The sequence below is a fragment of the Lathamus discolor genome, unplaced genomic scaffold (genome assembly GCF_037157495.1).
Source record: "Lathamus discolor isolate bLatDis1 unplaced genomic scaffold, bLatDis1.hap1 Scaffold_242, whole genome shotgun sequence".
Lineage (NCBI taxonomy): Eukaryota > Metazoa > Chordata > Aves > Psittaciformes > Psittacidae > Lathamus > Lathamus discolor.
Genome location: NW_027069271.1, coordinates 4,427 through 66,485, shown reverse-complemented (window position 1 = coordinate 66,485; position 62,059 = coordinate 4,427). Strand labels below are relative to the sequence as shown.

At 46.1% G+C, this 62,059-nt stretch overlaps 1 protein-coding gene and 1 long non-coding RNA gene across 2 annotated transcripts; both read left to right on the top strand.

Annotated features, from left to right (window-relative positions):
• Window positions 1-2,167: 2,167 nt before the first annotated feature.
• On the top strand, window positions 2,168-30,199 carry LOC136006491 (IST1 homolog). Its single transcript, XM_065664520.1, has 6 exons — window positions 2,168-2,275; window positions 2,640-2,846; window positions 3,965-4,057; window positions 6,608-6,644; window positions 10,162-10,173; window positions 30,015-30,199. The coding sequence occupies exons 1-6, from the start codon at window positions 2,168-2,170 to the stop codon at window positions 30,197-30,199; spliced, it is 642 nt and encodes a 213-aa protein (XP_065520592.1).
• An 8,384-nt stretch (window positions 30,200-38,583) lies between these two features.
• Window positions 38,584-49,168, top strand: LOC136006492 (uncharacterized). The gene is made up of 3 exons (XR_010609166.1): window positions 38,584-38,986; window positions 45,219-45,300; window positions 48,173-49,168. It is a non-coding gene; the product is annotated as an uncharacterized LOC136006492 (long non-coding RNA).
• Window positions 49,169-62,059: the final 12,891 nt, after the last annotated feature.

The window sequence follows — 62,059 nt, the reverse complement described above, 5'->3', positions numbered from 1 at the left end:
TGCCAAAGGGGAAAAGTACACCGTGAGGAAGACTACTTACTTCATCTTGAAGATCCCTGCCCACGACCATCAGAGGGCAGTGTGCAAGCGCCAAAAGGGAGGAGACTTATGATAATGAGTTCCTAAACTAATTGTAATAGCCCCACCGCTCTCTTGGGAACCTAATGAATATTCATGTTTGTGTGTAATAAATATCTGCTTGCTTAACCCCTCGGTATGCAAGTTAGGAGGAGTGATCCCCCTTGCACCCGGGCCCATAATAAACATACCTGCTTTATAACTCTCCTTGAGTTGTAGAGTCTGATTTCGTGCTTCACTGTAATTAAATGTGCTTTCATGGGCCAAGTGTGGAGCAGCATTTTGCTTTTCCTTGCTGGACCCAGGCCTTGCAGTCTGCCCTGGTGTGCTACTTGGAGGAGCAGGCTGGCCACAGTGTGGCCTCTGTCCACTTTCCTTGGAGTGTAATTTATGGGGCGGTAGCTGTGGGCTGTGTGTGGAGGGACATGCTAGTTTGCCTGGGGGGGCTTTTCTGGGCCTTCTGTGCTCATAGCATAGTGGGGAGGCTCACCCCACCTGCCCTGCTCAGACTCAGACACAGATAAGATCTGTGGTTCTGACTCTGCAGTGAAATTGAAGGTGTAGGGGAATGCCAGGGGTTTCTGGCAGCTAAAAGCCCACTCTCCTTTCTCCTATGAGTTAGTGTGCTAGGACCTAGGCACAAGGACTCAACCAAGCCATGGGTGAATGTCTTGTGTTGCAGAGGCTTGATAAAGGAGAGAAAGAAAAGCTTGTGGTGACTTCATGTGGTGGGGACTGGGGATGGGTATGGAGGCAGCAGCCCCTGCCAGCACAGTGATGGATCTTGGGGATATGTGCTGTAGCTGAGCTGGCCCAGAAGGCAAGGAAGGAGATTGCAGATTATCTGCCAGCTGGAAAAGATGAGCGTGCCAGGATTCCTGTGGAGCACGTCATCCATGAAGATTACTTTGTGGAGACCATGGAGATCCTGGAACTGTACTGCGACCTGCTGCTAGCCTGCTTCGGTTTGATTCAGTCCATGAAGTAAGCTCTGGCCTAGAGAGTGTGCTGTGGGAGAGGATCCAGGCCCCTGGTCTCGGGGAGGAATGCTGTTAGGGGGCAGGCCTGGGGTACAGAAGGGGACCTGTGTTTGGGTGTTCTAGGGACTCCAGAGACTTTTTCTTCCCCAGGCAGGGAAGGTTCTGGAGCCCAGCAAGGAGGATGGGACCTTCAGGTTAAGCAGATTGAGCAGCAAAGACTAAATGCTTGGTGTGGAGATAAGATTGTCTTCTGTTATCCCTAGGGAGCTGCACTCTGGCCTGGCAGAAGCAGTATCTGCACTGATTTGGGCTGCACCACGACTCCATTCGGAAGTGGCTGAGTTGAAGATTGTGAGTTAGGGGTGTTACATGTGCAGGGTGGGTGTGATGCTGCAAGAAGCTGGTAGAAGTCTTTGTCTGGGTCTCTGTCATTAAGGCAGAGGACATGTTTTTATGGGCTCTGCAGATGGAAATCTCAGTATAGGTGTCCCTGGAGCATCAGGGATGGCCAAGACTGCTCAGCTAGGGTACTCGGTGGCAGAAATGAGAGCGATCCAGCAGATGTGCAGTGTGTGGTGGTGGGGAAAGCAAAGGTGTGCACATTCCCAGAGTTTCTCTCCTATTGCAGGTTTGCTGACCAGCTGTGTGCCAAGTACAGCAAGGAGTATGGGAAGCTGTGCCGAGCAAACCAGATTGGGACAGTCAATGACAGAGTAATGAACTGGTGGAACAACAGCAGCCAGCTGGAACTGGCAGAACAGACATGCCTGCTGTGGCTTTCTGCCCCTTTTTCCTGTCACTAGTGGCTGATGCCTATGGGTCATGCAGGATAGGGTGGGCCAGCTGCATGGCTGAGGTCCTGCCTGCACTGGAGCACAGTGCTGAGGTCCCTGACAGGTGGGGCCTGTTGGCTGTGGATGGAGAGGAGCAGTGCACATGGAGCCCTAGCCTGTGGTTACCAGCAGCCTCCTCTGCAGCAGTGCTGGACTGGGAGGAAGGGCCTCCCCAGGGCTGCACTGTGCTCCCTTCAGCAGGTGGCCCTGGCTGGGATGGAGCTCTGCTGCACTGCCCCAGTCCCTTGAGTGTCTCTGTACCTTGTGTTCCAGCTGATGCACAAGCTGAACATGGAGGCACCACACAAGATTCTGGTGGAGAGATACCTCATTCAGATTGCCAAGAACTACAATGTGCCCTATGAACCTGGTTCTGTGGTGATGGTGAGTGAGGCAACTGCAAGTCTGGAGCTCCTTTCTGTGTTTCAGTGGCTGAAACGTTCCATTAATTCTGTGTGGGCTTTCAGAGCACAGGGCTGTGGCATTGCAGCAAACTCAGTGGTAGTTGTGCTTTGGTATATTCTAGGTAGCCCTAGCGTACACGATCCCTGCTCCTTCCCACAGCCTTACAGCATGCGGCTGTAATCAGCCACATTGTAGTCTGGTTCCTATTAATATCACTGTGTAGCTACTGTCTATTCTGTCCTCATTGTGTTGTCTCATCTTGTTCAAGCTGCATCTAATGCTGTTCAGAGAGCTGGGATCAGAATAGATGTCTTGGTGAACAGAATTCTTCTACCCTTTCCAGGCTGAAGCCCCTGCAGGTGAAGAGGCAGATCTGATTGATGTGGGATTTACAGACGATGTGAAGAAGGGTGGCCATGGAGGGGGAGGAGGTGGTGGATTTACAGCCCCACTGGTTGATCATGATGGATTAGTATCCATGCCAGTGATGATGCCTATGCCCATGCCAACACCAGATCTGCCCTTCTCCTACCTGCCTCCAAAGGGACCGGTTAAGTACCTTTGCTTTGAGTGTTCCCTTTTTCTGTGGAAGACTCCGATTGTGATGCTTAGCCCTGTGGCTGCTGCCTGGGAAGTGTCTGTACCTGATAGCTTGATGTGTTGGAAGGCCATTGTGTTGGTGTGGGACTGCATGGGATGGAAACCGTTGGCAGTGCAGCTGAAGCTTCATGTTGCTTGACTGTGGAAGATCCTAGTCCCATTCTCCAGCTAGCCTTCTTTGTCTTCAGGGAACAAATGAGTCCAGACTTAACTCCTGAGGCAGTCTTCTGACTGCCAGACTTTTGACCAGGGGTTGGAGCTGCGCTTTGAAGTTGGTAGGCTGGTAGTGTGACAAGATTCAGTTAAGGAAATGAGGTGAGTTTTCTGGGGTGGGAACAGCATATAGGAATGCAGAAGTGCTCTGCCTTCAGACCTGCAAGGGAAGGGGACCAGGCCAACAGCCCTTGGAGGTGACTTGTGAGGCTGGAAAGTGGGAGCTGAAAAGAACACTGTTTTCTAAATTCAGTAATTTACAGGGTATCTGTGTAGACTGGAGAGTGGCAGGATGGTGGGATGGCTTGGAGTCTTCATATGGTCCCAGTAGTGCTGCAATGGTTTTTCTGTAGAGAATCTAGGCCAAGTATCATCAGGTGGCTGTTGGCCCAGGCGTAAATATGCTGAGGGCTTGTGCAAAGTCTAGGTCTTTGAGGCACTGGTGTGTTATAAGTAAGAGTAATACAAAGCCTTGAGTGAGCCAGAGGCCTCCTTCCTGTTTTGTGATGCTGCACTTGGGAGAAATGGCTCTGGTGTGCTTAATGAAGGATATTGTCCTTTTTTTTTTCCCTGGTACTTCTAATGCTGTGAAAGGTGAAGTGTTAAGTCATTATGGTTCTTTAGAATAACCCACAGTCCTATTAGCTGGGTCTGGTTGTTCCAGGTGCCTACATCTGACTTACTAGGAAAAGATTTACAAGTATTAAGTATAAACTATACCAGGTTGGATACTTGCCTGCATTTACCTTAGGTTACTACTTTCTCTGACTCCCACAGTAGCTGTAGGTGTATTCTCTCCCATGGTCACTCTCTCAGGTATGTAGTCCGGTGCATGACTCTAATCTCTCTGTACAGGAGAACTTCAGTGGCCTACCAGTGGGGACCTACCCACCTTTCACCAACATCCATCCACCACCAATTCCAGCAACCCCACCAACATACGAATCTGTAAGTGCCTGAGCTGGATCACCATTGTAGGCAGCAGAGGGAACTGCAAAAAGAGGGCTGTGGTAGCCACAGAAAAGGCAAATGTTGATGAAGCTGTCAACCTGTGTAGCTTTGGGGCTGGAGCTTGGCATTCCTTATGGTGTGGTGAATCACTGAGTGCTTGTGATGGGAGAATGACTTGTGACCTCATTCTGCTGTGTGGTTTGCCTGCAAAGGAAAGACAAGATTTATTTTACTGCATTGTTAAAATGGTGATAAACAGTTAACGAGTCCACAAATTCTGATTTTTGCCACGTGAAAACTTATCACCTTCAGTCTGTTTAATTACAGCTTTTGAATTAACATGTAGTTAGCCTGGATGACAATTTTGGCTGACCCAGATGATGTATGTTTAAATACTTATTCTCCCAGACTTTTCTTAGTCCTTGGGGACAACAAAGGAGAGGATGGAGTCTTCTCTTTCTCTGCTTGCCTGGTTTTGTTGCTGCAGTTCATGACCATGCCTCCCATTTTGCTTTGTGACATGCTGCTTGGTTTTGCAGTATCCTGAGCTTAGGGATGAGCATTGCCAAGCACTGCTGTGTGCTGACACCTTGTATGAGCTGCACAGCAGCTTTTGAGTGCAGGAGGTACAGACACAGCAGTAGCTAACTGGGTGGGCACAGATGTCACTGGCTGCAGCCCGCAGGGAATGAGGACTTACGCCAGCACAATTGACCATGCTGTAGATCTTTATCCCAACCTGACCAAGACCTGGGATGGGGTCATTTCATACCTTGCTACTGGTTACAAGGACCTGTCTGTCCTTTATGAAAGAAAGGAAGCAGTGGCTGTGATTACATGGATGAAGAGGGCAAACTTAGAATCATAGAATCATAGAATAGTTAGGGTTGGAAAGGACCTCAAGATCATCTAGTTCCAACCCCCCTGCCATGGGCAGGGACACCTCACACTAAACCATCCCACACAAGGCTTCATCCAACCTGGCCTTGAACACCTCCAGGGATGGAGCACTCACAACCTCCCTGGGCAACCAATTCCAGTGTCTCACCACCCTAACAGGAAAGAATTTCCTCCTTATATCCAATTAAAACTTCCCCTGTTTAAGTTTTAACCCGTTACCCCTCTTCCTGTCACTACATTCCCTGACGAAGAGTCCCTCCCCAGCATCCCTATAGGCCCCCTTCAGGTACTGGAAGGCTGCTATGAGGTCCCCATGCAGCCTTCTCTTCTCCAGGCTGAACAGCCCCAACTTCCTCAGCCTGTCTTCATACGGGAGGTGCTCCAGTCCCCTCATCATCCTCGTGGCCCTCCTCTGCACTTGTTCCAGCAGTTCCATGTCCTTTTTATGTTGAGGACACCAGAACTGCACACAATACTCCAGGTGAGGTCTCACAAGAGCAGTGTAGAGGGGCAGGATCACCTCCTTTGACTTGTTGGTCACACTCCTTTTGATGCAGCCCAGGATACGGTTGGCTTTCTGGGCTGCGAGCGCACACTGCCGGCTCATGTTCATTTTCTCATCGACCAGCACCCCCAAGTCCTTCTCTGCAGGGCCACTCTGAATCTCTTCTTTGCCCAGTCTGTAGCTGTGCCTGGGATTGCTCTGACCCAGGTGTAGGACCTTGCACTTGCCATGGTTGAACTTCATAAGGTTGGCATCAGCCCGCCTCACAAGCGTGTCAAGGTCCCTCTGGATGGCTCCAAGATATTACCAGGCACAGAGGTGAGACTGACTGGTCTGTAATTCCCCGGGTCTTCCATTTTCCCCTTCTTGAAAATGGGGGTTATATTTCCCTTTTTCCAGTTGTCGAGAACTTCACCTGACTGCCATGATTTTTCAAATACGATGGCCAGTGGCTTAGCAACTTCATTCGCCAGCTCCTTCAGGACCCGCGGATGGATTCCATCAGGTCCCACGGACTTGTGTGCGTTCAGATTTTGAAGATGGTCTCGAACCAGATCCTCTCCTACAGTGGGCCCAAGGTCTTCATTCTCACAGTCCCTGTGTCTACCTTCTAAGAACTGGGTGGTGCAGTCAGAGCCTTTGCCAGTGAAGACCGAGGCGAAGAAGTCATTCAGAACCTCAGCCTTCTCCAAATCCTGTGTAGCCAGTTCTCCCTAAAGCTTCCTCAGGGGGCCTATTTTGTCCCTAGTCTGTTTTTTGTTTGCTACATACCTGTAGAATCCCTTCCTATTATCCTTAACATCCCTGGCTAGGTTTAATTCTAACTTCTTCCACTTATGTCTGTAATAAACATTTTGAACCTCCTAGTGGACATGCTCTGTTCATCCAGTTCTGGAATATGGCTAGTGAAGCTGCTTCAAGTAACAGGGAGGGAGAGGAAAGTCAAAGCACTGTCTCCTTTTATTGTGAAGAGAAGCAGGTTCTTTTGAGTGTGCTGGAAGCCAGGGCTGCCTGACCCCTTGGTGAGGGTGGGGTGTGCAATGCTCTGCATAGATGTGGCTCCCGTTGTCCATGAGCAATGCCCACTCAATGGTGAGATCATCTGCCAGGTAGCAGAGAGCTGTAATAACAGTCTTTTTCAGATTGATGAGCCTAATGCTGACAAAGACACTCGCACTGGTGCCTGGTGAGTGCATCCAGAAGTTTGGGAAACCTGGGGTGGTTAGGGGCTGTGGTTAGCCCAGGATCCTAGTGTCCCTGGGAGGAAGCTTTCCACATAGGGAGCAATCTGTAGAACCCAATATATCTTGAGAAGAGGATTAGAGTTTGGAAGGGACACATCAGAAATGTCATGGTTTAAGCCCAGCTGGCAACCCAGAACCACGCAGCCGCTCGCTCACTCCCCCCCCTCTCCTCCCCCTGCTCCCAGAGAGATGGGGAAGAGAATCGTAAGAATGTAACTCCCACAGGCTGAGGTAAGAACAGTCCAGTAACTAAGGTATAACACAAACCCACTACTGCTACCACTAACAATAATAATGATAAGGAAAATAACAAAGGAAGAGAATACAACCGCTCACCACCCACCAACTGGAACCCAGCCTGACCCAAGCAGTGATCTAGTCCTTCTGGGTAACTGCCCCCAGTTTATATACTGGGCATGACGTGCTGTGGTATGGAATACCTCTTTGGCTAGTTTGCGTCAGGTATCCTGACTGTGCTTCCTCCCCGCCTCCCCTCCTCCCTGGCAGAGCATGAGACTCAGAAAGTCTTTGGTCAGACTAAACATTACTGAGCACCAAAGAAAAACATTGGTGTTATCAGCACTGTTCCCAGGCCAAAAGAAAAAAACACAGCACTGCACCAGCTACTAAGAAGGAGAAAAATGACTGCTACTGCTGAACCCAGGACAGTATCCACCCCTTATTCCATACCATTCACGTCATGCTCAAATCCCACATTTTTCAATATACCATCACTCTTGTCTCATATATATATATATATACATACACACACACACAAAGAGATATCATTCCTTAGTGCATGGACTAATCCCTATAAAGCTGCTGAGTTCATCTGGTCTGTGATGTCCGGCTCTATCTCCTATAACAGTCTTTCAGAGCAGGAGAGACTGTGTGCAGTGTTGGATTGTTGCCTGCTGATGACACCGCAGAACTTGTCTGGTCACTGCTGAACTCGTCTGGTTTCGTCAAAGTTCATTCCTTGTTGGAATGATGGTCGGAGGGAAGTCAGGGCCAGTCGCTGGTGACCTGAAGACATCTAGTTGGTGGGCTATAAAAGTGCTACATAGCAGGCAACAGCATACAATTGAGTTCATTGGCTGTTTTCCCCTAAAATCAAATCCCATTGAGGTACACATTGGATTTCCCCATCTTCCTGCATTACCCACCAAGTATATCTGGGTCCCTGAGCAAAAGCAATCCCATGAGTGGGTTTGCCTTTACCTGAATCAGGAATAACACAGACTGTCTTCCCCAGCAAATTCTTTATGTGCACCACAGGAACTTTGTCCCCCTCTACAATATGTAAAAGTTCTGACTGGGCTGGGCTAGCCCTGTTGGCAGATCCTCTGGTGTTGACCAACCAGGTGGCCTTTGGTAAATGTGTATCCCAATGTTTGAAAGTCCCACCACCCATTGCTCTCAGTGTAGTTTTTAAGAGCCCATTGTACCATTCAGTTTTCCCAGAGCCTGGTGCATGGTAGAGGATGTGATATACCCACTCAATGCCATGATCTTTGGCCCAAATGTCAGTAAGGTTGTTCTGGAAATGAGTCCCATTGTCTGACTCAATTCTCTCTGGGGTGCCGTGTCGCCACAAAATCTGTTTCCCGAGGCCCAGGATAGTGTTCCGGGCAGTGGCATGGGGCACAGCGTATGTTTCCAGCCATCCGGTGGTGGCTTCCACCATGGTAAGCACATGGCGCTTGCTTTGGCGGGTTGATGGGAGTGTGATATTGTCAATCTGCCAGGCCTCCCCATATTTATACTTCAGCCATCGTCCTCCATACCAAAGAGGCTTTAACCATTTGGCTTGCTTAATTGCAGCAGGTTTCACCTTCGTGAATATCCTGGGCAGTAGTGTCCATTGTTAAGTCTACCCCTCGATCATGAGCCCATCTGTATGTTGCATCTCTGCTCTGATGGCCTGAAGATTCATGGGCCCACCGGGCCAAAATTAATTCACCCTTTTGTTGCCAATCTAAGTCCATCTGAGCCACTTCAGTCTTAGCAGCTTGATCCACTTGGTGGTTGTTCTGGTGTTCCTCAGTGGCCCGACTCTTGGGTACATGTGCATCTACATGGCGTACCTTCACCACCAGGTTCTGCACCCGGGCAGCAATATCTTGCCACAGTGCAGCAGCCCAGATGGGTTTACCTCTGCATTTCCAGTTGCTCTGCTTCCATTGCTGCAACCTTCTCCACAGGGCATTTGCCACCATCCATGAGTCAGTATAAAGTACTGGCCACTTTTCTCTTTCAGCAATGTCCAAGACCATCTGGATGACTTTCACCTCTGCAAACTGACTCAATTCACCCTCTCCCCCAAGCAGTTTCTGCAACTTGTTGTCAGGGACTCCATACAGCTGCCTTCCATCTCCGATGCTTTCCCACGATACGGCAGGACCCATCAGTAAACGAGGCATACTGCTTTGGAAAGAAGGAAGGAAGCTGTCATTGCTTCCACCTTTTATAAGCCTCTTTTTTCCCCTTGAATTTTTCTCAGCAGCTCCTTATGCATCCAAGGAGGTGTCCTGGCCCTCCTGCTGCACTTCCTTCTAGTTAGGACACAACATTCCTGAGCTTGTAGCAGGTGATTCTTGAATATCAACCAACAGTCTTGGGCCCCCCCTGTCTTCTAGGGCTATATCCCATGGAACCTTACTAAGCAGGTCCCTGAGGAGGCCAAAATCTGCTCTCTTGAAGTCCAGGGCAGTGGGCGTGCTGCACGCTCTTCTCACTGTCCTGAGGGTCTCGAACTCAACCATCTCATGATCGCTGCAACCAAGGCTACCATGGAGCGTCACATTTCCAACCAGCCCTTCCCTGTTGGTGAGCACGAGGTCAAACATGGCACCCCTCCTTGTCGGCTCCTCTATCACTTGCAGAAGGAAGTTGTCTTCCACACAATTGAGGAATCTCCTGGATTGCTTGTGCCGGGCCTTACTGTCCCTCCAACAGATGTCAGGGTGGTTGAAATCCCCCATGAGAACAAGGGCCTGAGAGCGTGAGGCTTTTCCTATCTGAGTGCTTCATCCACAGGTTCCTCTTGATCAGGCCGTCTGTATCAGATCCCCACAGTAATGTCTCCCATCACTGTTCTCCCTGTAACCCTGACCCACAAATTCTCTATCGACTGCTCACCTGTCCCCAAACAGAGTTCCATACTCTCCAGCCTATCCCTAACATAAATATCAACTCCCCCTCCCCGCCTGCCGGGCCTGTCTTTTCTAAAGATTCTGTAGCCTTCCATTCCAACGATCCAGTCATAGGAGCCATCCTACCATGTTTCTGTGATGCCTATTATGTCATACCCCTGTAGACGTGCACACATCTCTAATTCCTCTTGTTTGCTCCCCATACTACAGACATTTGTATAGAGGCATCTGAGCCGAGCTCCAAATGAAGCCAGGTCATCGGCTGGAGCAGCTGGAATATCTCTACATTGCTCCAAGCATTTATTATAGGTGCTGGCAACTGACTGGGAGTGCTGGGATGGAATGTTGCCCCCTCCCCCAACACATCTCTTTTAAAGCTTTCTTGACCAGCCTGGCAAGCCTCCTACCAAAACCGCTCTTCCTCTTCAGTGTCAGAGCAGCTCCACCAGCCTCCAGTAGACCTGTCCTCTCAAACTGAGTCCCATGTTCTAAATACCCAAACCCCTGACTGTGGCACCACTGCTCTAACCATTTATTAACCTGCCAAATCCCCCTAGCCTTTTTAAGGTCCTCCCCTTTATCCTGAAGAATTGATGAAAAGACTGAGCTCCAGAGCCCCTAACCAGTTCTCCCAGGGCTCTGTAGTCCTTAATGTTCTCCTGGCTACTGCTGTCTATACCACTATAATATCCCTTAAAATTGGAGGATCAAAAGGGAAGCAAAGAAATCATTGATGATTTTTTAAAATATGGATTATTAATTGAATGTGAATTGGAATATAATACTCCTCTCTTGCCAGTAAAGAAATCTGATGGGAAAAGTTACAGATTAGTTCAAGATCTCAGAGCAGTCAACAAAATCATGGGGGATATTCATCCAATAATAGCTAATCTGTATACCTTATTAACTAAATTGAATAATAATCAGAAGTGGTTTATGGTTTACTGTTTTGGAGTTAAAGGATGCATTTTTCTGTCTGCCCCTGGCCAACGAAATCAGAATTTCGTTGCTTTCAAATGAGAAAACCCTGAAACAGGAAGGAGGACACAGCTCACTTGGATGGTGCTACCTCAGGGATTTAAAAACAGCCGGACCATTTTTGGAAATCAATTGGCAAGAGAATTAGAATCCTGGGAAGCACCCACCCAGACAGGAACTTTACTACAATATGTTGATGACCTGTGAATTGCTACTGAAACTGAGAAAGAATGTGATCAATGGACTGTAGAACTGTTAAACTTTCTAGGGCTATATGGATACTGGGTATCTAAATCGAAGACTCAACTAATTCGAACTCGAGTATCTTATTTAGGATATGAAATAACAGGAGGGCAACGAGAACTTGGAGCAGCTCAGAAGGGAGTAATCTGTCAAACACCATGACCATCCATGGTTAAAGATCTCCGGATGTTTCTGGCAATGACAGGGTGGTGTCTACTCTGGATCCATGATTATGGTGTTCTGGTAAGACCCTTATATGAGCTGCTAAAAGAAAATCCAACCTTTCTAAATTGGACAGATCAAGCTGAAGAGGCGTTTAAAAATTTAAAGACAGAACTCATGAGAGCTCCAGCTCTGGGGCTCCCAGACATAACCAAACACTTCTGGCTATATTCCTACGAGAAACAGGGAATAGCCTTGGGGGTTTTGGCTCAAAGATTGGAACCTTACAAAAGAGCAGTGGCCTATTTTTCAAAACAGCTGGATGAAACAAGTAAAGGCTGGCCTGGATGCTTGAGAGCAGCATTTACCTTAAACATCCAAGAGGCCCGAAAATTTACACTGGGACAAAAGATCACCGTGTTAGTGTCACACGCGGTGTCAACAGTCCTAGAACAAAAAGGTACTCATTGGCTATCGCCACTGCGTTCCTTGAAATATTAAGCCATCCTAGTAGAACTGGATGATGTGGAAATTGTGGTCACTAATGTTGTGAATCCAGCATCTTTCCTTCAGGAAACCCCCACTGAACTGTTGGTTCACGATTGCTTGGGCACTATAGAGACAGTATACTCGAGCCGACCAGACCTGAAGGAGGAGCCTCTGGAGGGTGCAGATTCCTGTTTCACTGATGGCAGCAGCTTTGTTAAAGATGGTAAATGACGAGCAGGATAAGCCATAACTAGAACTTCAAAGGTAATAGAAGCTAAACTATTACCCTCTAACACCTCAGCACAAAAGGCAGAAATAATAGCCCTGACTAGAGCCTTGGAGTTGGCAAAGGACAAGCGGATAAACATATGGACTGATTCCAAATATGCCTTTGGTGTAGTTCATGCACATGGAGCAATTTGGAAAGAATGAGGACCTTTAAATACGCAGGGAAGACAAATTAAACATGCAACGGAAATTCTGCGATTGTTAGAAGCTGTACAATTACCTAATGAAGTGGCTATCATACATTGTAAAGGACATCAAAAAGGTAACTCTGATCAAGAGATTGGAAATAATTTGGCTGATTGTGAGGCTAAACGGGTGGCAGAAACAGAAAGAGTTGAGGCTATGTCCTTAATTCCTGATGATAAACCGGTAATTAAGCAAAATAAACCTAAATACTTCAAAGAAGATATGAAACTAATTGAAGACTTGAAAGGACAGGAAAATGAAAAGGGTTGGATAAAAATACCTGATGGGTGAGTACGGATCCCCTATAATCAATTATGGAAATTGATACAAGAAGCATATAACAAAATTAATTGGGGAAGTAATGCCTTATATAAACATTTAAACAAACAGATCATAGGAAGAAATTTATATACCATAGTGCAATTAGTGACAAAACAATGTCAAATATGTCTGAAATATAATCCCAAGACTGAAAACAGGAATCAGGTTGGGACACTTGGAAAAGGGAATTATTTGGGACAACGGTGGCTGTTGTGGTTTAAGACCAGCTGGCAACCCAGAATCACACAGCCGTTCGCTCACTCCCCCAGCTTCCTTCCCCTACTCCCAGAGGGATGGGGAGGAGAATTGAAAGAATGTGACTCCCACGGGTTGAGATGAGAACAGTCCAGTAACTAAGGTATAATACAAAACCACTACTACTACCACCAATAATAATAATGACAATGATAAGGGAAATAACAAGGGAAGAGAGTACAACCGCTCACCACCCGCCGACCCATACCCAGCCTGACCCGAGCAGTGATCTAGCCCTTCTGGGTAATTGCCCCCAGTTTATATACTGGGCATGACGTGGGGGGGTATGGAATACCGCTTTGGCTAGTTTGGGTCAGGTGTCCTGTCTCTGCTGATGCGAAGGGTTAACCAATGTACAGGGGGGTTAGGGTTAGGCCGCTTGCTTAACAATGCTACTGCTTACTCGTGCTTACTCAACAAATGCGGGCTCAACACTTATCGTGCTTGCCGGAACAGGGTGAGAGGGCCAAGGCTATTGATAAGAGGAAGGAACAGTAACTCCTGTTCTCTGGACCCCTAAACCGTCTGAAATCAGCTTTGCGGTTTGGACAGTGACTAAATCATCAGGGAACATGTGCAACGACTACAGATGAAAAGTTCAGGGAAGACTCGTTTGCTTCATCCTGAGACCCTCGCCCACGACCACCAGGAGACACTACGCAAGCAAAGACCATTTACCTCATTATAATATGAAGCGGGGATAGGTCATGAATATGTATGGGTGCGTTGCGTAACCTCATGAATATGTAATGGCTCAGAGGATAACTATAAAGGAGAACAACGCTGAGGTGTGCTTGCCTTTGGAGCGCCTCAGCGCTGAATAAAGCATACCTACTTTACAACTTTAACGAGTGGTGGAGTCTACCTGTGTATCAATTTGGCGAGCCAGCCAGGAGACATCCGTTCGGCAGCAGGATCGGTTGAAGGGTGGACATGCTAGGCCCCCCAGGCCGTTTGCCTGGAGGACCTCCACTTCTCGTCTGCTCACTGCGGGGACAGACAACAACCTGTGCCAGCTGCGGAAAACGGTATGCTTGTAATTTAGGGGGCCTATAAGTCGTACGCCTGGCTGGGGCTGCTGGTAAGCCACGCAGAGACGTCTGGCGCACAGGGTAGTCCCCGTTCTGGGAAAGGCAGGGCTTGCAAGCAGTAGGTTGGGGACTCGTTGACCTATAGAGTGGCTGCTAGGGATCCTGAGGGTGGATCGGGTGAGTCCAAGGACTTGTCGGCCGATAGAGCGGCCATGGACCAGGCGAGTCCGGGGTCTCTGCTGCATCCCTGGTTTTGGCAGCCAGGACGGACCTGCTAATGACTGTGTAGGAAGCAGGAGAAGGGTAAGCGGAACTGATACGCGGATAGACTCCACAACTCGTTAAAGGTGTAAAGTAGGTATGCTTTTATTCAGCGCTGAGACGCATGGGGGATAGCTCTTCCAAAGGCACGTGTACCTCAGTGTTGTTTCCCTCTACGTTTATTCTCTAAAGTTATACATATTCATAAAGTTGCACAATACACCTATACATATTCATCATATTCATGTCCTATCCCCACTTCATATTATAATGAGCTAGAAGGTCCTTTGCACCTGCTCAGTGCCCCCCTCCCCCCCCCCCCCGTCATGGGCGAGGGCCTCAAGATGAAGTAAATGAGCCTGAACTTTTCACCTCTAGCTGTCACGCATGCTCTCTAGGAGTCTGGTCAAAGTCCAAACCACAAAGCTGGTCTTCACTGGAACTAAGTAACTGTTCCTCCCCCTTATCAGTCTGTTTCTTCCCCTTATCAGACTGTTTCTCCCCCTTATCAATAGCCTATTGTCCTGGTACTGCATGGCAAGCTTGACAGGTATTTGCAAACAATGCTTTCTGCTAAACAGGCAAAATTCCTTTATCCCCTCTTGCACAACCCCCTTGTACGACCCCCTTGTACAACCCCCCTGTACATTGGTCAACCCTCTGCATCAGAACCACTGTGTGGAGTGTCTGTGGGATCCCGTGTGGGGGTGAAAGTGTTTTGTGTGGCTGAGACATGGCATAGCTACAAAGCGAGTGTGGAGTCCTGATCCGCGCTTCCGTGTTCTCCGCGAGGAGAGCGGCCGGAGATGGACGAAGCGTATTTGTTTTGCGTTGTGTCTAAGTGTTTTGTGAGACTGAGACGTGGCATAGCTACGAAGCCTATTTGTCTTGTGTTCTGTCTATTTGTTCTTGTCTATATGTCTGTCATTAGTGTTAAAGATTACAGTGTTTGAGTGGTGGGGGAGGAGTAGACGAAAGTAAACCGTGGCTAATTGGGGGGTTAAGAAGAGTTCCCTCTCTGCGCCCCAGTGGCTGTATAAGAGAAGTATAACCTCTAATATCTGTAGTCCTACTCTTGAGACCTGGACTTTACACTCAGTACCAGAGGACTGTAGCCTCATATATGGGTGCATAATAACTTTTGAACAGTGGAATCTGCCGTGGATACTAGGACAGTGTAAATTTTGCTGGAACCGAAACTATGATCTAATAACAGGGGAGTCGATCTGCAGAACCCAGAGATATTATTTTACTGAAACCCAAAGAATATCATAAAACTTGTGTGTAGGTGCTCTCATATTATTTTTATAATTGCATCCAAGGAGCACTGGGAGAGAGAGGCTATAGAGATTTGTAAAAGATTGTTTGAAATGGGAGCCGGTCAAAGGAAGGAAATTCTGAAGAAAAGCCCATTGGGTTGCATTTTGGGACATTGGAAAGAACTGGGAGGGTCTCCTGGGGGCTCGGTAAACAAGAAAACATTGGTAAAATATTGTAACCAATGGTGGCCTTCATATACTTTGGAAGATCAGGATAAATGGCCTAAAAATGGAACTCTGAACTATAATACATTGTTACAATTAATGTTGTTTTGAGGTGGCAAGGAAAATGGGATGAATGAATGTATGCAGATATGTTTTTTCACTTTAAGAAAGCATGTGGAGTGATAGACTGAATGCAAAATTACTATAGAACCGCCAGATTCCTTAATTTTGGCTTTGGAAAAGGACACGGAAAAACCGAAAGTTAAGATGGAGAGATGTTGTTCAGGTTGTGATATTGCGGAAATGATGCTTAAAGTTAAAAAAAACAGTAATCAGGAAGATAGGTAGGAAAATTATGTATCACGGGTACCTCCAAGAGGAGCACCCTCTGCATCTGTCCTATCAGATATTGATAAGGAGGAGGAGATTGCTGTCACTGGCAACAAGTGGCAGATTCACATTCAGAGTTAAGAAAGGGTTAAAACAGAAGTGCTGTTGCAGAGGCAGGCATCTGCAGCCCCTGCAGAGCAGGGTGAGCAACTGTGAGATAAAAAAAAAAAAGGGAAAACCAAGGGGGAACTGAGGGGAGATCGCACAGCTCCTGTGTTTGAGCATGGGATGGGTGCTGGGGCAGGCAAACAAGTGGGAAGAGACATGTTGACAGAGGGGACTGAGGGGTTGTTGAATAAATGTGGACGGGACTGAAGGAGGAAGCATGGAGAGCGTATAGGAATCGGGAACAGGTAGAAAAGAAAAAGCTGAGTTGATCACTAATCATATTGAAAAAGAAGTCCGTGAAGATATACTGGATCAGGTATTCCCAGGAGTATGGGCCACGAATTTACCTGGAAAAGCCAAAAATGCACCCCCGACAGAGATTAAGCTCAAGGAGGGAAAACAGCCAGTCAGGATCAAACAGTGCCCCCTGAGAAAGGAAGATAGGGAAGGAATTTGCCCAATAATTGAAAATTTCCTATAGCTAGGACTGCTAAAAGAGTGCCAATCTGATTTTAACACCCCTGTTTTACCTGGTTGTAAACCTGATGGGTCATACTGGGTGGTACAGGATTTACGGGGTGTTAACAAAATAACTGAGGATCTTTACCCTTGATTCGGAGAAAACTCCAGGAACAAACTTGCCAACAAAGTTTTCAAGCTGATGAGCAGGTATTCTTTATTGCGGCGCCGGGAGACACGGGGGATAGCTCCTCCTAACGTGTGTCTCTCCGTGTTGCTACACAAGCCATCCTTATATAGTCCCTGGGCATACATACATTACATCATTTTCCAGAAAGCTCCCCGCATGCGTACAGAATTGTGGTGGTGGTCTCTGAGGGTCGTTTACTTCTTCCAACAATCTTCATCACTTCTGGCAGCCTTTGGAGCACGCGCAGTAGATGCTCGTCCCAGTTTAATTGGTTCGTTAGCACCAGAGACGTAATAATCCTCCTATCCTCCTACTTATCAGTTAGTTTAACTGTAGCCCATCCTGGACACTTGCCATTCCCAGATACTCCTTATCCCTGTGTCCTGTTCTTCTAGACTGTTTTTCTTAAAACTATGTCAACTATAACGACTTATCTTGTACAAGAATGCTCAGTATGTTCTCTAGCTGCACTCTATTTTTTCTATGTATCATGCACATCAGTAATTTTCCATTGCTACTGTTACAAAGCCATCAAACTTAACATTACTTAAAACCGATTCTAAAGGTTTATATATTCCATTTTGTAATTTTGTGCCCCCCTTGTCTCACCCTGTAGTAGCAAATCCATACACTTTGCTAACATGCTTAACACCAGAGCTAACCTGGTTCACTGTTCTAGGTTTGAAGGATGCTTTCTTTTGCCTCCCTCTCCATGAAGCCAGTCAGAAAATCTTTGCATTTGAATGGGAAACCCCTAAGAGTGGGCGCAAAACCCAGCTCACGTGGACGGTGCTGCCCCAGGGATTTAAGAACAGTCCCACCCTGTTTGGAGAACAACTTTCAAAAGTCTTAGAGTCCTGGGAAGCTCCACTGGAAGAAGGGAAGTTATTGCAGTACGTAGATGACATCCTAATAGCTACCCAGACAGAAGAGGCCTGTGTGGCCTGGATGGTATGACAGGATGGTGTAGATTGTGGATCTACCATCATGGACTAATTGTTAAGCCTCTATATGCACTAATCGTAAAAGACAACAAGAATCTTCAGTGGACAAAGGAAGCCACTCGAGCCTTCCACCAATTAAAAAACTGCCTTGATGTCGGCACCAGCCTTAGGACTCCCAGACGTGAGTAAAACATTCTTTCTTTTCTCCCATGAGAAACAAGGAATTGCCTTAGGGATACTAGCACAGGACTTGGGCCCGTACCGGCGAGCAGTTACTTATTTTTCCAAGCAATTGGACTCTGCAGCCGAAGGATGGCCTGGATGCCTCAGGGCCATCGCAGCAGTCGTGCTAAACATCCAAGAAGCACGCAAATTCACTTTGGGCCAGAAAATGACCGTACTAGTGTCACGCACAGTGTCCACAGTGCTGGAGGTGAGAAGCGGGCACTGGCTTTCCCCACAAAGGTTCCTGAAATATCAAGCCATCATGGTGGAACAAGACGGTGTAGAGATAGTGGTAACTAACATTGTCAACCCAGCTTCTTTCCTCAGCAGAAACGAAGGAAAACCGGTACACCATTATTGCCTAGAGACTATTGAGACTACAGTCGTCCAGATCTGAAAGATACCCCTTTAGACGACACAGAAACCTGGTTTACTGATGGGAGCAGCTATGTCATCAGTGGAAAATGGCATGCTGGATATGCAGTTACCACCTGCAGAGAGGTACTAGAATCTGGACCTTTGCCAATAAACACCTCTGCACAAAAGGCGGAGCTGATTGCTCTGACTAGAGCCTCAGAAATAGCGAAAGGGAAGAATATAAACATCTATACAGACTCAAGATATGCATTTGGGGTTGTACATGCACATGGAGCCATTTGGAAAGAAAGAGAACTGTTGAACTCGCAAGGGAAAAACATCAAACATGCACAAGAAATAGTGAGACTGTTGGAAGCGGTCCAACTGCCTGAGAAGGTAGCAATTATGCACATCAAGGCACACCAGAAGGTGAGCTCAGAATTAGAAGAAGGAAAAGAACTGGCGGATAGAGAGGCAAAAGAAGCGGCAAAAGGTGAGATAACAATTGAAGGAGCTTTAATTCCTGATGGGAAAATTTCCCTGGAAGGTAAGCCAAATTACAACAAAGATGACCAAAAATTAATCACAGACCAAGAATGAGGAGGGGTGGTCCAGCACAGCACAGGGAAGAATAATTGTCCCCTCCTTTCTGTTATGGTCACTAATAAGGAACGAGCATCAAAAAATGCACTGGGGGGTAGATGCCTTATATAAATATTTGACAAGCAAAATTATGGCTAGAAATTTGTATGCTGCTATCCAACAGGTAACCCGCCAATGTGATCTCTGCCTCCAAACAAACCCCCAAAATAATCCTAAACCCAGAATGGGTCAAATTGGGAGGAGCAATGGACCAGGACAGCAATGGCAGATCGACTTTACAGAACTCCCAAGAAAAGGGGGGGGTAAAGATATTTGTTGGCATTAATGGATACCTTTTCAGGTTGGCCAGAAGCCTTTCCAACTAGAACGGTGAAAGCTTGAGAAGAAATGCAATCGATGCTAAGGACATATGCCTCGATACAGAACAAGGCATCTGTCATTTTGAAGTCCACCCAAACAATACTCAAAGCACTGTACTTGTATATATTGGCCAAGGCTGTGTGTGCTTAAGAACTGCTTGTGCTTTTATAAGGATAGGTAATAATGAAACTGTAGCTATTAAGAATAATTCTAATCTTTGTATTTGTAATTTTACTAAGATCACTGGGTGTGACTTCACGTATTTAGTACCAGTTGTATCCCACCAATTGCTAAAGTCTAATTACACAATGTACCACAAATTATCACCTACACCCATTGGGATGAACCCTATGTTGGTAAGGCAATTAATAAAACATCAAGACTTAATTAACATTTTGAAGGAGGTCCAGAAAAGTGGAAAGAAAACTTAAATTACCATTCATCATAATAGGGAAGAAATAATCAGCCTTGTGAAGGGTAAGGCAAGATAAAAGTCACCACTGGTGGGATGCACTTTTCGGATGGTCACCGACTACAACTGGCATTTTAAATACGTTACTTCACCCCACTGTTGTTCTTTTAATATTAGTGTTAGCTTTGTGTTATCCATTGTGTTATTTGTTTGGAATTGGAGGATGCTGCGACAAGCGGTGATTTTGACTTATTTGTCAAACGCACATGGTAAAGCACTAAAAGATATCTTTGTCAGGAGTTTGCTAAAAGAAGAATCTATGTATTAGTAAAAGAATTTGCTAACTTTATAGAAAAAGGGGGACTGATGCGAAGGGTTAACCAATGTACAGGGGAGTTAGGGTTAAGCCGCTTGCTTAACAATGCTACTGCTTACTCATGCTTACTCAAAAAATGCGTGCTCAACACTTATCGTGCTTGCTGGAAGAGGGTGGGAGGACTAAGGCTATTGATAAGAGGAAGGAACAGTAACTCCTGCTCTCTGGACCCCTAAACCATCTGAAATCAGCTTTGCGGTTTGGACAGTGACTAAATCACCAGGGAACATGTGCAACGACCACAGATGAAAAGTTCAGGGAAGACTCGTTTACTTCATCTTGAGACCCACGACCACCAGGAGACACTACGCAAGCAAGGACCTTTTACCTCTTTATAATATAAAGCGGGGATAGGTCATGAATATGTATGGATGTGTTGCGTAACATCATGAATATGTAATGGCTCAGAGGATAAATATAAAGGAGAACAACGCTGAGGTGCGCATGCCTTTGGAGGAGCGATCCCCCATGCGCCTCAGCGCTGAATAAAGCATACCTACTTTACAACTTTAATGAGTTGTGGAGTCTACCCGCGTATCACTGCTTCCTCCCAGCTTCCCCACCTCCCTGGCAGAGCATGAGAATCGGAAAGTCCTTGGTCAGACTAAACATTACTGAGCACCAACTTAAAACATCGGTGTTATCAGCGTGGCTCCCAGGCTGAATGTCAAAAACACAGCACTGCACCAGCTACTAAGAAGGAGAAAAACGACTGCTACTGCTGAACCCAGGACAGTATCCACCCCTTATTCTATACCATTCACGTCATGCTCAGACCCCACATTTTTCAATATAGCATCACTCTTGTCTCATATATATATATATATATATATATACATCCACACACACACAAAGAGAGAGGTATCATACCTTAAGGCATGGACGAATCCCTATGAAGCTGCTGAGTTCATCCGGACCATGATGTCAGGCTCCATTTCTTGTCTTTCAGAGCAGGAGAGGTGGTGCACAGTGCTGGGTTCTTGCCTGCTGATGACACCGCGGAACTGCTGGTCACTGCTGAGCTCGTCTGGTTTCGTCAAAGTTCATTCCTTGTTGGAATGATGGTCGGAGGGAAGTCAGGGCCAGTCGCTGGTGACCTGAAGACATCTGGTTGGTGGGCTATAAAAGTGCTACATAGCAGGCAACAGCATACAATTGAGTTCATTGGCTGTTTTTCCCTAAAATCAAATCCCCTTGAGGTACACATCGGATTTCCCCATCTTCCTGCATTACCCACCAAGTATATCTGGGTCCCCGAGCAAAAGCAATCACATGAGTGAGTTTGCCTTTACCTGAAGCAGGAATAATCCTGACTGTCTTCCCCAGCAAATTCTTTATGTGCACCACAGGAACTTTGTCCGCTTCCACAGTATGTAAAAGTTCTGATTGGGCTGGGCTAGCCCTGTTGGCAGATCCTCTGGTGTTGACCAACCAGGTGGCCTTTGGTAAATGTGTATCCCAATGTTTGAAAGTCCCACCACCCATTGCTCTCAGTGTAGTTTTTAAGAGCCCATTGTACCATTCAGTTTTCCCAGAGCCTGGTGCATGGTAGAGGATGTGATATACCCACTCAATGCCATGATCTTTGGCCCAAATGTCAGTAAGGTTGTTCTGGAAATGAGTCCCATTGTCTGACTCAGTTCTCTCTGGGGTGCTGTGTCGCCACAAAATCTGTTTCCCGAGGCCCAGGATAGTGTTCCGGGCAGTGGCATGGGGCACAGCGTATGTTTCCAGCCATCCGGTGGTGGCTTCCACCATGGTAAGCACATGGCGCTTGCTTGATGGGAGTGTGATATTGTCAATCTGCCAGGCCTCCCCATATTTATACTTCAGCCATCGTCCTCCATACCAAAGAGGCTTTAACCATTTGGCTTGCTTAATTGCAGCAGGTTTCACCTACGTGAATATCCTGGGCAATAGTGTCCATTGTTAAGTCCACCCCTCGGTCACGGGCCCGTCTATATGTTGCATCTCTGCCCTGATGGCCTGAAGATTCATGGACCCACCGGGCCAAAAATATTTCACCTTTATGTTGCCAGTCTAAGTCCATCTGAGCCACTTCAATCCTAGCAGCTTTATCCACTAGTTGGTTTTTCTGGTGTTCCTCAGTGGCCCGACTCTTGGGTACATGTGCATCTACATGGCGTACCTTCACCACCAGGTTCTGCACCCGGGCAGCAATATCTTGTCACAGTGCAGCAGCCCAGACGGGTTTACCCCTGCGTTGCCAGTTGCTCTGCTTCCATTCACTGCAACCACCCCCACAGGGCATTTGTCACCATCCATGAGTCAGTATTGATTCGGAGAAACCTCCTGGAACAAACTCGCCAACAAAGTTTTCAAGTTGACAAGCAGGTATTCTTTATTGCAGCGCCGGGAGACAAGGGGGATAGCTTCTCCTAACGTGTGTCTCTCCGTGTTGCTACACAAGCCATCCTTATATAGTCACTGGGCATACATACATATTCACGAGGCTATGCATGAATTACATCATTTTCCAGAAAGTTTCCCACATCCATACAAAAATGTGATGGTGGTCTTTGAGGGTTGTTTACTTCTTCCAACAATCTTCATAACTTCTGGCAGTCTTTGAAGTACCAGCTTAATTAACATTACAGACATAGCAGTCATCCTGCCCTTCTACTTATCAGATAGTTTAACTGTGCCCATCTTGGACATCTGCTATTCCCAGATACTCCCCATCCCCAGCTCCCGTTTTGCTATTTTGTTTTTCTTACACTTTTTGTACTAAGGTCCTAAGGACCTAAAACCATGTCAACTGCCTTCAAGCACCTCAGTTATTTTCCATTACAAAGCCATCAAACTTAACGTTACTTAGAACCGATTACATTTTGTGATTTTGTGCCTCCTTGTCTCAAATCCCCCCTTTTTCTATCCTTCTGCAAATTCTCTTGCAACATTTTATATACTACCTTTACCATCTAGAGTCTTTTTGAAATAATTTCCTGTTTCTACTTGATGCTTGATTTCATTTCTTTTCCAATCTTTATAATTTATCATAGATCATTCACAATACCAGAAGGAACATTGTATCATACCACAAGTAATCAATATTAAAACAATTAATATTAATATTAATATTCCTGCAACCAGTTGCCTTAACCAGGAGAGTTTAGGTAACCATGAAGTTAACTTTTTCCATATTTCTTCAAACCCCCAGGGGTATCATCCTTGGCCATTTCATGAAATATTTTAGTTTGTTTCCAAATTTCCTCCAGATCTGTTTCAATTCTGCCAATTTGATCTATGTAGGAAAAGCAACTTTTATTGATTATGGAACAAATTCCTCCTTGTGAAGCCAATAACATGTCTAGAGCCATTAATTTTTGTAATGCCATTTTAGATAGGCTAGTTATCTCTTTTTGTTCTGCTTTGATTATATCAATAGTTTTACTTTCTATTTCCTCTATGGTTGCTGAGATATTTACAATTGCCTTCTTTAATTCACTTACTCCCAAAGATGGAATTGGCCATCTCACAAAACTATGAAATGCGGTGTTCCGTTCAGCAAATAGGGTTAAACCCTTGCTTAAACCGTTTAGCAAAACTTCTAACCCAGGTTCCAGAAGGATACATGTCAATAATAGTAAGATTGGGTATCACGGCACCTAAGGAGCATGCCCCCTTCCAGTTGGGGTGTAGGATTTTATAAGCATTTTCTCCACATAACCAATACCATCCTTTCCCCTCAGGAATGGGCCACCACTGAACCACGATACCATCTATATTAATAGTGTGATTGCAGTTTGAATAGTGACCTACACCTGTGACATTTAAACAAACAATCTCCTACTCTGGTTCCTAGTATCTTGTATACAGGTATACAGGTATAATATTCTTTACTTGGATTAGGATTAACTATCCCAAATCTTAACTTGTCCCTTGGACATAGGTTGCTAGTATTCACCCACAAATTAGTCCATGAGATAGTGTTGGGAACTGGAATGCCAACGGTAGGTCCGGATTTTCTCCTGATTTAGGCAACTGTGCACACACCCGACAGTCACTACGATTAACAACTTTAGTGACATTCTGCATTAATTTCAGGTATAAGTTTTGGTCCCAAGCTTGTATGCCAGTTATCATGTAAGTCCAAATTATGACCGACGCAATTTCATATGTAAGGGTCCTGAAGGTTGGATCCGCTATGTGTTCTCTGGGTCTGGTGCTTTCTTTATTCTTGAATAATGTATCCAAGCAGGTTGTTCCTTTATCTTCACTGCTGTAAAGGTGGTCAATAACATCTGGTACGGTCTGCTCCACTTCTCCTGTAGAGGATCTCCTGAAAAATTCTTAACATAAACCCAGTCTCCGGATCTGAAAGGGTGAATCAGATAATCCAAACCTCTCTCTCTTGTCCCTAAGATTCTCTTATTTATTTCTTCCAATTGTTTTTCCAGATTGGCCAGAAACTGCCGGAGATAGCCTTCTCCCACTTCCTGAAGACTTTCTCCTTTAAACTGGGACTGATATGGTCTTCCATATAAAATTACAAATGGGCTAACCTCTTCTTTCGACCAAGGTTTAGTTCGAATTCTTAATAGAGCCAGTGGTAACACCTGGTACCAATATAAATTCGTTTCCTGATATATTTTACTAATCTGTTGTTTGATCAGCTGGTTCATCCTTTCTACTTGCCCACTGACCTGAGGCCTGTATGGAACATATAGTTGCCAATCAATTTCTAATTATTTGCTAATTTCTTGTAACAATTTTGCACTGAAGTGCGGGCCTCGGTCGGAGGAAATTGCCACTGGTACTCCAAAACGAGGTATTATATCGTTTAACAATGTTTTAATTACTTGTCTTGCATTATTTATTCTACAAGGGAATGCTTCTGGCCAGCCTGAAAAAGTATCCACTAACACCAACAAATATCGATAACCTCCTATTCTCGGTAATTCAGAAAAATTTATTTGCCACTGCCATCCTGGACAACTTCCTCTCCCAATTGTCCCTATTTGATTACATTTAAAAATCAGTCTTCTTCCGGGTCACATGATAGAGAGGGCTTACAATCAAACTGTAATTTGGGATGTGCATTCTCCAGAACCCCACAACACCCAAGAAAGCTTGTGTTTCTTTCTTATTAGTTGGTGGAGACGTTGCTGTTATCTTGTTGATCACATCTGTGGGGATCTGGCAACATCCATCTTGACATTTTATTCCCAAAAATTGAATCTCCTGTGCAGGTCCCTTGACCTTACTCCGTTTTAGGGCAAAACTGGCTTTCAGCAGGATTGGGATTATTTTCCTCCCTTTCTCAAAGACTTCTTCCGCTGTATCGCCCCACACAATAATGTCATCAATGTATTGCAGGTGTTCTGGAGCTTGCCACTCTTCCAGTGCAGTCTGGATCAGTCCACAGCAAATGGTAGGGCTGTGTTTCCACCCCTGGGGCAGTCGGTTCCATGTGAACTGGACACCCCCCAAGTAAAAGCAAACTGTGGCCTGCACTCTGCTGCCAAAGGAATTGAGAAAAATACATTGGCAATATCAGTGGTGGCGTACCACTTGGCTGCCTTTGACTCCAGTTCATACTGATGTTCTAGCATGTCTGCTACTACAGCACTCAATGGTGGTTTGACTTCATTTAGGCCACGATAGCCTACTGTTAGTCTCCACTCTCCATTAGACTTTCGCACTAGCCATATGGAGCTATTAAAGTGTGAGTGGGTCCTGCTGATCACTCCTTGGCTCTCCAGTCTACGAATCAGCTGATGGGTGGGAATCAGGGAGTCTCGGTTGGTGCGATATTGCCGCTGATGCACTGTTGTGGTGGCGATTGGCACTTGTTGAAGTACCCTCTCCTGAGGTAGTCTATGCCAAGGATGCATGGGGCCTATGGACCAGTCACAATGGGGTGCTTTTGCCACTTCCTCCCAGTCAGGCTGATTTCAGCCTCCAGTACTGTCAACTCTTGGGATCCTCCTGTCACTCCAGAAATAGCATCTCGGAGTTGATGAATCATTTCATCCACTGTTGGTGGTACTATGTCATTCCAGGTTATTGATGCCAATGAGTGGGCATGTGATGAAGGTGCATTCCACGTGAATTTCTGCCACATGGGTCATGTACATTTGAATTCATCTGGATCTATAGGTGCATTCCTGGCATTCGGCCTGCTGATTCCCTCAGAGACTGGATGTCTTTCTCTAGAGTAGTCCACTTGGCCAAACGATTCATAACATCATCTTTGTATGGAAACCTTTCTTTCACAGCTACCAAGAGCTGCCTCCAGAGGCCGAGGGACCGTTTCTCTTTTGCAATTGCTTTGTCAATTCCCCCTTCCCTAGCAAGCGATCCCAGCTGCTTAGCTTCCCTACCTTCTAGTTTGTGACCGTCGGCTCCATTGTACCAGCATCGGAGCAACCAGGTGATGATGTGCTCCCCTGACTGACGGGTAAAATCTTTTTGCATGTTCCGTAGCTCGGTTGAGGTCCGGGGTCGAGAAGTCACCTCTTCTTCTTCTTCTTCCTCTGATTCACGTAATAATAACTCCTGATCAGATGCTGTCCTGGGTAGGAAGCGCATTCTTTCTTCATCTTTCTTCATCTTTCTTGCCTCTTTTTAGCTTTTCCCCTTGCATACAGGGGCAACCGCTATTGGCACGAATTGGTCCTCTGGTTTAGCTGCAGTGGTTATCACCATGGTTGGAGTGGCTGCATTATCTGTTGTCGGGGTTTGGGTAGCTGCTGTACTTGTCACTGGGGCTGGTGTAGCTGCTGTACTTGGAGCTGGAGTAGCTGCGTTATCTGTTGTAGTCAGAGTTTGAGTAGCTGCTGTACTTGTCACTAGGGTAGGTGCAGCTGCTGTATTTGGAGTTTGAGTAGCTGTGTTGTTTGTTGCTTTGCCATCAGATCCAGAGACATTTTTTTTCCTTTCGAAGGTGCTGGGTAGTGTTGAACAGGGCTCTGTAAGCATAGGCCAAACCCCAGCACGTTGACATGATTTGTCCCTCTCTGGTATGACCAGGATGACAACACACCTCATTTAAGTGTTTTACTAATTTTTCTGGATTTTGCACTTGTTCAGTGGTGAAGTTCCAAAGCACTGGAGGGGCCCGCTAGCCTAGATACTTGCCCATACTATCCCCCACACCCTGCCACTCATGAGTGTCCAGCCTCAGGGAAAATCTCTTGGTCCTCCTATATTGTCATCTAACCCTAGACAAGACCCAATCCCGACTCTGCTTAACTTTCGAGATCAGATGAAATGGTCGTGGGTAAAACACACTCTGGATGCGTGCCAGCATGCTGATCCCCATCACAATCAGCAGGCAGGTCTCAAGGGTACCTAAAGGCCTTTCAAAACATTCAGGACTCTCAAATGATGCTGTAAATAGTCTGGTGGGGTGGCTGGGAAGGTAAGGGAAAGTCTCCTTCATAGGCTGACCACCCGAGGAGGGGAAAAAAGATGTGTAATTGCTAAAGACTCCTATTATATACCTCCCAAAGTATAGAGGTGGTGACCACACTGGGAATGCAAGCCAGATCAGTTTCATGATCAATGAGTCTTGTATTACAAGTCATTACCATAAAGTACAGTGAAACAAGAACCTTAGCCAAAGCCCCCCAGCTGATAAACATTAAAACTGCAAATACCGGCTGTAAGTAAGGTACGACATGCTGAACCTCTGAGATTAAGAGCAACAACTTTGAGAGCCAGTAAATCAGCATTGTGACGAGTGACTATTAATCCGAAACAATAAATGCTTATCACAAATACAATTAGACACACTCTGGCTAGATCTGTCGTTATCTGAACCCTTCTTGCCCCACGTTGGCGCAAAAAAGAACTGTCGTGGTTTAAGCCAAGCTGGCAACCCAGAACCACGCAGCCGCTCGCTCACTCTCCCCCCTGCTTCCTCCCCCTGCTCCCAGAGGGATGGGGAGGAGAATCGGAAGAATGTAACTCCCATGGGTTGAGATAAGAACAGTCCAGTAAGTAAGGTGTAACACAAACCCACTACTGCTACCACCAATAATAATAATGATAAGGGGAATAACAAGGGAAGAGAATACAACCGCTCACCACCCGCCAACCAATACCCATCCCAACCCGAGCAGTGATCTAGCCCTTCCGGGTAACTGCCCCCAGTTTATATACTGGGCATGACGTGCTGTGGTATGGAATACCCCTTTGGCTAGTTTGGGTCAGGTGCCCTGTCTCTGCTTCCTCCCGGCTTCCCCTCCTCCCTGGCAGAGCATGAGACTGAGGAAGTCCTTGGTCAGACTAAACATTGCTTAGCAACAACTAAAAACATAGGTGTTATCAACGTTGTTCCCAGGCTGAAAGTCAAAATCACAGCACTGCACCAGCTACGAAGAAGGAGAAAAATGACTGCTACTGCTGAACCCAGGACAGCAGAGTATCTTCTCAAATCAGGGAAGATCCAGAATTCCACTGGGAAACTCAAGAACTAGAGTCTGACTTAAGAGTCACTACTAGGTCTCTGGCTTAAGCTGTCCCGTTGGACCAAGAATAGGGTGTTGCAAGATAAATGAGAAAATGAGAAAGCAGCAGCTCTATGTGATAATGTATTTTTATACTGTGTAAATCATACTGTTCTGCAGCAGGAGAGTAAAAGAAGAAAGCACCGAGAGGATAGATAGGGTTGTATTAATATCAATGCTGAGGTTGTGTACATCAGAGCAGGGCTAGTGGTGATAGCTGTTATCCCTTGGTCCATCTGCCTAAAGGCTTACAAGATGCTTCATGCAATTGTAATTGGACCATAACAAAATTCTCCTGCCTTGTGCAGTGTGATTCTGCTCTGTGTATTTTGAAAACACTTGTTACCTCCAGCACTTGATAAGGGTGGAGAGGCTTTTTAGAGTAAGTAGACCGTTGCCAGCTCCAGCAAGGGTTTCTAAGGTAGTTCTCTGGGGGGTGTTTGTGATCCGTGCTGAAAAAGATAGGCCTGTGGTTGCACTGGGTCTGGCTCTATGCCTCAGTCTGACAGCTGGGTGACAGCGTGCGATAACTGCGTGTGTCTCTAGGAGGTGCTAGAATGGAGAAAGCCGGGGCTTTGGATCCCTGTAATGCGTTCCCACCAGTGCAGGTGTGGCACAGCTCCGGCCGGCTGCAGCTGGCTGTGGAGGGGCATCTGCTGCTGCTTGCTGCAGCCACAGCACAGGGCTGCTGTCGTAGTTTAAGCCCAGCCAGTAACTCAGAACCACACAGCTGCTTCCTTGCTACCCCCCTTCTTCCTCCCCCCTCCTGGGGGGATGGGGAGGAGAATCAAAAGAATGTAAATCCCATGGGTTGAGATAACAACAGTCCAGTAACTAAGGTATAATACAAAACTACTACTGCTACCACCACCAGTAATAATAATGATAAGGGAAATAACAAGGGGAGAGAATATAAAACTAAAAAGGGAAAGGGAAAACAACGATAAACACAAGTGATGCACAGTGCAATTGCTCACCACCCGCCAACCAATACCCAGCCCAACCTGAGCAGCGATCCGGTCCTTCTGGGTAACTCCCCTCAGTGTATATACTGGGCATGATGTGCTGTGGTATGGAATACCCCTTTGGCTAGTTTGGGTCAGGTGTCCTGTCTCTGCTTCCTCCCTGCTTCCTGTGCCCCTCCTCACTGGCAGAGCATGAGACTGAAAAGTCCTTGATTGGAGTAAGCATTACTTAGCAACAACTGAAACATTGGTATGTTATCAGCACTGTTCTCAGACTAAAGTTAAACACAGCAGTGCACCAGCTACTAAGAAGAAGAAAAATAACTGTTACTGCTGAACCCAGGACAGCTGCCAGTCTGGATCTGCCTCAGCTGCTGCCCTTGCAGCCACTTAAACCTGAAACTTCGTGGTTTTCCCCAGTGAGTCTGTGTGTGATCTGAGCTGTGTGACCACTTGTCCTATTATGAAGAACACATTGGTACCGCCCTTTTGGTAGAACAGCCTTTCTTTTGTGTGTCCCTGTTTGGCCTGTGATGGGACTGTGATGGTGGTGAGGTGAAATGATATTTCTCTTAACTCTAAATAGGGCCCAGGCCTAAGTCAGAGGCTTCTCCTAAACCAAAGGCTGTAGCTCCTAATACCACTGATAACTTTGTGCTGCCTGAACTACCATCTCTGCCAGATACACTGCCAACAGCATTTGCCGGCACCAACTCTTCTGCCTCTGAAGACATTTCTAGGAGATTTGAGGAGCTAAAGAAGAAAACATAAAACTGACTGGGCTGTAACTGCAAGGTTGAGGGGCAGGAGATTACGATGGCTCTTCTCTCTGAAGCCAACTCCCCTTGAAATTTGTTTCCTGTATTAACTTCAAATAGATGCGCTCTGCTTTTTGATCTCTTTTCCTGCTGTACTTTAACCAAATGCTGCCAATGTCCTGATCTTTGTTGCTCCAAGAGGTGAGCTGCAGGGAATCTGGTGAGATTGAAGCAGGAAGCAGCCCCTGTCTGGCTGGGTAGCTGTATAGGGAAGCTGTGCTTGGCCTTTGGTCTCGATGGCATTAAGGTGATTAAGTCACTTTGGTAAGACTTCCAGCTAACCAGGGCCGAGGTGCAGAACTGCAGTTGTGTGTCAGGAGATGCAGCACTGCCCTTCAGGTTGTACCTATCTGCCACCTCCTTGGCTCCAACTGTATCTGCTCACAGTTAGCCTGATGTCCTCTTTCACTCCTGCTGGATGCTTGGGGATACCCCGTGGCCTTGGCAATGTTCTCGGTGCAGGGCTCTGGTCCCTGGCCGCGGGAGGTGGCACTATGCAGCTCCCTGTCCTGAACCCCCTGGCACCACGAGCGGGCCAGGCACTCGCGAGTGCTGGCTGCTGCTCGCTGGGCACTAAACGTGCAGGTTGAATAGAGGCCAAGGGGACGTTGATGGGACGTGTGGCAGCAGCTCTGCTCACCCTGAGCGCGGTGGGGAGGTGCTGGTTGTACCCGTGCCACTCGCAACATGCTCTGTGGCTTCTCTGCACATAATTTTTCCACAGGACCTTTCTTTAGCCTTTTGGATGATTTGTATCTTGCGGGTTGGTTCCTGATAAAGTCTGGGTTCGGGAGCAGCCGTGTCTGGTGAATGCTTTTGCCGGGGATCACGCACTGACGGAACCTCCCACGCTGCTGCCGCGGAGCGCCGGGACCAGCGGTGACTGTGGGGGCCTCTCCCTTCATCAGCTTGCGGGTGGGGTCAGGGCAGGCTCGCTCCGGGTAGGGTAGGCTAGGCTAGGCTAGGCTAGGCTAGGCTAGGCGGTTGCGGTTTGCTGCTGGGCTCGGTGTTTACGGCCAGTGATGAGCGGTTCTATGCAGCGGTGATGTCTAAACTCCTCGCTTTTCTCCCTGAGGTAGCTCATGGGCTGCCCTTGCGCCGGTGCGGCTTTGCGGCGGGCGGAGATCGTGGCCGGGAGGAGTGGTCGGAGGGGGTAGCCAGGGCGTGGGGGGTGGCGAGGGGATCGCCGGTAGTGGTGATGTGGGTGTGGGTGGGTGGCTGAGTCTCAGGGTGACCTGCCGCGGTCCATGGGGTCATGAGTTCTGCCAGCCTGCGGAGGTGCCCAACGGGGCTCCTAGGGTGGTTCCGGGTTCAGGAGGTGACCCCGGTAGGAGCTGTGGGTCCCCCGGGGCAGAAGGGACAGAGGGCAGGGGACCGGGACTGCTCCTGCAGGGACCGGAGCGAGTCCCCAGCTCTGTTTCCCCGGGTCAGCGGGCTCTGGCTCCTGGCTGCCCGCATGTGACTCAGCCCCTATCCTGCAGGAGGTGCAAGTGCTCGGCTAGCAGTTCTGCAACCTGGTGGGCCTGGTGGCTGGCTTCAACAAGCATGGCGAAGCTGTGGATGAGCTGTACAAGATGGGGTTTGGCTTTATGGAAGTCGGGACTGTTACACCCCAGCCCCAGGAGGGGAATCTCAGGCCCAGGGTGTTCTGGCTGGTGGAGGACAAGGTGGTTGTTAACAGGTGGGACCTGAGGGTGCTGCTCTGCAGGGTCTCATGGGCTGTCTGCCCAGGGGGGGGGGGGTGTTTATTTGGGTGGTCCCAGTTCTGCTGTGGTCTGCGCCGTGGTGGCTTTTGGGTTGGATGTGCTGAGCAGAGCCGAGGGACTGTATGTCTTCCTCATGTTTCTGTGTCCTGCTCATGGCTTCTGGATGCCAGCCTAGCCCTGAACCTTGCCTGTTCTGGTGCAGGTATGGATTCAACAGCCACGGCCATGCTGCAGTGGAGTGCAGGCTGTAGGCCCACCAGGAGACACAGCTCTAGCTCGCTGGTGGTGAGATAAGCTTATAAGCCTTTGCTCTTGGGGTCTGCAGGGTGGGTTTGGGGGTCTCCCAGTGTCCAGGCACAGGAGGGCCCTGGCCAGAACAAGGTGCACTTCGACAGCAGGAGCCCTCTTGAGGCTTTGCGCAGGACATGTCTGCTGAGACTAGTCAGAGCTGGACAGTTTCTGAGAGTAGCCTCTGCTGGGTGGCCAGGCTCCAGTGGTGCTGGAGGTGCTGACTGGGGCAGCTGTGGCGATGCTCCTGTGGCTGCAGGACAGTCCCAAGCCCACCCCCATGAAACACATGGGTTGCATATCCCCATCTTGATTTTTAGCTGGTGCTGGGGCCTCCTTTATCAGGCGCTCTGGGCAGTGGGTGGTCCTGCTGCCCTGGTTCAGCTGTGTATGCGTTCCAGCAGGGATGCTCCTTGGAGTCAAAGTGGGCAAGAACAAGCGCTCCACCAGTGCTGCAGCTGACTATGTGGCTGGGGTCTGGATGCTGGGCCCTTTGTCTGACTACCTGGTTGTGAACGTCTCCGGCCCAAACACCCCAAACCATACCATTGTACAAACAATTATTAGTAATGTATCTGCAGGGCAAGTGTTCTGACAGACAGGGTATGCCACAAAGTGACCACACACTAGCTGTATAATATGCAGAGTTTATTAAACAAGCACACTAAAGCCAGTAAGCACACTAAAGCAAGCACAATAATGTGAATTAGGTAATTATCTCTCTCTACATAGAGAGTGAATAAGTCATTACCATATAGAAAGAAAAGAGGTTAAGAAGAAATACATCACCAATTACCACTGAATTATCGTCCAGGTCCACACTTCCAGCTGGGAAGCCCTGTTGCAGCCGATGCCAGGAGTCTCAGGTATATTGGGAAAATTCCCATGTGGTGTGTCCACCCATAGGTGAGGCTTCTCTCATGGCCACAAGAGGGTCCTGCTTTTATACCCTTATCAAAACAACTGGCCTTATGCCAGATCTCTAATCAGTTATTCGTGGGACCGTGCAGTTACTCATGATCCCACCGTTGGCCAGGCGCCCTAGTGCGGCCAAGTATGAAGGTCATAGAACAGCTGCACACCTATGTTTTCCTGCCTCTTTCTGGCAAACAGTCATGATGAACATAACCGTATATACTCTGCCGAATACACTGTGGCAAACAACATCCTTTGTTACAGCTCTCGGTCATGAGAGGGGAATCAACTCCAAGCCAGGTTCCCATCCATTACATTTGGTCCTTTGATTCCCAATCATGACGGAGACACAGAAGACACAATGTCTCACACTTGGTACCATAGACAGCAATTCCATATTGTTAATGAGTGTGACAACTATTATGCATATTGACGGATGCTATAGTTATATCCCCAAATACTACTACTCAGATCGTATACGTTTTCAGTATTATGAGCACAGTGAATATAAGAACTAGGAAGGTTACAACATTTGATATCAACAACATTAGCATTAGCTACAGTTACTGCATCTTAATCCATTTGATGTTGTACAAACAATTATTAGTAACGTTTTTCTGAGAAACTGGTTGTCCACCTCTGTACTCCTGAGGAAAATGTTGAACTTGCTACTGTTATAAAAATTCCGTCTTAGCCATGGTCTGATTTAATTATTTTATTACAATTGATTAATATCGAGAGGCAATAAGCAAGCAGCGCTGGGTGCGTAGGGGAGACTCTCCCCTCGCACAAAGACCTCGCCGGGGTCTTTGGGGTCCAGTCTCTTATACTTCTTGGTCTTGAGTCTCAGCCAGTCCCTTCTTCATCTGTACCCGGATGCCGACGCGGCCCCTTTTCATTGTTCTTTTCTTGTTGCCGAGGTCTGCTTTTCGGTGAAGAAACTTCTTGGAAGAGGAACTGAACCCCTTGGTAATTTATTAATAAAGAATCTTTTATCACAAGCTTAATCACAGCCCTAGTTCTATCCTTATATGGTTATTTAGTCAAAGCATAGGTTTCACGAACCCCTTCCTTAAAGCACTCAAGCAGTAAAACAAAACCTTATTATTCTAACAGTCAAAAATGATTAAAGAGAAGACTATTCTATTCCTTTGTTTCTTCTTCTCTCCCTTCATTATATTGACAGCAACATTTATTATAATCAAAGTCGTTTTTATACATCCCATACATGGTACACTGGTCACAGGTGCATTGGTAACAATGATTCCCAAGTTCCTGACACGAATCATTCTCGTATTCTTTACAATTCCCCCATTTGTTTTTATTTAACCTATTGATTCGTGTTTTGGCTTCTAATCTAATGACTGCTTTCCGAGCCGCAGATAATATTGGAGTCGCCCTTGTTTTTAGTATCATCAATGATTGAGCTTCTCCTTGGTCTTTTTGGACTCCATTGGTACAGCAGTTAATTGCATGTTCTGGATAACTGTATGCATTAATCTGGTAAAACACGGGATTATACATGGGATAGTTAACAGTCCTCCTAGTATTCCCAATACCACTATCCCAACTTTAGTGATCCAATCCCCATTAAAAAATTGTCCCCAAGATCCTAGTCCTCCAAAATTAATTCCATTCCATGTTTGAACTGGAACATGAGCTATCTTCTTCATTTCTCTTGTAAGTTCATTTATAGCCTTTCCTTCGTCATCTATTTCTAGAAAACAATTGCTAAGATTAAATTTTCCACAAACGCCTCCTTCCTGAGCTAGTAAATAATCTAAAGCCAAGCGATTCTGATATATTGCAGTTCTCATTTTAGTATTTTGCTTTGCAACTAATCCTAATACATCTCCTGTTATATTTACTACTTTTTCTACTGTATCTTGTAGCCTTATAATCCTATTCAACATATATATAGGGGTCCTATGTCCCCAGGACCCATCTTCAGCCTGAGACAAGGGGGGCACAAAATCACAAAATGGAATATATGAACCTCTAGAATCAGATTTGAGTAATGTTAAGTTTGATGGCTTTGTAACAGTAGCAGTGGAAAATTACTGAGGTGCAGGATACATAGAGAAAAAAATAGAGTACAGCTAGAGAACATACTGAGAATTCTCACACAAGATAAATCGTTATAGTTGACATAGTTTTAAGAAAAACAGTCTAGAAGAACAGGACACAGGGATAAGGAGTATCTGGGAACGGCAGATGTCCAGGATGGGCTACAGCTAAACTAACTGATAAATAGGAGGATGTCGTGAAAGGAAGACTTGGACGACTCAGTATGAGTTAACAGCAAGCTTCGTTTATTGGGCTTCTACCTTCGGTTAATATAACAGTAAATATGCAAATACTAGGCACTTGATTGGTTCTGGCACAAATAAGGCATTGCGTAAGCTCTACATTTTTGTAGCTACATCGTGCACCCCCCCACCATCCTCTTTCTCATGCACTTATCGCTTAGCGTCCTTGGCTGTGATTGGTCATAGTATGTTGCTGTTTGCCAGTGTCCTTCAGTTCCTCATTATCTGGCGTGAGAAGTCTGCACCATGTTCTACACAGATGTCTTGTTTCAGCTCGTTGATGGGAACGTGACCTTTTTCGACAAGCCAATCCTCCACAATTCCCCCTTTTTCTTTATAAAGGAATAAGGGCTGAGTCAGGAGTCGTTGTAAACAAGTAGAATAACATTGCAAAGCATAACAAAGCAACAAACCCTCTATAATTATGAGACCTATAATGGCGAAGCAGCTTGTAAAGCAAACGTATATGCAGCTCTATGAAGTGAACCTCGATTTTCAAATAATTCGAGTAATTCAAAATCTGTACTTCTAAAATCAGCTAAATATTTTCGAAGTGTTATAAGCGGGTTACATAAAAGTTATTTTGCACAATACTTTTAATATAACAGTAAATCTGTTCTCCAAATATATGACAACATTTGCTTAGTGGGTTTAGACTGAATGTCTGTAGAAAAAACAGTTTGCCTTAACTGAGATAGCAATTTCCAATTTAAGGGAGATATTTCAGTATTTATTGCCTGACCTTGAGCATTAATCTGGTACTTAACAGGAAAGGCGAGAATCTTTTCCTGCAACGCCTGCGAACAATTAAAATCACTGACAGAGCTTCTCTCTGAATAGATTTCCAATCTATCACCTGGATTCGCATTTGTCTACCCGTGCTCTGCAACTTTACCTTTTTTTTCTTCTCTCTCTCTTTTTTTTTTTTTTTTTTTTTTCAAAGTTGTTCACCCTGCTTTGCACGGCTACAAACAGCAGCCTGCTCGGCAGCAGCTCCAGCTGCCTGCCTGCTTCGGCAGCAGCCATAAATACCTGTCAGCAACCACACTTTTGCATTAACCCTTTCTTGCCTGAAATGTTAAACCACTACCTGTTAAAAACTTTTACATGAACACGATAACAAAGAAAATACATAGAACACCATCTGCCCTCATCACACACACATACGTATGGGATCCCACAAGCACACTCCACACAACTACAATATTTGAAACACAAAATCCAGACAATCATTACTCCCACTACACAGTCCCACGTACAGAACGTGGCACAAGGACCCTGTGAAGACCATCAGGAAACCAGCTCCAACAAGCATCATCGCAGTGTGAGGTGGCAGGCTCAGCCCTAGCGAGCGTCCCCGCAGAGGCTCTGCCTCCCCCACATCGCATGAGGCTTGGGCTTTTATACTGACCAAAATGCACACTCATTCTGACACAGGTGGCCAGCCTACGCCAGAAGAAGTGGCCAGCAATATCTATAAAGGTTTCCAAGCGTCGATAGAATCATAGACATATTTGCCAACTTCTAGTACATGAGTATCACAGAGAGACTGTATCAAAGGAGTTGTATATGGGACCCCAAGTCCATGGTCCGCCACAGTCCGCCACAGTCCTCCCGATACCCCTGATAAGGGCATACGAGAGACCTTCCCACCGCGGGTCTCGATCCAGCACATACATCACAGGGAAAGCACGCAATACATCTTCATCCCCCACCCATCTCGCTTCTCCCTTTACAGCTGCCCATTTATCATGAGGATCTGGGGGATATAAATCAGGCTTCTTTTCTGGCTCCATGTCAAAAGGCCCATCCAGGTCAGCATCAGAATTAACAGGCGTCAGAACCTCAGAAGCAGCAACAGCAGCCTGATGAGCACGCACAGGCTCCTTCTTGGGGTCAATAGGGCCCGGGTCAAAAAGACTGTCTTCATCTCTGTCCTCAGGCTTTGCAGCCACGGCGGCAACTGGCAGAGGCTCAAGGGTGGCCGGGGGGGGGGGGGGGGGGGGGCACTGGGTTCCACGATCTCACTTTTTAACTTTAACGTCTCTAAAATAGTTCTCCAAATGACTAACAAATGTTTCACAGTGTCACTGCCTTTTGTGGCTGCATCCCACAACTTAACTCGTGCACCATTCCACAAAGAGACCTCAGATGCGGTAGACTCATCAGTCTCTGGATAATGCGTCTTCAACCATTTCAACATTAAATTTAAGTCTGTCTCTTTAAAGGTTGCTCCCTTCACCTTAAGGACTGAAAACATCCATAAAACAGAGACTTCTTCCTTAGCGATTTTTTCCCAAGCCCCAAGCTCAAAGGCTTCTCCAACCCCCTGGATTAAGTCCTTCTCTTTAATATCGCGCTTTTCTAAAAAGCTATTTAATAAATTTAGGGCAGCTTGCCTCTCCATACCCCCTTTTAAGGTGCTCACGCTCCGTTGCCCTACGAGGCTTCGGCTGCTCCTCCTCCTTGGTGCAACGCTGTCGATACAGCCACTGCAAGTCCGGATCCCGTCTATACGGTCGTCCTTTCGCGCGATGCGCCGCTTTGGCCCTTCGGGGCAAAATCGGAGCCAAGTGCCAATTTTCACGGCCGTGGTGTTGTTACCATCCAAGCGAAGACAAGTATCACGTCGGGGTCACCATTTGTCGTGAAAGGAAGACTTGGACGACTCAGTATGAGTTAACAGCAAGCTTCGTTTATTGGGCTTCTACCTTCGGTTAATATAACAGTAAATATGCAAATACTAGGCACTTGATTGGTTCTGGCACAAATAAGGCATTGCGTAAGCTCTACATTTTTGTAGCTACATCGTGCACCCCCCCACCATCCTCTTTCTCATGCACTTATCGCTTAGCGTCCTTGGCTGTGATTGGTCATAGTATGTTGCTGTTTGCCAGTGTCCTTCAGTTCCTCATTATCTGGCGTGAGAAGTCTGCACCATGTTCTACACAGATGTCTTGTTTCAGCTCGTTGATGGGAACATGACCTTTTTCGACAAGCCAATCCCCCACAGGAGGATAGGAGTCTCTGGTGCTAACGAACCAATTAAACTGGTATAAACATCTACTGCGCATGCTTCAAAGGCTGCCAGAAGTGATGAAGATTGTTGGAAGAAGTAAACAACCCTCAGAGACCACCACCACAATTCTGTACGCATGCGGGGAGCTTTCTGGAAAATGATGTAATCAATACATAGCCTCATGAATATGTATGTATGCCCAGTGGCTATACAAGGACAGCTTGTGTAGCAATAGGAGAGACACACGTTAGGAGGAGCTATTCCCCGTGTCTCCTGGCGCCGCAATAAAGAATACCTGATTGTCAGCTTGAAAACTTTGTTGGCAAGCTTGTTCCTCGAGTTTTCCCTGTATCAATCTGGCACCCCAGATGGGACCCTCTCTGCTCAGCTGCAGGACCTGCTGAGGACAGGGCTCCCTAGGGCCCTCGGGAATTTTTCCCGGAGGGACCCCTCGACTCATTCGGATCACTGCGGGAGCAGAAAAGGACCATCTTCATAAAAAGGTATTCTTTTCTTTTATATAGTCTGTAAGGTGCAGGGGGCATCTCGGTTTGGTAAATTGGTTTGGTAAGTGTACGCATGGTTTGGAAGCCTTCCGTAAGTCGAGATTGGAAATCTCGTAGGTAAAGGCGTATACCCGGCTGCTAGAGTCCGTTTGGTATACACCCACAAGAAGCAGGGGGCTTCTTGTGGTTTTGGGTCCTGCAAGACGCAGGGGGTGTCTTGTGGAAACGGTTTTGAATCTTACTGGTCGATTTGTTTTGTGTCTTGTTACAGTGCTGATTTTGGTCTTGTGATTTTGGTATCGGTGAACTGTATTATTAATTGTGTTCTGTTTGATAGAATTTTAGTCTCTGTATCTGTTTCAAGTGTTGTAACTGTGTGGAGTGTGTCTGTGGGATCCTTAGTGTGTGTGAGTGAGAGCTTGATTATGGGAAATCAGCAGAGTGAGGAGATCATGAAAAAGAGTCCTTTGGGGTGCATTTTGGCACATTGGAAAGAATTGGGAGGGTCTCCTGGGGGCTCAGTAAATAAGAAAACATTGATAAAATATTGTAACCAGTGGCGGCCTTTGTACACTCTGGAGGATCAGGAAAAATGGCCTAAAACTGGAACTTTGAAATATATTGCTCCAGCCCCATACTGTGCGGGGGCCTCAAGCTTCCCCTCCAACTCATGAAGAAAAGAAGGAGGCCACCAACCCGGGAAATTGGGAATTGGTGACAAAGAAAAATAACAAAAGAAGGAGGAAAAGGACAATTAAAAGCAAGGAGCTTCCTCCTAAATCTGTTGTCCCCACGCAGAAACGCTTTGCTGTCCTGCAGGAGACTAACGAGGAAACACACTTGCACCACAGACGGATTATGCACGGGTTAAGATCTCTACTGGCGCTACAAAAAAAAAGCGGCGGGTCGTAGTAATAGGGGACTCTACTTTGAAAGGGACGGAAGCACTCGTCTGTCGGCCTGACCCCGTCTCGAGGGAGGTGTGCTGCCTACCAGGGGCACGGATCAGGGATGTTACAGAGAGGCTACCTGCTCTAGTAAGTTCCACGGACTATTACCCGCTCCTGGTGATCCATGTGGGTGCTAGGGATATAGGTAAGAGTAGACTGGGGACCATAAAGAAAGACTACAGAGCCCTGGGAGAGGTGGTTAGGGGCTCCGGTGCTCAGATAGTCTTTTCGTCAATTCTCCAGGACACAGGGGAGGACCAAGAAAAAGCTAGGAGGATTGGCCAGGTCAATAGATGGTTAAAAGGGTGGTGTCATAGTCAGGGGTTTGGGTGTCTTGAACATAAGACTGAAGTTAGTAGGCCAGGTCTACTGGGGGCTGGTGGAGCTGCTCTGGTAAAGAAGGGGAAGAACAGTTTTGGTAGGAGGCTAGCCAGACTGGTCAAGGAGGCTTTAAACTACATGTGTTGGGGGAGGGGGGCATCATTCCATCCCAACACACCCAGTCAGTTGCCAGCACCTATAATAAATGCTCGGAACAATGTAGATACATTCCAGCTGCTCCAGCCAACGAGCCAGCTTCAATTGGAGCTTGTCTCAGATGCCTCTATACAAACGCCCGTAGCATGGGGAACAAACAAGAGGAATTAGAGATGTGTGTGCATCTACGGGGGTATGATATAATAGGCATCACAGAAACATGGTGGGATGGCTCCTATGACTGGAGTGTTGGAATGGAAGGTTACAGGCTCTTTAGAAAGGACAGGCCTGGCAGGCGGGGAGGGGGAGTTGCCCTTTATGTTAGGGATAGGCTGGAGAGTATGAAACTCTGTCTGGGGGCAGGTGAGCAGTTTACAGAGAGTTTGTGGGTCAGGGTTAAAGGGAAAACAGCCGTGGGAGACATTACTGTGGGAATCTGTTACAGGCCGCCTGATCAAGGAGAACCTGTGGATGAAGCACTCTACAGACAGATAGGAAAAGCCTCACGCTCTCAGGCCCTTGTTCTCATGGGGGATTTCAACCACCCTGACATCTGTTGGAACGATGGCACTGCACGGCACAAGCAGTCCAGGAGGTTCCTCGATTGTGTGGAAGACAACTTCCTTCTGCAAGTAGTAGAGGAGCCGACCAGGAGAGGTGCCATGCTTGACCTTGTGCTCACCAACAGGGAAGGGCTTGTTGAGAATGTGGTACTCCAGGGCAGCCTTGGATGCCGCGATCATGAGATGGTCGAATTTGAGATCCCCAGGAGAGTGAGAAGAGCGTGTAGCAAGCTCACTGCCCTGGACTTCAAAAGAGCAGACTTTGGCCTCTTCAGGAGCCTGCTTAGTAAGGTTCCATGGGATATAGCCCTGGAGGGCAGGGGGGCCCAAGACTGTTGGTTGATATTCAAGGATCACCTGCTACAAGCTCAGGAGTGCTGCATCCCAACTAGAAGGAAGTGCAGCAGGAGGGCCAGGAGACCTCCTTGGATGGATAAGGAGCTGCTGAGGAAAATTCAAAGGAAAAAAGAGGCTTATATAAAATGGAAGCAAGGACAGGCGGCCTGGGTAGAGTACAGGGATGTTGTCCGGGAAGCTAGGGACCTGGTTAGGAAGGCTAAGGCCCAGTTAGAATTAAACTTAGCCAGGGATGTTAAGGATAATAGGAAGGGATTCTACAGGTACGTAGCAAACAAAAAACAGACTAGGGACAAAATAAGCCCCCTGAGGAAGCTTTCGGGAGAACTGGCTAGGCAGGATTTGGAGAAGGCTGAGGTTCTGAATGACTTCTTTGCCTCGGTCTTCACTGGCAAAAGCTCTGACTGCACCACCCAGTTCTTAGAAGGTAGACACAGGGACTGTGAGAATGAAGACCTTGGGCCCACTGTAGGAGAGGATCTGGTTCGAGACCATCTTCAAAATCTGAACGCACACAAGTCCGTGGGACCTGATGGAATCCATCCGCGGGTCCTGAAGGAGCTGGCGAATGAAGTTGCTAAGCCACTGGCCATCGTATTTGAAAAATCATGGCAGTCAGGTGAAGTTCCCGACGACTGGAAAAAGGGAAATATAACCCCCATTTTCAAGAAGGGGAAAATGGAAGACCCGGGGAATTACAGACCAGTCAGTCTCGCCTCTGTGCCTGGCAAAATCTTGGAGCACATTCTCCGTGACGGCATGCTAAGGCACATGAAAAACAACAAGGTGCTTGGTGGCAGCCAGCATGGCTTCGCTAAGGGGAAATCCTGCCTGACCAATTTGGTGGCCTTCTATGATGGGGCTACAGAATTGATGGATAAAGGTAAAGCAGTTGACGTCATCTACCTGGACTTGTGCAAAGTGTTTGACACTGTCCCACACGACATCCTTCTCTCTAAATTGGAGAGAAATCAATTTGATGGATGGACCACTCGGTGGATAAAGAACTGGCTGGATGGCCGCACACAAAGAGTTGTGGTCAATGGCTCGATGTCCGGCTGGAGACCTGTAACGAGTGGTGTCCCTCAGGGATCGGTGTTGGGACCGGTCTTGTTTAACATCTTCGTCGCTGACATGGACAGTGGGATTGAGTGTGCCCTCAGCAAGTTTGCCAATCACACCAAGCTGTGTGGTCCGGTTGATATGCTGGAGGGAAGGGATGCCATCCAGAGGGACCTTGACACGCTTGTGAGGTGGGCCTATGCCAACCTTATGAAGTTCAACCACGACAAGTGCAAGGTCCTACACCTGGGTTGGAGCAATCCCAGGCACAGCTACAGACTGGGCAAAGAAGAGATTCAGAGCAGCCCTGCAGAGAAGGACTTGGGGGTGCTGGTCGATGAGAAAATGAACATGAGCCGGCAGCGTGCGCTCGCAGCCCAGAAAGCCAACCGTATCCTGGGCTGCATCAAAAGGAGTGTGACCAACAGGTCGAAGGAGGTGATCCTGCCCCTCTACTCTGCTCTTGTGAGGCCTCACCTGGAGTATTGTGTGCAGTTCTGGTGTCCTCAACATAAAAAGGACATGGAACTGCTGGAACAAGTCCAGAGGAGGGCCACGAGGATGATCAGGGGACTGGAGCACCTCCCTTATGAAGACATGCTGAGCAAGTTGGGGCTTTTCAGCCTGGAGAAGGGAAGGCTGCGTGGAGACCTCATAGCAGCCTTCCAGTACCTGAAGGGGGCCTATAGGGATGCTGGGGAGGGACTCTTTGTCGGGGACTGTAGTGACAGGAAGAGAGGTAACGGGTTAAAACTTAAACAGGGGAAGTTTAAATTGGATATAAGGAGGAAATTCTTTCCTGTTAGGGTGGTGAGACACTGGAATCGGTTGCCCAGGGAGGCTGTGAGTGCTCCATCCCTGGCGGTGTTCAAGGCCAGGTTGGGTGAAGCCTTGTGTTGGATGGTTTAGTGAGAGGTGTCCCTGTCCATGGCAGGGGGGTTGGAACTAGATGATCTTGAGGTCCTTTCCAACCCTAACTATTCTATGATTCTATGATTCTATAATACATTGTTGCAATTAATGTTGTTTTTGAGGCGGCAAGGAAAATGGGATGAAGTAATATATGCAGATATGTTTTTCATGTTGCGAAATCCCCCAGAATGGCAGAAAGAATGTGGAATTAATATAGCACCTTCGGATCCTTGAATTTTGGCTTTAGATAAAGGAAGGAAGCAGGCAGGGAATGGATTTGAAAGATGTTGTTCTGGTTGTGATCTTGGGGAAATTTGTTTGAAACTTAAGAAATGAGCTGAGGATAACAGGGTTGAAGATAGAATGGAGGATTATGTTTCCCCAAAAGTACCAGATCAGAGACCACCTCTGACTGAGGAGGAATCCTCTGATTCAGATGAGGAGCAAGAACAAAGTGTAAAACAAGAACAAATTGTAAAACAAGAACAAAGCGTAAAGCAAATTTCCTCCTCTCCTGTTGCTGCCCAGATTCATAGTAAAACTAAGACTGTCCTGCAAGCCCCTCTGAGGGAAACAATGGGACCGGAGGGACGTACTATAATAAAAGTGAATTTTTCTTTAGGAGATTTGGATAATTGGAAGCAGATTGCAAAAGAGTATCGAAATGACCCTATAGGGGTAGCGAAGAAATTTGAGATACTGGTAAAAAGCCAGGACCCTGACTGGAAAGATATAGATGTAATCCTGGATGCATTAACAGAGACAGAAAAACAATTGGTTATAAAAACTGCTTGTACTCAGGTAAATGCTCAGATTATTGCAGGGGCGATAGAGGGGAGGGTTAAAGATCATATTTCCCTTACAGCTCCAAATTGGGATTATGATGATGATGAAAATTATGCGTCTTTGAAAAGATATCAGAATTGGATTAAATATGGGCTTGAAAATGCTATTCCTAAAGCGGTAAATTGGTCGGTGCTGTTTGAAATAAGACAGGGGCCGAGGGAGTCGCCGACAGAGTTTCTGGATAAGCTCAGAGAAGCTATGTGAAAATGCACCACACTGAATCCTTCCTCAGAGGAAGGAAAATTACAGCTTGCAAATTCCTTTGTGGGGCGGTCATCGGATGATATCAGGCGAAAGCTTCAAAAGTTATCTGTGACTGAAATAAGAGATATGGAAAAGTTACTGGAAGTGGCTTGGAAAGTATACAGGAATAGAGAACAAGTTAAAGAAAAGAAATTAGGAAAGGTCGTAACAACAGCTACAATTGCAGCATTGGGAAAAGTGAATGAGGGATATAGTGGAATGAGAGGCAGAGGTCGTGGCCGAGGAATGGGAATGAGAGGCAGAGGTCATGGCCGAGGAATGGGAATGAGAGGCAGAGGGGGGGACTATAGGAGAACTCCCCTTAGTCAGGATCAATGTGCAAACTGCAAAGGATTTGGACACTGGAAGTGGGAATGTCCACAGAGAAAACAGCAAACTCAATTGACCACTGAATTGGAATTAGATTGACGAGGACCTGGGGAATCTACCCTAGCGGATCCACTGGTTAAAATCAAGCTAGGGGCCACAGAAAAGGAAGTGGAATATCTTATAGATACTGGGGCAACTTATTCAGTTCTGAATCAAGATTTGACACTAAAAGGAAAAGAGTCTGTAATGGTTGTGGGAGCTGCTGGCCGTCAGGAAAAAGCATTCTTTCTAAAACCTTTAAAATATAAGATAGGAAAACAAATTGGGGTACATAAATTTCTATATATGCCAAATTCACCGAAATCATTATTGGGAAGAGATTTATTAGAACATTTGGAGGCGATCATAACTTTCAAAAGAGGTGAAATAGAACTAAAAGTAAAAGAGGACCAATTAATTGAAGCTATGAGTGTGTCATTAATTCAACAGGAAATCAAGAAGTCCAATTCACCCGAAGTAGAAGAAATCCTCAATCAGGTATATCCAGGAGTTTGGGCATCAGAAATTCCAGGTAAGGCAAAAAATGCTTTGCCTATTAAAATTGAAATAAAAAGGGGGGCCTGCCCAGTTCGAATAAAACAGTATCCTTTAAGAATGCAAGATAGAAGGGGAATTAAAGGAATAATTGATAACTTTTTAAGATATGGTTTATTAGTGGAATGTGAATCGGAATATAACACCCCCATTTTACCAGTAAAGAAAGCAGATGGGAAAAACTATAGGCTAGTTCAAGATTTAAGAGCAATAAATAAAATAGTAGAAGATATTCACCCTGTGGTGGCTAATCCATATACTTTATTGACCAAACTAAAACTAAATCAGAAATGGTTTGCCGTCCTGGATTTAAAGGACGCTTTCTTTTGCTTGCCATTAGCCAAAGAAAGCCAAAATTTATTTGCTTTTGAATGGGAAAATCCTGATACAGGAAGAAAAACCCAATTAACTTGGACGGTATTACCTCAGGGGTTTAAAAACAGTCCAACAATTTTTGGAAATCAGTTAGCATGAGAACTAGAATCCTGGAAGCCACCTACTCAGACGGGGACTCTGTTACAATACGTGGATGACCTGTTAATTGCTACAGAAACAAAGGAAGAATGTATCCAGTGGACAGTGGAATTATTGAATTTTCTGGGACTGAATGGTTATCGGGTATCCAGACAAAAGGCCCAACTAATCCAAACCCGAGTTTCCTATCTAGGATATGAAATAACAGGAGGACAGAGAGAGCTTGGAACTGCCAGAAAAGAATCCATTTGCCAGACTCCACGACCATCGACCGTCAAGGAGCTCCAGACATTCTTGGGAATGACTGGATGGTGCAGACTTTGGATCCATGATTATGGAGTTCTGGTAAGACCACTATACAAACTGTTGAAAGGAAACCCTCCCTCTTTGGACTGGACTGATAAAGCAGAGGGGGCTTTTAGAAATTTAAAGATAGAGTTAATGAGAGCTCCAGCTCTGGGACTTCCGGATGTAACTAAACCATTTTGGCTATATTCCCATGAAAAACAAGGAATAGCCTTGGGGGTCCTTGCTCAGAAACTAGGACCATACAGAAGGGCAGTGGCGTACTTTTCAAAACAGCTGGATGAAGCGAGCAAAGGATGGCCCGGATGCCTAAGGGCTGTGGCAGCAGTCATCATGAATATTGAAGAGGCTCGCAAATTCACCTTGGGACAGAAGATTACTGTGCTAGTGTCCCATGCGGTATCAGCAGTCCTGGAGCAGAAAGGAGCCCACTGGTTATCTCCTTCACGTTTTTTAAAATATCAGGCCACCCTTGTGGAACAAGATGATATAGAAATTGTGGTCACTAACGTTCTGAATCCAGCATCCTTTTTGCAGGAGCAATCAACAGAACCACTAACACATGACTGCTTGGCCACCATAGAGACGGTATATTCGAGCCGACCAGACTTGAAAGAAAAAACTCTGGAAGACGCTGATTCTTGGTTTACTGATGGCAGTAGCTTTGTGAAAAATGGTGAACGAAAGGCAGGATATGCCGTTACCACCACTTCACAGGTAATAGAAGCTAAACCTTTACCAGCGAACACCTCTGCCCAGAAGGCAGAAATAATAGCATTAACGAGAGCCCTGGAATTGGCTGAAGATCAAAGGATAAATATTTGGACTGATTCTAAATACGCATTTGGTGTGGTACATGCACATGGGGCTATTTGGAAAGATCGAGGACTTTTGAACACACAAGGGAAAAAGATTAAATATGCTGCAGAAATTCTACAATTACTGGAAGCTGTTGAGCTACCTGAAGAAGTAGCTATTATGTACTGTAAAGGACATCAACAAGATGACTCTGATCAGGAAATTGGAAATAATTTGGCTGATTTTGAAGCCAAACGAGCAGCTGAACAATCTCAAATCATGTCCTTAATCCCTGACGGCAAATTAATAATTGAAAAATCTAAACCTAGATATTCAAAAGAGGATAGAAAATTGATTGAGGATCTAAAGGGACAGGAAAATAAAGAGGGTTGGGTTCAAATACCTGATGGGCGAATTGTAATCCCCTATAACCAACTCTGGAAGTTAGTTCAGGAAGAACATAATAAAACTCATTGGGGTAGCAACTCTTTGCATAAATATTTAGACAAACAAATTGTAGGAAGGAATCTATACACCACAGCTCAATTAGTGACAAAACAATGTCAGCTATGTCTTAAGAATAATCCTAAAACTGAAAATAGAAATCAAATTGGGACAATTGGGAGAGGAAGTTATCCGGGACAGCAGTGGCAAACAGATTTTTCTGAATTACCAAGAAAAGGGGGTTATCGATATTTGCTGGTGTTAACGGATACTTTTTCAGGCTGACCAGAAGCATTCCCTTGTAGGATAAATAATGCAAGACAGGTGATTAAGACATTATTAAATGAAATAATACCTCGTTTTGGAGTACCAGCAACAATTTCTTCCGACCGGGGTTCACACTTTAGTGCAAAATTGTTACAAGATATTAGCAAAAAATTAGAAATTGATTGGCAACTACATGTTCCATACAGGCCTCAGGCCAGTGGGCAAGTAGAAAAGATGAACCATCTGATCAAACAGCAGATTAGTAAAATATGTCAGGAAACGAATTTATATTGGTACCAGGCGTTACCACTGGCTCTATTAAGAATTCGAACTAAACCTCGGTCGAAAGAAGATTTTGTATGGAAGACCATATCAGTCCCAGTTTAAAGGAGAAAGTCTTCAGGAAGTGGGAGAAGGCTATCTCTGGCAGTTTTTGATCAATCTAGGAAAAAATTTGAAAGAGATAAATAAGAGAATCTTAGGGACAAGCGCAAGAGGTTTGGATTATCCGATTCACCCTTTCAGATCTGGAGACTGGGTTTATGTTAAGAATTTTTCAGGAGATCCTCTACAGGAGAAGTGGAGCGGACCATACCAGATATTACTGACCACCTTTACAGCAGTGAAGATAAAGGAACAACCTGCTTGGATACATTATTCAAGAGTAAAGAAAGCACCAGAGCCACGGAAGACATGGCAGATTGAACCTCCAGGACCCTTACATATGAAATTGCGACGATCATGATTTGGACTTATGTGATAACTGGCGCACAAGCTTGGGACCAGAATTTGTACCTGAAATTAGTGCAGAATGTTACTAATATTTTTAATCGTAGTGACTGTTGGGTATGTGCACAGTTGCCTAAATCAGGAGAAGGCCTGGATCTCCCATTGATTGGAATTCCAATTCATAACACTGTCTCATGGACAAATTTTGGGTGAACATTAGTAATCTGTATTCGAAGGAAAGGTTAAAATTTGGAATAGTTAATCTTAATCCAAGTAATAAATATTACACCTGTGCACAAAGATGTATTACACCAGGAACCAGGGTAGGAAATCACGCTTGTTCAAATGCCACAGATGTAGGTCACCATTCAAAATGCAATCATACTATTAATATAGATGGTATCATAGTTCAGTGGTGGCCCGTTCCTAAAGGGAAAGGATGGTATTGGTTATGTGGAGAAAATGCTTACAAGATTCTACCCCCCAACTGGAAGGGAGCATGCACCTTAGGTGCTGTAATACCCAATTTTACTATTATCGACAGGTATCCTTCCGGGACCTGGATTAGAAGTTTTGCTAAACGGATTAAGCGAGGATTTAACCCTATTATTGAATGGCACACTGCATTTCATAGTTTTATAAGAGGGCTAATTCCATCTTTAGGAGTAAGTGAATTAGAAAAAGCAATTGTAAATATCTCAGCAACTATAGAGGAAATGGAAAATAAAAACACTGATATAATCCAGGCGGAACAACAAGAGATAACCAGCCTGTCTAAAGTGGTATTACAAAACCGAATGGCTCTAGACATGTTATTGGCATCACAAGGAGGGGTTTGTTCCATAATCAATGAAAGCTGTTGTTCCTATATAGACCAAAGTGGCAGAATTGAAACAGATCTGGAGGAAATTTGGAAACAAACTAAGATATTTCATGAAATGGCCATGGATGACACCTCCTGGGGTTTTGAAGAGATATGGAAAAGGTTAACTTCATGGTTACCCAGTCTCTCCTGGTTAAGGCAACTGGTTGCAGGAATATTGATGTTAATTACTTTAATATTGATTACTTGTGGTATGATACAATGTTCCCTCTGGTGTTGCAAACGATCTATGATAAATTATGAAGATTGGAAAAGAAATGAAATTAAGCACCAAGTAGAAACAGGAAATTATTTCAAAAAGACTTTTGATGGTAATGGTAACATATAAAATGTTGCAAAAGAATTTGCAAAAGGACAGAAAAAGGGGGGAGTTTGAGACAAGGGGGGGCACAAAATCACAAAATGGAATATATAAACCTCTAGAATTAGTTTTGAGTAATGTTAAGTTTGATGGCTTTGTAACAGTAGCAGTGGAAAATTACTGAGGTGCAGGATACATAGAGAAAAAAATAGAGTACAGCTAGAGAACATACTGAGAATTCTCACACAAGATAAATCGTTATAGTTGACATAGTTTTAAGAAAAACAGTCTAGAAGAACAGGACTCAGGGATAAGGAGTATCTGGGAATGGCAGGTGTCCAGGATGGGCTACAGCTAAACTAACTGATAAGTAGGAGGATAGGAGTCTCTGGTGCTAACGAACCAATTAAACTGGTATAAACATCTACTGCGCATGCTTCAAAGGCTGCCAGAAGTGATGAAGATTGTTGGAAGAAGTAAACGACCCTCAGAGACCACCACCACAATTCTGTACGCATGCGGGGAGCTTTCTGGAAAATGATGTAATCAATACATAGCCTCATGAATATGTATGTATGCCCAGTGGCTATACAAGGACAGCTTGTGTAGCAATAGGAGAGACACACGTTAGGAGGAGCTATTCCCCGTGTCTCCTGGCGCCGCAATAAAGAATACCTGATTGTCAGCTTGAAAACTTTGTTGGCAAGTTTGTTCCTGGAGTTTTCTCCGAATCAATCCCAAGTTGCCGGATCATAGTAAGAGATTATTCGTTCAGGTGGCCACTCATTATCTTTCCAATTACCGATTTGCAGTTCTCTTTTATATCGTTTTCTCCTTGGTTCATCTGTTTCTGTGTAGACTTGGACTCCCAAGCGTTCCCCTCGGCTTATAGGCAATAAAAAGAAACTAGGTGTGATTGTTCCTAATGTACATGATCCTGTCCAATTCTGAGGTAAAAATGCAAAAGCTATTTTACCACAGATCCAATAGTGTCCATCTGGAGTGGGCCAACCGTTTGGTATATTAGTTCCATTAGTCCAGTTACGGAATTGGTGATTCATTTCTATAGGATCTCCCCATTTTTCCCAGTCTTTCTTTGTTCTGTTCCATATATAACCTCCTTCACAAAGCAAATTTCCTACTGGTTTTCCACCATTTTCTAAGTTTTGCCAACAACTTTTACCAATTGTACTTGTTTGTAAGATCCATTGTTGTTTTCTATTGTTCCCTCCATTATTTTTCCGTATTGTAGAATCACTTATGTTACTCTCCATTGCCTCCCAGGGCCATCTCTCTCCCTGGCTAGTTCCCCCACAAATATAGCAGTTAGTTACATTCAATGCTTTAGCTATACTTTCAGCAAGATTCACAAAGAGATTCTTAGCAACAGTGGGAATTTCATACTGGACTCCTGTTTCCGTTTCATGATAAAATGAGTTAAATAATAAATGATGTTGTATTGATTCCTTAACACTTTCCATAATTTTAATTTGGACTATAGCTCCTGGATCCTTTCCTGTAGCCCATATTTTAATTCCAAATTCCTTAATTTTCTTATTTTTCCATTTTCCAATATTCATCATAGTTAGATTGAGTAGGGTACATTCGTGTGGTCCACAATCTAGCTTTGCTGGGACATTTTGAATAAAGGCTTCCAATTCAGGACAATGACATTCATAACCCCAATTTGTGGTAGCCCAACATACACAGTCCCATCCATATCCACAAAGGTGGCCTCCCAATTGGGGGGTACAACCGGGGTTTCTGTTTGTCATACAAATATATTTGGTTAGATTTCCATAATATCTTCTCCATCCTATATCTCCACAGCCTCCGGTATCCAGATCTCTGTCAATTGCTTTACAGACATCAAAAATCACAGATACCGAAGAATCGAGGTCAGGGTCCTTTATTACTACTACCGAGGGGTATGCTCAATTCAGGTTTCCAATTTACAGCAGCTCCCCCTGTTTGTAACTCTATCCAATATAGATAAGGGAGTTCTTTTGGATTAAAACATACCGTTTTAGTTTTCCCTTCTTTACAAAGTTTGTATTGAGTTTGGTTGTGTATACAGTTACCGATTTTTGTTCCTTTGCATTCATACACAGTGTGATATACCAGTGTTTGAGAGGTTATCCTCCCTCGTCTAGTTGTGGTGATACATTCACTGCAGTTGTTGTGAATGTCCCTAGAAGCCACGGCTTTTTCCCATATGATTCCCATCAGAACCAACACAAAGAGAGGTCCGGTCAGGATCATAGTGCTCAGCAGTCACAGCCCCAGGGGTTGCAGCCCTCGGCAGACCTTTCCAGCTTCAGCACCGATTCCCTCCGGTCTTGCCCTCTCTGGCAGATTAAAGGTATATTTCCCATCAGCTATTACGGCAATAATATTTGACCCTTTTTTTTTTTTTCTTTTTTTTTTTTTTCTCTGCCGTCCTGATGCTGCTTAGGTGACGGCTGATAAAGCTTGTGGTTGCACTACCCCTCTCGCTTTTTTCAGTTAGCAGTTCTTGTTTCAAGCGATCTGTTCCTCCAAGTGTTGGATTCACCCCCAGGTTACTTTAAACACACTAAGCAAGGCTCCTACCATGCGCAGTTGTTCACCCTGCTTTGCACGGCTACAAACACCGGACTGCTCGGCAGCAGCTATAAATGCCTGCCTACTCCGCAGCAGCTACAGCTGCCTGGCTGCTTCAGCAGCAACCATAAATACCTGACAGCAACCGCACTTTTGTATTAACCCTTTCTTGCCCAAAATGTTAAACTGCTACCTGTTAAAAACTTTTACATGAACCCGACAACAAAAAAATACACAGAACACCATCTGCCCTCATCGCACACACGCACACACGTATGGGATCCCACAAGCACACTCCACACAACTACAATATTTGAAACACAAAATCCAGACAATCATTACTCCCACTACACAGTCCCATGTACAGAACGTGGCACAAGGACCCTGTGAAGACTATCAGGAAACCAGCTCCAAGAAGCATCATCGCAGCATGAGGTGGCAGGCTCAACCTTAGCGAGCGTCCCCGCAGAGGCTCTGCCTCCCCCACATTGCATGAGGCTTGGGCTTTTATACTGACCAAAATGCACACTCATTCCGACACAGGTGGCCAGCCTACGTCGGAAGAAGTGGCCAGCAATATCTATAAAGGTCTCCAAGGTTCCCTTCTGTATCAAATCCTCTACTATTGGTTTCAAGCCTTTTCTTCCTTCCAAAGAAATTGGGTATTGTCTAACCCTGATAGGTTCTTTTGGATTCGTTATTTTTATTTTCCTTTCCATTTACATATAGATTTAAAGCCTGACATATCCAATCATCAAAAGACCCAAATATTGGCCAATATAAACGGTCAGGCCTAATTTCCTCTTTAATCCATGCGTCCATGCGATAATGGACTATTTTTACTCTTTCCTCCCTGGGACGGCCAAGAACCCCAGTAGTTAAACATTAACCCCCAGGGACTGTCTGGGGTTATTTCAGGTAACTTGCTCCCTGCCTTATTTCTGGGACCTCTCCGTGGGCCCCTTCCTGGGTTAGAGTTACGACTCATACTCTGACCCGTTTCCCACCAGGTGTGCTTCCTTTCAATCAACCACTATCACTTCCCTCCTTCAGCGTCCAAGTCCCTCACGGGAGATTGGAAACGCACTTAGAAGAGGTCCACACTCGCTTCACGGATCCTGATATCCTGACCCGTGCTTTCACAGATTCAGAATACCCGGTCCATGTCTCACCATACACTCCGTCTCTTCACCGACCGGTTTCTTCACTGAAACCATGGTTAGAGGAAAACCACGCAACTTTGTTGCGTCTCATACACACACACACCGGCCTTCCCACCCAACCGTACGGTACTTACAGTCCGCTGTTCTCGTCCGGATCTTCGTGCACAAGAATTATGGGTAATTTATACTGTAGTGTTCAGGGAGCTCGAATTCCTTGGTTATTGCCTCTCTGTTCGTTCATCTTGCGAGACTGCCCGGGGCTAGAACCCCCAAGCCACAAATTGTGGTGCGCCTCCTCGTAAGAGCTACAGTCCCAGGCAGCCTACACAGAGATCACGTTGGGATCACCAATTTTGTTATAAAAATTCCATCTTGGCCATGGTCTGATTTAATTATTTTATTACAATTGATTAATATCGAGAGGCAATAAGCAAGCAGCGCTGGGTGCGTAGTGGAGTCTCTGCTCCACCAAGACGCATGCCGAGGTCTTTGGGGTCCAGTCTCTTATACTTCTTGGTCTTGGGTCTCAGCCAGTCCCTTCTTCATCTGTACCCGGATGCCGACGCGGCCCCTTTTCATTGTTCTTTTCTTGTTGCCGAGGTCTGTTTTTCGGTGAAGAAACTTCTTGGAAGAGGAACTGAACCCCTTGGTAATTTATCAGTAAAGAATCGTTTATCACAAGCTTAATCACAGCCCTAGTTCTATCCTCATATGGTTATTTAGTCAAAGCGTTGGTTTCACGAACCCCTTCCTTAAAGCACTCAAGCAGTAAAACAAAACCTTATTATTCTAACAGTCAAAAATGATTAAAGAGAAGACTATTCTATTCCTTTGTTTCTTCTTCTCTCCCTTCATTATATTGACAGCAACATTTATTATAATCAAAGTCATTTTTATACATCCCATACATGGTACACTGGTCACAGGTGCATTGGTAACAATGATTCACAAGTTCCTGACACGAATCATTCTCGTATTCTTTACACTACAACAGCAAGGTTCATTCACGTTGAATGCAATTATCTTTTCTGCAAGATCTGGTGTCACTCTTCTGTCTCCAGTGCACAAGCAGGATGTCAGTCCTTTTCAGTTATCTTCCTGGGGTAATGGCATCGCCCAAAGGGGCCATAAGATGTATGAGGATGGCTAGGAGCTATAGTTTCTGTAAAACACAAAACTAAAACATAATGGTATTATTCTCTCAAATAACATTTATTCACAGAGGCATATTCCTATTTTTCTTGTCTGGATTTAATCACTAATACTGCATTGGTTTTTTTTCCAGTGGCACTATATGTGGTACGGTCCTTTGCTATATATGTTGGCAGATAGGGCACTGGGCTATCACCGTTTTAATGATATCCAAATTTATAACGATTCTGCAGTCCTAGGCCCTCCTTTAAGTGGCCTTCTCTCCAAGATGACCGCATTTCTGGTGCGCCCATTTGGCCAAACCCATCTGGTGCTTGTGATGAGGGTCTTCCACCATGACTGGAGAGATTTTTGCTTATCCATCTGCAACAGAATTATACCATTGTTCTAGGGTGTCAGCTCCAGAGTGAGCATCTACACGGAACACTGTGACTCGAGTTTGTTGGACAAATGCCCAAATATCTTGCCACAATATCTTCCCCCATACTTCGTTGGAATGAATTTTCCAGTCATGTGTGGCCCAAGTTGGGAGCCAGATAGATAAACCATTAGCGACTGACCATGAATCGGTAAAAATACGACATTGTCCTAGTTCTTCTTGTTTAATTGCCACATATATGGCATATAATTCAGCATAGGATTATTAAAGGCAGTGGTAGTTCATTTTAACACTGCCATATCTAATAAATCTTTAATAGTCTGTGGAATATCTTCATGTCCTCCTGGTATACGATATTGTTTCATTGTGATTACCTTGGTGGCAGATGGGATTTGTATCGGGGGCATTTTAACTTTCCCAACTGGAACTGGACGGGCCATTACATATGTCCTGGTTCCTAATTGACACTTACTATCAGGTAAGCATAAAGTCAAAGCTTTTAAAATGTCAATTCCAATTATATATTCAGAGATAGGAGCAATCAGCACTGAATAAGTTTGTTTTGGCAGAGTGCCAATTTTCATCTCAAGTTTTTGTCTGTACTGCTTCAATTTGTTTGCCACCTAATCCAGTAATCAAAACCTTTTGCCCTTTAATTTTTTTCATGATTACCATAAATTAGAGAGGCCTCTGCTCCAGTATCAATGAGGGCCTTAACCATTTTACAAGATCTATTTTTCCAATGAATTTGAAGCTCTACATGAGGATGATGATCTGTCCTCGCCCATCCTTGTACTGGAGCTTGGCCTTCATCTCAGTCCATTTTTAATTCTCTCAATTTTTTTAACACTTTTACATCTGTCCACGGATAAAGATCGGCGTACTGATCCCATCCCCTTTCATCCCCTGGAACTGTTGACTTGCCAATGGGGGGGGGGGGGGGGGGGGGCTCCATTGGTAAGTGCACTGTCCTGTTGAGGCTCGAAGGGGGGAGCAGAAAGTCAAATTACTTCATCTGTCATGTCATCAACTTTGAGCTTGAATTGTTTACCCTTTTCACAGATTTATGCAACCCATGTTGCTTGTACAACCTACACATTTCATTGGTGGAAATCCCATCAATCTTATCTCGAACCATCCCGTCTTCCAGCAAGGCACTGATTTAAAGAATCAATTAAGAACTCGCAACAATTTTTTAAAGTTGACAAGCAGGTATTCTTTATTGCGGAACCGGGAGACGTGGGGGATAGCTCCTCCTAGCGTGTCTCTCCTGAAGTGCTACACAAGCCGTCCTTATATAGTCACTAATCATAGAATCATAGAATCATAGAATCATAGAATCATAGAATAGTTAGGGTTGGAAAGGACCTCAAGATCATCTAGTTCCAACCCCCCTGCCATGGACAGGGACACCTCACACTAAACCATCCCACACAAGGCTTCATCCAACCTGGCCTTGTGTGGGGGATTGGCTTGTCAAAAAGGGTCACATAGATATGCTGCAGCTGGTGGAGCAGGAATGTGGTAAACACCACAATCAGCAGGCTTAAGACCAGGAGGAGGACAGAACAGCGAATCATCACCAAGGACACAGCATCCTCGGAAAGTTACATTGTATCTAGCAGAATATGTATAACCTGAATAGAAACCATAAACGGTGTCCTTGGAAAGCTACATTGTATCTAACAAAATATGTGTGACCTAGTTAGAAACCATATAAATAGGTGTTAAGACTTGCAATAAACGAAGCTTGCTGTTAACTCATATTGAGTCGTCCAAGTCTTCCTTTCACGACAAATGGTGACCCCGACGTGATACTTGTCTTCGCTTGGATGGTAACGACACCACGGCCGTGAAAATTGGCACTTGGCTCCGATTTTGCCCCAGAGGGTCAAAGCGGCGCATCGCGCGAAAGGACGACCGTATAGACGTGGGTGCTAGTCGATGAGAAAATGAACATGAGCCGGCAGTGTGCGCTCGCAGCCCAGAAAGCCAACCGTATCCTGGGCTGCATCAAAAGGAGCGTGACCAGCAGGTCGAAGGAGGTTGCACCAAGGAGGAGGAGCAGCCGAAGCCTCGTAGGGCAACGGAGCGTGAGCACCTTAAAAGGGGGTATGGAGAGGCAAGCTGCCCTAGGTTTATTAAATTGCTTTTTAGAAAAGCGTGGCATTAAGGAGAAGGAGTTAAAGAAGGAATTAGCGGGAGTGGTAGCTTATGGAGTAGCGAAAGGTTGTTTCCTCGACCCAAATATGATCTTTGATCGTGACGAGTGGCGGAAACTAGGAGATAAGCTGTGGGCAGCCACCCTTGACGATGATAAAATGGCAAAGAATTTGGGAAAAACCTGGCGGGTAGTTGCTAACGCGTTAGATCAGCACCGTGCCGAGCAGAAGGCGGCGAAAGCCGCCACTGAGCGGCTCCGCACGGTCTCCTTTAACACCTCAGGAGGGGCGGGAGACCCGTGGCCCTTGCCGCCCCTCACCAATACGGTTTATATACCGCCCACCGGCTCTCCCTCCTCCTCGGTCCTTGCTTCCCCGGGTCCGGCTGAGAAGCTGCCCACCGGCTCTCCCTCCTCCTTGGTCCTTGCTTCCCCAGGTCCGGCTGAAAAGCTGCCCCCCGGGGACGCAGAATCTGGGGACGTGAGTAAGCTGGTGGAGGAGGGAAACCTGCAAGTTGGCAACAAGGGCATGGGTATTGATCGTGAACGTATATGGAAAAAGATAGCAGCACAGGCTGCCCAGGAGGGGGATCTTGAGGCTGCCGCTGATATGTTACAGGCATTCCCGGTGACCTATCAGCAGGGGCCTCAGGGTGGCATTACAGCTAGTATTACACCATTAGATTGGAAATTGTTGTCCCAGCTGCGAGCGACAGTGAGCGAATGTGGTATTCAGGGGGAGCCCGCTAAACAAATGTTGGATTATATTTGGGGGGGAGGGTTGTTACTCCCCAATGACATCAAGAGTCTCACCCGCCTCATATTAACCCCACACCAGCAGTTGTTATTTAACGCACACTGGCAAGCATTTTGCCAAGAACCAGTGGCCGAACAGCGCCACCCCGGGGATCCTTTATACGGGCTGACTATCCCCTAGCTGATGGGGTTGGGTCCTTTTCTACGTACAGAGGCGCAGGCCCTCCTAGGGCCTGTCAAAATCAGAGAGGCAATGGCCAATGCCCGGCGCGCCATAGATCGAATTAAGGCCCCTGGTGGGTTGCCCTCCTATACGTCCCTGAGGCAGGGCCGGGACGAGCCATTAGGTTCTTTTGTAGACAGAGTAGCCGCAGCCATAAAATCGGCTGGGGTGCCGGAATATATGCAAGGAGCTACCTTAAAGCAGTGTGTCTTGCAAAACGGGAACAGCGTTGTTTGAAATCTTATAGTGACACTGCCAGGGAACTGGAGTGTTGAGGAGTTATTAGAACGTGCCGCGCAAGTCCCTACCGGTAATCAGGCTATGTTAGTGAATGCCATCAAAGAATTAGGGGAGGGACTCAAAGCACAAGCAGAAGCATCCCGAAACCAAGTGTTCGCAGCCCTCTCTCCTCTCCGCTCGCCCGGCCAACCAGTACCGGCAAAAGCTCTGAGAGTCTGCTGTTTCCGATGCGGCCAGCAGGGCCACCTCCGGCGAAACCGCCCCGCTGGAGCAGCCTGGTGTCCTCAATGCCAATCTGCTGCGCACTGCCCTGCCGCTTGCCGAAGACTACAGGGAAACGGGGGACAGAACGCGAGGGGGACCCGCATGATGACACAAGTAGCCCCCCATATTGCTCCCCACCCACCCTGCACCCAGCCACCGCAGGAAGCCTCGGCTTGGACCTGGCAACCGCAATAGATACTACCCTAATAAATAACACCCCCCAGCGAATCCCATCAGGAGTGAAAGGACCCATAGTGATCAACGAACAAGCGGTTGGGGCCCTTCTGATTGGACGGTTGTCGGCAAGCATTGGAGGACTCAACATCATAACTGGTCTGATCGACGCCGATTGTCAAGGTGAAATCCACATCATGGTACAGACATTCCACCCGCCAATATATATTCCTGCCGGCTCAAAAATTGCACAGCTCATACCTTTACCGCACCTTGCTCAAGGATTCCCTGCCAACTCCCCTCGCCGTGGAGAAGGGGGCTTCGGCTCCACGGGCCCAGCACTAATGTTAACGGTGGGTCTGGGCCAATGACCTCAAAAACAAATGACACTGGAATATAAGGGACAGCAAATTCACCTGTCTGCCTTGCTAGACACAGGGGCTGATGTCACTGTGGTAGCTGAACATAAGTGGCCCGCTACCTGGCCAACCTACACAACAGGAGCCACTGTTACAGGCGTGGGAGGGGTAACAACCGCCCGTCAATCCCCGCGACTACAGATTATCTTTGATGATAAGGTGGTCGACTCTACTGTACAATTAATACTGCTCCCCTCACAAATACATGGCTTGGTGGGGCGCAATGTGCTAGCCCAAATGGGGGTAATACTCACATCCAACTCACCTTTTTAGATAAGGCCATTGCATGGACTTTCCCCATCCACCTCACATGGACAACAAACGAGCCCAAATGGGTGGAGCAATGGCCTCTAAAAAGGGAAAGTCTCGAACAAGCTCATCACCTAATACAGGAACAGTTCCAACAAGGACACCTCCGCTTATCCACGAGTCCGTGGAACACGCCTATTTTTGTAATAAGAAAGAAGTCTGGTAAATACAGGTTACTCCATGATTTGCGTGCTGTCAACGAGCAAATGCAACCAATGGGAGCTTTACAGCCTGGACTCCCAAATCCCAGTATGATCCCAGATCAGTGGTCCTTACTTGTTGTGGACCTGAAGGATTGTTTTTTCACAATTGGACTGCATCCAGATGACATGCAGCGCTTTGCATTTACTTTACCCACTATTAATCATGAAGCCCCTGCTCAGCATTATGAGTAGACAGTATTCCCAAAACTGTGATGATGCCCGAGGGGCAGGATCACCTCCTTCGACCTGCTGGTCACGCTCCTTTTGATGCAGCCCAGGATACGGTTGGCTTTCTGGGCTGCGAGCGCACACTGCCGGCTCATGTTCATTTTCTCATCGACTAGCACCCACGTCTATACGGTCGTCCTTTCGCGCGATGCGCCGCTTTGACCCTCTGGGGCAAAATCGGAGCCAAGTGCCAATTTTCACGGCCGTGGTGTCGTTACCATCCAAGCGAAGACAAGTATCACGTCGGGGTCACCATTTGTCGTGAAAGGAAGACTTGGACGACTCAATATGAGTTAACAGCAAGCTTCGTTTATTGCAAGTCTTAACACCTATTTATATGGTTTCTAACTAGGTCACACATATTTTGTTAGATACAATGTAGCTTTCCAAGGACACCGTTTATGGTTTCTATTCAGGTTATACATATTCTGCTAGATACAATGTAACTTTCCGAGGATGCTGTGTCCTTGGTGATGATTCGCTGTTCTGTCCTCCTCCTGGTCTTAAGCCTGCTGATTGTGGTGTTTACCACATTCCTGCTCCACCAGCTGCAGCATATCTATGTGACCCTTTTTGACAAGCCAATCCCCCACACAAGGCCAGGTTGGATGAAGCCTTGTGTGGGATGGTTTAGTGTGAGGTGTCCCTGTCCATGGCAGGGGGGTTGGAACTAGATGATCTTGAGGTCCTTTCCAACCCTAACTATTCTATGATTCTATGATTCTATGATTCTATGATTCTATGATTAGTGACTATATAAGGACGGCTTGTGTAGCACTTCAGGAGAGACACGCTAGGAGGAGCTATCCCCCACGTCTCCCGGTTCCGCAATAAAGAATACCTGCTTGTCAACTTTAAAAAATTGTTGCGAGTTCTTAATTGATTCTTTAAATCAATTTAAGCCAGAGCTTGGCCTTCATCTCAGTCCATTTTTAATTCTCTCAATTTTTTTAACACTTTTACATCTGGCCACGGATAAAGATCGGCGTACTGATCCCATCCCCTTTCATCCCCTGGAACTGTTGACTTGCCAATGGGGGTGGAGGGGGGGGGGGGGGGGCTCCATTGGTAAGTGCACTGTCCTGTTGAGGCTCGAAGGGGGGGGAGCAGAAAGTCAAATTACTTCATCTGTCATGTCATCAACTTTGAGCTTGAATTGTTTACCCTTTTCACAGATTTATGCAACCCATGTTGCTTGTACAACCTACACATTTCATTGGTGGAATCCCATCAATCTTATCTCGAACCATCCCGTCTTCCAGCAAGGCACTGATTTAAAGAATCAATTAAGAACTCGCAACAATTTTTTAAAGTTGACAAGCAGGTATTCTTTATTGCGGAACCGGGAGACGTGGGGGATAGCTCCTCCTAGCGTGTCTCTCCTGAAGTGCTACACAAGCCGTCCTTATTATAGTCACTAATCATAGAATCAGTAGAATCATAGAATCATAGAATCATAGAATAGTTAGGGTTGGAAAGGACCTCAAGATCATCTAGTTCCAACCCCCCTGCCATGGACAGGGACACCTCACACTAAACCATCCCACACAAGGCTTCATCAACCTGGCCTTGTGTGGGGGATTGGCTTGTCAAAAAGGGTCACATAGATATGCTGCAGCTGGTGGAGCAGAATGTGGTAAACACCACAATCAGCAGGCTTAAGACCAGGAGGAGGACAGAACAGCGAATCATCACCAAGGACACAGCATCCTCGGAAAGTTACATTGTATCTAGCAGAATATGTATAACCTGAATAGAAACCCATAAACGGTGTCCTTGGAAAGCTACATTGTATCTAACAAAATATGTGTGACCTAGTTAGAAACCATATAAATAGGTGTTAAGACTTGCAATAAACGAAGCTTGCTGTTAACTCATATTGAGTCGTCCAAGTCTTCCTTTCACGACAAATGGTGACCCCGACGTGATACTTGTCTTCGCTTGGATGGTAACGACACCACGGCCGTGAAAATTGGCACTTGGCTCCGATTTTGCCCCAGAGGGTCAAAGCGGCGCATCGCGCGACTAAGGACGACCGTATAGACGTGGGTGCTAGTCGATGAGAAAATGAACATGAGCCGGCAGTGTGCGCCTCGCAGCCCAGAAAGCCAACCGTATCCTGGCTGCATCAAAAGGAGCGTGACCAGCAGGTCGAAGGAGGTGATCCTGCCCCTCGGGCATCATCACAGTTTTGGGAATACTGTCTACTCATAATGCTGAGCAGGGGCTTCATGATTAATAGTGGGTAAAGTAAATGCAAAGCGCTGCATGTCATCTGGA

Excerpts from the sequence above, each read along its gene's own strand:
- LOC136006491 (XM_065664520.1), top strand. The coding sequence starts at position 2,168 with ATGCACAAGCTGAACATGGAGGCACCACACAAGATTCTGGTGGAGAGA. Across the intron at positions 2,847-3,964 it reads ACCTGCCTCCAAAGGGACCG|GAGAACTTCAGTGGCCTACC; the intron begins GTTAAGTACCTT and ends CTCTCTGTACAG. Across the intron at positions 4,058-6,607 it reads CCCCACCAACATACGAATCT|ATTGATGAGCCTAATGCTGA; the intron begins GTAAGTGCCTGA and ends AGTCTTTTTCAG.